This window comes from Orbicella franksi, chromosome 6, assembly GCF_964199315.1.
Source record: "Orbicella franksi chromosome 6, jaOrbFran1.1, whole genome shotgun sequence".
Taxonomy (NCBI): Eukaryota; Metazoa; Cnidaria; class Anthozoa; order Scleractinia; family Merulinidae; genus Orbicella; species Orbicella franksi.
In genome coordinates this window covers 5,033,695-5,094,642 of record NC_138150.1, presented here as the reverse complement: position 1 = coordinate 5,094,642, position 60,948 = coordinate 5,033,695, and the positions used below count along the sequence as shown (strand labels likewise).

Genomic DNA, 60,948 nt, shown 5'->3' with positions numbered 1-60,948 from the left:
TCACCACAAGGACCATAAGAATCATTCCTGAGGACTGGTACATTCTCATCGCTTTGCGGGTAGAGCTGTACGGATGTAAAGCAGGTAAGAATCTTGGTTACTTTCTTTAATTGGTAATATAGCCCACCTTTATTGTACAAACTCCTAAAAACAACACCCTATTAATAAGGTTGGCCAACTAGTTTTACCTTACGCTACCTTTCTGTGATACTCATCTCCTCTATATTTATAGCGGAACTCTTGATTTAAAAAAGTAATGGAAATACTGACAAATAGCACATCCCTTGTAATATATACCTGATGTCAGCAACTCCCTCCATTTTCGTGCACACAACTAGGTTAACACGCAAGGTTCTTTGAAGCTGTGTCATGTGGCATACTCCCTCCATCAAACCCCACCAGCCTGCTACCCTACCACAGTCCTATATCATTATAAAAAGATTGGTCTACGTGCACGTTTCCAATACAGTCATTCTTTATGATTGTAAGCACTACTGCGTGACATGGCAACAGCTAATTCTCTAAGTAGGGAGCGCCTGCTGGGATTGAACTGGATGGTTATTTTGATGAATACAACTACCAAGATTCCCTGCAGGCGAGTCTCATAGAGGGAATGGGCCATTCGTTGTAATAATTTTATGTTCTTTTTTTGTAGTTAACGGTGGTTATTCAGACTGGAAGCCGTACGGTGTGTGTTCAAAGACTTGTGGAGGTGGGGTGAAGACACGAAAACGAACGTGTACCAATCCACCACCGGCAAACGGAGGGAAAAATTGCAGTGGACTTGGACCCGACAGTACTACCAGCGAATGCAACGAGCAGAAGTGCCCAGGTAAGGATATGGAAAATATTGTCAGCTACATTTGGATCATCTTTTAAGCGACTTCAAATGCTGGCAACTCGAAATGCAAGCACACTAGAACATACAAATAAAAAGCCTTTCCAAGAGAATATTGTAAAGAGCTAGGCTAAAGGCTAGATTCCTGAGCTAAGCTTTGAAGTATACAAAGAAAGACTCCTCGTTCAGTGTGGCTGAGAGAGGATTGTTAGGAGCTACAGTGTTGGATAAGCGCTAGGCTAAAAAACATACAAAGAAGATCATTTAACCAGTATGGCTGGGAGAAGATTGTGAATAGCTAGGCTCAATGTAAGACTCGTGCGCTAATCTAAAAAAAAATTATAAAATCCGGGCCTCGGCCCAGTGTTCCAGGAAGAAGGGTTGTGAAGCATTCTTCCGTATAACGTGCTGGGATTATATTGCCACAAACAAAGGACATTTTAAAACTATCCAAATTTCATTTAAATTTTTCCAACATTTATTGAAACTACCTTTTTTATAAAAGCTATTTTAATTTTTTTTTCCAATAGCCTGCTTTTTTAGTCATTTTTTATTACTATTTTTTCTTTTACCAATTTTCATTGTAATCGGCGCCATGTGCAGTAAGAAAATTTGAAGCTTTGTAAATAAAATTATTTATTACAAGTACATAGAAAGGGATCGTTACAGATAAACATATTTTTGTTATTTATACTATTATCCATTTTCGTAGTGAACGGTGGTTATTCAGATTGGGGTCCGTACGGTAAGTGCTCAAAGACTTGTGGGGGTGGAGAACAGACGCGTAAAAGAACGTGTACCAATCCACCACCATCACATGATGGAGAAGACTGCAGTGCATTGGGACCAGACAGTTCTAGCAGGGAATGCAACAATCAGGAGTGTCCAGGTAAAATGGACAAATAGCAGCCGATAAGTTCCACAAGGTGACGATCACCGACCCCGTGTCACTTATCCCACGGAAAAAAAGGCACCAAAATTACACTGAAATTAGTACAGCTTTGAACTTTTTGAAGTTTACCGCTGACCAACTACAGGCTTTTCGATTGAATCGCGGCGTCAAACCAGTTTAACTTACTATGATCAGGGCCGGGTTACTCCGAACTGAGCTGGCTAAGGCTAACCCAGGGGTAAAAGTTAACCGAAGTATAAATTTTTCTTGCATAAAATGTTATTCACTACTTATGTTTTTTGTAATATGAGATTATTCAAACTCAGAAGACCAAACAATTTAAGCAAAAACCTCACCGCCAAGTTTAATAGAAAACACACAAATTAAAATTCTCGCTTATCCTGACTCGGTTAGTCAGGCTTTAAATAACCACGCCCGAGGACTCCGCTTTTAGGCTTGGCAAAATCTATACATTATTTACCGTTATTGACCCAGCTGTGATTAACTTCGTATCAAGTAACACAGCCGAAAAGTAAAATTCCACAACACACACTAAAGCTTCCATTAGTGAAAGAAACCTACCGTGCCATATAATGTTTTTCCAGATAACGGCGGGTACGCAAGCTATTGGTGAAATAATGAACAATTATTCTCTTGCAAATAACGAGCAAGTAATCCATTGAATTTATCATTCTGAGAGGTCCGATTCGGTTCTTATTATCTCGCTTCTATATAGTAAATGGTAATTACTCGGATTGGGGACCGTATGGCGAGTGTTCAAAACCTTGTGGAGGTGGGGTGAAGACGCGTAACAGGACATGTACCAATCCGCCCCCGGTAAACGGAGGAAAAGACTGCAGTGTCCTTGGACCTGACACTTATACCATGGAATGCAACATCCAGGAATGTCCAGGTATAATGGAAAATCAGTTGAGTCTGTTTTTACCTTTGTTCCAATTAATCCTAAACTACAAAATTGTCAATATATACAAAGGGATATTTACAGATCTCGGAGTAACAACTGCAAGAACCTCTTTTTTTGCACTGGTGTTACACTTGAACTGCACTGCTCTCAGGCTATCAAAATCAAGTGATTTTTCCATGTATATTATTACACACACTCTAGCATCCATTACTGAAAGACAACTACCTTGCCATATAATGTTTTTCTAGATAACGGTGGGTACGCAAGCTATTGGTTAAAAAGTCAGCAATTATCCAATTGGAAATAATTTGCAAGTAATCCATTGAGTTTATCGTTCTGAGAGGTCCGATTTGGTTCCTCTTATCTCGCTTCTATATAATAAGTGATAATTACTCGGATTGGGGACCGTACGGCGAATGTTTAAAATCTAGTGGGGGTGGGGTGAAGACGCGTAACAGGACATGTACCAATCCGCCCCCGGCAAACGGAGGAGAAGACTGCAGTGTCCTTAGACCTGACACTTATACCATGGAATGCAGCATCCAGGAATGTCCAGGTATAATGAAAAATCAGTTGAGTCTGTTTTTAACTTTGTTTTAATTAATCCTAAACTACAAATTTTCGATATATACTTAACAATTATACCATGAGCGCGCGTTGGATATGAGATGGTAAATAGCCAACGAGGCCCGTAGGGTCGAGTTGACCAGAACCAATCTCATATCCAACAAGCGCGAATGGAATAATTGTTTTATTAAATTCTCAACCTTCGGTTTTGCTAAATTTTATTTAACCTTAAGAAACGACCGGAAAGTGATGTGACTTCCGGGCGCCAAAACGACATGATCTCATGATCACATGATAAGTGCACCGCCGTGCGAACAGTTGAATGAAAAATCAAAAGCGAAGCAAATTACAGCTGAACTGAATCTACAGTAATCTAAACTTCACGGAATGTTTTGTACGGGTAAAAACCTTTCTGCAGTGCTCTCAAGTGTTTAGACTGCAAAACAGTCGTATTTTTTGCGAACGAAAGGTCTGGAGCGAGTGTAAAAACGGCGTGGGAAAATGGGGAGAGACGCTAAAAACGCCTCAAACGCCCTGCGGGCGTGTGAGGCTCGGGCGCTTCACACGCGAAGATCGCGCCTTCCGAAAACTTCCGAAAACGACTGTTTTGCAGTCTATCAAGTGTTCAAAGTTTTAATTGTGGACATTTACACTACAGTTGTAAAAATACTGGCAAAGCTTCTCTGATCGCCATGCCGTGAAACGGAGGTTGAACTGGTGGAAAATTATTTTCGACAAGAACTGCTTTCCCAGGCATTTGATGGGGAAATTCGTCTGGGATTGGTCTGCATTGCTGCTGGATTTCGTTTTCTTTCCCCTGCACTGAAGTGGCACTACCAGAAGGCGCATTTCCAATGAAATCACTGAGAACGACTGACAGCTGTTGTTGTTCCATCGAAGGCCGCTCGTTGTAGGACTGCCTGGTCAGACTTGTGTCCCGTTATGGACTTGCTGTGCCTCGTCTTGCAATTTTGGTCAGAGAGCACTGTGACAGATGTAGCTCTCAGGCAGTGGTTTGTGAGATGTGGCTCTATACCTGCTCGCTTTGACATCTCTTTCATCGTGTTGTCGAGTTCTCAGTGGCAAAATCAGTTATTAGTGTTCTACTACTATTGTTATAACATGAATGTAAGAAGCATCAGTAATGTATTAGTATCGTAGATTAAAAAGGGTAAATGTATTGTTTTGTAGAGTATATTATGCAAATTTTAGTATTGTAAGTAGCATGTGTAATTTCAACGTATTGTTAATTAGAGTAAATAGTGTTAGTAGTTGTATTACTGTTATAATAATAATAACAATAATAATAATAATTATAATAATAAAAGTATTGTTATAAAAAGAAAAAAAAATCATGTCGTCGAGCGGAGTTGTACCAAGAGGTGCGCTGCAAAAGCGGATTTTGCCGTCTGCGGGATTAAACTTCTTGCTTTGACCTGCTCTTCGTCTCTTAAACAGAGCATCTAACGTTGGATTGAGATGGCCCAAGTAGTTCTTGAGCGTTTTACTGGACATCTTTCAGATCCCGGGACGGAAAATATCTTCGCATCCGATTCATCCTCAGCATCTGCGAGGCTTCCCTGGTGATGTTTTGTAGCCGGCAAGGAACCAGGCTGACCTCTGTTCAGTTCGTAGCATTCAACCCCTTGAGGAGTTTTTCGTAGAGAAAGCATTGCGGGTGTCAACTGTCGCTGGTTTTCACGTCCTTGTCTTCCAAAAAAGAGGCCGAGGTAGAACCAAGCCGTCCTCTGTAACTGGGCAGGATTCAATCTCTCGGCTGGACCGAGTTCGTCGCCCCCAAATAGTTTCTTCACCTGCTCTTTCGAGATTGCTGTTTTGTGTACGACGCCAGCTATTTTTCTCGTTTTCCTTAGGTCTTTCACGAAAGCGTCTAAAACTTTATTTGCCTCAGTATAGGCGGGCTCAGAGATTATGGAAAACGGTTTTGTGGCGGCGAGCGAAGGAAACGATCAATGGCGGCTCTTATGGATTTCGTGGATGAAATCTTATAATGCGTGCCATCTTTCTTCCTCGCAGACTTGTAAAAACACTTCAAACAAACATTCAGCTCTTCTTTTGACATTTCTTGTATTGGTTTCGAAAATGTGGTGCCACCAGGACTAGCAAGCCGTTCTGTAACTTTAAGGTAAATATTGTTGATGTTACGTAACCTTCACGAATGCGGAAAATCTCGACGGTCATATTTGAAATTTTGCAACTTTTAAGGGAAACTTAACGGATACGTACCGTTATATAATCTCATCCCGAACTTTGCGGCTTTTTTTTGTTGTTTCTGGGACGGCCTTGTCGATAATTTCTTGTATTTCCTCCGTGGATAGCTCACCAAATCTGCCTTTTTCATCCATCGACGAAACTTGGCTTTCCGCGAAAAATTTTATGCTGAGTGACATTTGCCGCATTCATTTCCATATAAGGTCAAACGCGGGTATAATGGCTGGTAACCGAGATCTAGTGAAACATTCAAAAAGTTAGATTTGCATTATCCGAGGTTGAGAATTTAATAAAAAGGGATATTCATAGATCTCGGAGTAACAACTACAAAAACGCCTTTCTTGCAGTAAAAAATTCTTTCACCCGTCGTTTACTTATTTGATTCACTAGTCAAATAATTAACAGGCCTAACAGTTGCCAAATTGCAATTTCCTAGCGCCTTTCACGTCAGCTACTGATGGTACTCTCTATATGTAATAGATGGTTTTCACTGTCACGCAAGGAAAAAAATAAATCGAAAAGTTTTACTATTCAGTTGATAAAGTCAAGAAATTTTAATGTTGTAGGAGACAGGTAAAGAAGACACTTCTCCAAGATTTGGAGCTCTGTGCTCCACCAACATGGCGGCCGGAAAATAGTGCAAACATCTGGATCTTACTTTCGCTGTCTAGGCGACAGATTATCTGAATTAAACCAACAAACATTTACACAAGCTTTTTTCCTAACACTTTAACTCCTAAAAGGCTAAAAATTACTAGATAAGTGTATATTTTTTCACAAACGCGATCGGAACAGTATCTGGCGCAACGCCATAACTCAAAACTTCGAACGGCGCTGGTTTCCAAACCAAGCACGCTAATGAGCTGAAAAGTTGTAAACAGATATAAGTTTAGATCCCCTTACGCCTTATTAGGATAAAAATTTTCGTGGCTCTTTAGTTTTGGATTTTCGAATTTGATGACGCCACGTGGAAACGATCTATTCATAGATCATACGGCATCAACTTTATCTTTGAGGACGCTAGATCTTGCAAAGGGTATTGTCAATTATCATGCAGACTTTTTAAAATCTGCCAATTAAAACTGCATTGTTTGACGCAGTTTTTCGACCATTTCCTGAGCAGCAAGTGAATTTTGCTTGCCTTTTATAAATAGCATATCGGGTTTTGAAAGATTGTATTTTTAAATTCGAGAAAGAAACAATGAATTTGTCGAAGATCCCATCAAACTCGTTCCCCTTGACGTAATTGTACAGAAATACAAAACTGGCTTTTCGTCACTCATCTTTTATAGTTAACGGAGGTTACACTGATTGGAAACCGTATGGCGAGTGTTCCAAGACCTGTGGGGGTGGGGTGAAGACGCGAAAACGAACGTGTACCAATCCACCACCGGCAAACGGAGGAAAAGATTGCAGTGGACTGGGACCCGACAGCAGTACCAGTAGTTGCAACAATCAGGAGTGCCCAGGTAAGGATATGGACCATATTATCGCGTACATTTGGATCATCTTATCAGCGACTTCGAATTCTGGCGCCTCCGAAACTAACTAGACTAGGAAAGGCAAAGAAAAACCTTTCTCAGAGTGACTGGGAGAACATTGTGAAGAGCTAGGCTAAAAGCTAGACTCCAGAGCTAGGCTATAAAACATACACAGAAAGATCCTTCGCCCGGTGTGGCTGCGAGAGGATTGTGAGGAGCTACAGTGTAGACTAAGTTCTAGGCTAAAAAACATACAAAGGAAAATCATTTGATCAGTATGGTCGGGAGAGGATTGTGAAGAGCTAGGCTAAAAGTAAGACTCCTGCGCTGGGCTAAAAGATATACAAAATCCGAAACCTTTGGCTAGTGTTCTACGAAGAAGGGTTGTGAAGCTTTCCTCCGTATGAGTTAAGGTGATGGGATTCTATTGCCATAATCAAGACATTTTAAAATTACCTGAATTTCCTTCTCTTCTTCCAACAGACAGTGAACCTAATTTTTTTTGTAAAAGCTATTTTAATTTTCATCATTGAATATTTTTATCTATGACCTGCTTTTTTAGTCATTTTTTATTATTATTTTTTGTATCTTTTCCCTATTTTTATTATAATGGGCGCCATGGGCAGTTAGAAAATTTGGCGCTTTGTAAATAACATTATTATTATGGGAACTTAGAAAGGGACGCCTACAGGTAAACATATTTTTTGTTATCTATACTATTATCCATTCTCGTAGTGAACGGTGGTTATTCAGATTGGAGTCCGTACGGTGAGTGCTCAAAGACTTGTGGGGGTGGAGAACAGACGCGTAAAAGAACGTGTACCAATCCACCACCATCACATGATGGAGAAGACTGCAGTGCATTGGGACCAGACAGTTCTAGCAGGGAATGCAACAATCAGGAGTGTCCAGGTAAAGTGGACAAATAGCGATCGTTAAGTTCCATAAGGTGACGACCAGCGACCCCGTCTCACTCATCCCACGAAGAAAGTAAGGACCAAAATTCCACTGAAGTTAGCACATCTTTGGAGGTTTAAAGTTAACTGCTGACCAGCTACCGGCTTTTCGATTGGATCCCGGGATCAAACCAGTTTAACTTACTGCAATCAGGGCTGGGTGACTCGGGACTGATCCGGTTAAAGCTAACTTAGGAATAAAAGTTAACCGAAGTATAAATTATTCTTGTATAATCATGTTTTTCACTGCTTATGTTCTGTGTAGTTTGAGATTACTTAAACTCAGAGGGCCAAACAACTAAGCAGACCCCCCCCCCCCGCCGAGTTAAAGAGAAAACACACCAATCAAAATTGTCGCTTATCCTGGGTTAGCTTAATCAACCTGTATAAGAAAAAGGCCCAGGAGCTCAGCTTTTAGGCTTGGCTAAATCTATATACTATTTGCCGTTATTGACCCAGCTGTGATTAGCTTCCCATTGAGTAACACAGCCAAAGTGTGAAATTCCATAGCACACACTAAAGCATCCATTACTAAAACAAACCTGTAGCTACCGTGCAATAAAATGTTTTTCTAGATAACGGCGGGTACGCAAGCTATCGGTAAAAAGTGAAGAGTTTTAACAAATTGACGTCAGTTCTTATGCGTCTGTTCTCTCTTTGGTGATCTATTACGTCATAACATACTCAAAGTGGCTTTGGAACCACTTGCGCAGGCGAGTGGTTCCGCGGTAAACTTTGAGAATGTTACGACGAAATTTATCATTAATATGAGGACAGACGTGTAAAAAACTGACGTCAATTTGCTTTTTACAATAAAAAGACCCCAAAATGGTCAAACTGTTGGGAATAAATGCGGGGAAAAGACACCGTAAACTTGCCTTAAACAAAGATAAGTGAAGTTTATTGAAAATGACGCGAACATTGTCAATAGCTCTTCTCGCTTTTTATTGGCTACATGTACTTAAAAAAGTCCATAAAATCTCATTGGTTAAAAAGTTGACAATTTGAGACCTGAAAGTTAAACTTGAAAGCTTGCATAAATTAATTTTTTTTTCCGTCTGTACTCTTATTGATGATAAAAATAAGTCAATCAGCGCACGAAAAATTAGACAGCTATTGCGAAATATTTACTTCCAAATAATATGCAAGTAATCCATTGAATTCATCATTCTGAGAGGTCTACTTTGTTTCTTCTTATCTCGCTTATATAGTAAACGGTAATTACTCGAATTGGGGACCGTACGGCGAGTGTTCAAAATCCTGTGGAGGTGGGGTGAAGACGCGTAACAGGACATGTACCAATCCGCCCCCAGCAAACGGAGGAAAAGACTGCAGTGTCCTTGGACCTGACACTTATACCATGGAATGCAACATCCATGGATGTCCAGGTATAATTAGACTGAAGATACCATGAAACTCGTTCCACTTATCGTAATTGTAAAAAAATGCAAAGTTGGCTTTTCGTCACTCACCTTTTATAGTGAACGGAGGTTACACGGATTGGAAACCGTATGGCGACTGTTCCAAGACTTGTGGAGGTGGAGTGAAGACGCGAAAACGAACGTGTACCAATCCACCACCGGCAAACGGAGGAAAAAACTGCAGTAGACTGGGACCCGACAGCAGTACCAGCAAATGCAACAATCAGGAGTGCCCAGGTGAGGATATGGACAATATTATTGTACATTTGGTTCATCTTATCAGCGACTTCGAATTCTGGCACCTTCGAAAGTAACTAGACTAGCAAAGGCAAAGGAAAACCTTCCTTAGAGTAGCTGGGAGAATATTGTGAAGAGCTAGGCTAAAAGTAAGACTCCTTTGATTGGGTAATATATGTATACAAAAATATATATTCGAGGCCTTTACCTAGTGTTCCAGGAAAAACGGTTGCGAAGCATTCTTCCGTATGACTTAAGCTGTTGGGATTTTATTGCCATAATCAAAAGACATTTTAAAATTACCTGAATTGCTTTTACATTTTTCCAATAGACATTTCACCTATTTTGTTTGTAAAAGCTATTTTGATTTTTATCATTTAATTTTTTTTATAAATGCTTTTTTTGGTACTTTTCCCTATTTTTATTGTAATGGGCATCATGGGCAGTTAGAAAATTTGGCGCTTTGTAAATAAAATCATTACTATTATGGGAACATAGAACGGGATTGCAGCAGGTAAACATATTTTTGTTTATTTATACTGTTATCCATTTTCGTAGTGAACGGTGGTTATTCAGATTGGGGACCGTACGGTAAATGCTCAAAGACTTGTGGGGGTGGAGAACAGACGCGTAAAAGAACGTGTACCAATCCACCACCATCACATGATGGAGAAGACTGCAGTGGACTGGGACCAGACAGTTCTACCAGGGAATGCAGCAATCAGGAGTGTCCAGGTAAAATGGACAAATAGCAACCGATAAGTTCCAAAAGGCCTAGGTGACGACCAGCAACCTGGTTCACCCAACCCACGAAGAGAAAAGGGACCACAATTCCACGATTGAATTGCTGGCTCAATCTAGGTCCATTTAATGTAATCAGGGCCGGGTTGTTTGGAACTGAGCCGATTAACGCTAACCCAGGATTAAAAATTAATCGAGACTTAAATTTTTCTGCTATAAAAATGTTTTTCACTGCTTATGTTTTTTGTAGCTTAAGATTACTCAAACTGAGAAGGTCAAACAATATAAACAGAAAACCTCACGGCCTTGTTAAGGACAAAACACCCAAATAGATCAAAATTCTTGCTTATCCTCGGTTTTTTTAAAATTTTTTTAAAATTTTTTTTTTATTTTATTCTTCCAATTCCTAGCTAATACATAGATATGTAAATATAACGTAAAGAAAGTAAATAGTAACCGATAGTGCTTTGTAAGGAAGAAAAAAACGCAAAAAACAGAAATTACATCACTTAAATTGAATTACATCGTATATTGGAGAGGAGGAGAGGAGAGGGGCACATCTAGATAAACTAATTTTGTACCCCTTAAAGTTATGCATAACTTGAGATTATTAAGAAAAAGAAAAAGAAAAAGAAAAAGAAGAGGAAAAATGACAAAATAGCTTAGAAAGTTATAAAAAGATAATGTTTTCATTAGTATTGAGCAAGGTACCAGCGTGAAAGTGCTTTTCTAAACATTTTTTAGATGGTTTGTCTCTAATAGATTGCGGAATGTTATTCCAAAAGAAACTTCCAATAATGCTGGGGCAAAATCTCCTAAGATTAGTTCGAAATGAAGGTATTGCAACTTGGTTGGATGATGCACTACGGGTACTGTAATTATGTAGTTCAGATCCTAATGAAACAGGTAAATTAGGAAACTTATCATGGTGGAAATAATCATAAAAAAGCATACACGTGTTCAGTTTAACAATATCCTCGGTTAGCTTAATCAGGCCTCAAATAACCACGGCCAGGAACTCCGCATTTGGGCTTGGTTAAATCTATACAATGTATATTATTTGCCGTTATTGACCCAAATATGATTAGCTTCCCACCAGGTAACACAGCTAAAGTGTAAAATTCCATAACACACACCAAAGCATTTATTGCTGAAAGAAAGCTACCGTGCCATATAATGTTTTCCCAGATAACGGCGGATATCCAAGCTTTTGGTGAAACAATGAGCAATTATTCACTTTCAAATAATATGTAAGTAATCCATAGAATACATCGTTCTGAGAGGTCTGATTTGGGTCTTCTTATCTCGCTTCTATATAGTAAATGGTAATTACTCGGATTGGGGACCGTACGGCGAGTGTTCAAAATCTTGTGGAGGTGGGGTGAAGACGCGTAAGAGGACATGTACCAATCCGCCCCCGGCAAACGGAGGAGAAGACTGCGGTGTCCTTGGACCTGACACTTCTACCATGGAATGCAACATCCAAGGATGTCCAGGTATAATGAGACTGTTTTTAACTTTGTTACAATTAATCCTAAACTACAAATTGCAAATATGTATAAAGGGATATTCATAGATCTCGGAGTAACAACTGCAAAAACCTCTTTCTTGCAATAAAAAATTCCTTCACCCATCCTTTACTTATTTGATTCAGTAGTCAAATATCTGTCAAGGCCAAACAGTTGCTAAACTGCCAGTTTCTAGCGCCTTTGACGTCAGTTACTGATGGTGCTCTGTAATTCATAGATAACGTCCGGACTCAACTTTATCTTTGAGCACCCTAGACCTTGCAAGGGCATTTTCAATTACCGCGCAGGTATTTTACAACGTGTCTGATGATTAAGGACTGCATCGTGTGAAGCAGTTTCTGAGCCATTTCTTGAGCACCATAAGTAAATTTTTTGTGCCTTTTGAAAATAGTATTTCGAATTTTGAAGCGATGTATTTTTAAATCCGAGAGGCAAACAATGAAAGCCTCTGCCGTCTTCGGGACTATCAAGCGTGTCAGGAACTTAGTTTCCCGTGAGACTCTTACCACGATCTATAAAGCTCTCATCCAACCATACTCTCATCCAACCATACTGTATGGGGCAGCATAGGTGTGTGTCATTCTAAGAGACTCCAAAAACTACAAAATAAGGATGCGCGTTTAATTACTTTCCCTGACTTGAAGATAAGAACTTCCACTTTACTCGGTGACCTCAGGTGGGATTCTTTGGAGCCAAAGCGTGCTAAGCCACTAGCAATTATTTTGTTTAAGGCTCTCCAAAATCCTTCTCTGACTAGTTTAAATATCATTTTTAAGTCTACATCTTATATCCAGTGTTCACTCACATAATCTAAGAAATTCCAAAAACAACCTTTTCGTTCCTAGACCGAATACTTAAGCAGGCTTTTAAGCCTGCTTCAGAAATACAAAATTGGCTTTTCCTCACTCGCCTTTTGTAGTTAACGGAGGTTACTCCGATTGGAAACCATATGGCGACTGTTCCAAGACTTGTAGGGGCGGGGTGAAGATGCGAAAACGAACGTGTACCAATCCACCACCGGCAAACGGAGGAAAAGATTGCAGTGTACTGGGACTCGACAGTACTACCAGCGAATGCAACAATCAAGAGTGCCCAGTAAGAATATGCACAATATTATCGCCTACATTTGGATCATCTTCGAATTCTGGCACCTACGAAAGCAACTAGAGTAGAGCATACAAAGAATAGGCGCCTTTCCTAGAGGGGTTGCGAGAATTTTGCGAAGAGCTAAGCTGAAAGCTTGACTCCACAGCTAGGCTATAAAACATACAAAGAAAGATTCTTCACCAAGTGTTGCTCGGAGCGGATTGTGAGGAGCTACGTGTTGGCTAAGCGCTAGACTAATAAACCTAAGAGAAAGATCATTTGCCCAATATGGCTTGGAGAGGATTGTGAAGAGCTAGACTAAAAGTAAGACTCCCGCGCTAGGCTAAAAGATATACAAAATCGGAGCTCTTGCCCTGCGTTCTAGGAAGAAGGGTTGTGAAGCTCTCCACTGTACGAGTTAAGGTGTTGGGACACCACTGCCAAAGTCAACTGACATTTTACAATTACCTGAATTTCTTTCTTTCCAACAGACATTGAACCTGCCTTTTTCATAAAAGCTAATTGAGTTTTAATCATTTAATTTTTTACCAAGGGCTTGCTTTTTTAGTCATTGTTTATTACTATTTTCTGTATCTTTTCCAGACTTTTATTGTAATCGGCGCCATGGGCAGTTAGAAAATTTGGCCCTTTGTAAATAAAATTATTATCATGAGTACATAGAAAGAGATCTCTGCAGGTAAACATATATTTTTCACTTATGCTATTATTCATTTTCGTAGTGAACGGTGGTTATTCAGATTGGGGACCGTACGGTAAGTGCTCAAAGGCTTGTGGGGGTGGAGAACAGACGCGTAAAAGAACGTGTACCAATCCTCCACCATCACATGATGGAGAAGACTGCAGTGCGCTGGGACCAGACAGTTCTACCAGGGAATGCAACAATAAGGAGTGTCCAGGTAAAATGGAAAAATAGCGACCGTTGACTTTTATAAGGTGACGACCAGAGACCCCGTCTCACTCATCCCACGAAGAAAGCAAAGACCAAAATTCCACTGAAGGTAGCACATCGCTAAGCTAATGACACCCAAAAGCTTCAACCCTCTGAAAGAAGCGTTCGTAACCTACTTTGATTTAAAAAAAGTGATGGACTAACAATGGCACATACCTTGTAGGAAATACCTGATGTCAGCAATTCCTTCCATGTTCGTGTTCACAGCTCTGTTGACTTTTAACACACAAGTTTTTTTGAAGCTGTGTCATGTTGCATGCTCCCTTCCACAAGTTAAAACCCTCTGGAAGAAGCCATTGTTACTTACCCTGATTCAAAAAAAAGTGATGGAAAGACTAACAAAGAGCTCATACTTTGTAGAAACTACCTGATATCAGGAACTCCCTCCATTTTTGGGCTCACAACTCCATTGACATTTAAGACACAAAATTTTTGAAGCTGTGGCATGTTGCGTACTGACCACTGCCCCACCACATTATAAAAAGATTCCTTCACGTGCACGTTTGCTATACAGTCATTCTTCATGGTTTTAAACACTATTCCGTGATCATGCAAGGGCCAATTCCCTAAATGAGATGCGCCTGCAGTGATTCATTATCTTGGACTGGGTGGTTATTTTGATGAGTACATCTACCATGATTCCCTGCAGGCGAGTCTCATAGGGGGAATGGGCCATTCGTTGCAATTATTTTATGTTCTTTTTTATAGTAAACGGTGGTTATTCAGACTGGAAGCCGTACGGTGTGTGCTCAAAGACTTGTGGAGGTGGGGTGCAAACACGAAAGAGAACATGTACTAATCCACCGCCTTCCAATGGCGGAGAGGACTGTAGTGCATTGGGACCCGGCAGCACTACCAGGGAATGCAACAATCAGGAGTGCCAAAGTAAGAAAAACTTCTTTGGTTCACATTTTGCGATATTTGTCACGCGGGCATGTAGAAAGCTAGGCTGACCAAACTAGCTGGCCAATAGCGAGACGATTTAAAATCATTAACTCTTTCATTTCAGTGTCGTTTCTCAGTGAAAAAAAAAAAATTCTTAATTTTTATTTTTGCTCTGTAAATAAAATCATTATTATGAATACATAGCGAGAGATCTCTGCAGGCAAACATATTTTTGTTATTTATAGTATTATCCATTTCGTAGTAAATGGTGGTTATTCAGATTGGGGACCGTACGGTGAATGTTCCAAGACTTGTGGGGGTGGAGAACAGACGCGTAAAAGAACGTGTACCAATCCACCACCATCACATGATGGAGAAAACTGCAGTGGACTGGGACCCGACAGTTCTAGCAGGGAATGCAACAATCAGGAGTGTCCAGGTAAAATGGACAAATAGCGTCCGTTAAGTTCCATAAGGTGACGACCAGCGACCCCTTCTCACTTATCCCACGAAGAAAGTAAGGACTAAAATTCCACTGAAGTTAGCACATCGCGAAACTTTTGAGGCCCAATAGTTAAAACCCTCCGGAAGAAGCCATTGTTACTTACCTTGATTGACAAAAAAAGGAATGGAAAGACTGCAGGGATTCATTATCTTGGACTGGATGGTTATTTTGACGAATACAACTACCATGATTCCCTGCAGGCGAGTCTCATAGGGGGAATGGGCCATTATTGAAGTTATTTTATGTTCTTTTTTATAGTAAACGGTGGTTATTCAGACTGGAAGCCGTACGGTGAGTGCTCAAAGACTTGTGAGGGTGGGGTGCAAACGCGAGAGAGAACGTGTACCAATCCACCGGCTTCCAATGGCGGAGAGGACTGCAGTGGACCCGACAGCACTACCAGGGAATGCAATAATCAGGAGTGTCAAAGTGAGACAAAACTTCTTTGGTTTCACATTGTGTGATATGTTGTCAGGCGGGCATGGAGGCAGCTACGCTTGCCAAACTAGATAGCCAATAGCGAGACGATTTAAAATCATTATTCTTGTTTATTCTTGTTTATGAAAAAAATCCTTTTTCAGTAGCTGTTATTGCAATTATCAGACAAGCAAGAGGCCAATTTCGTTCGTCTCTAATCGCATTATTTTCACTTTTCCATTGCTGATCACTTGAAAGAAGAAAAAATATGTATATCTTATAATTACTTGTATTTATAATTTATCAAAGTTCTCAACAAAAATAAAAATTGTTGGAATATTTTTGTTTCTTTACTTTTTTTAATGCAGAAACTCGGAAGCTAGTGGGACGCTACCAAAACCGAGGACGAACTGTGGGTGACATCCTGTTCAAATTTAAACGATTTGGCAAGATGCGAAAGCTAAATCATAAGAATTGGAGACCTCTACGGCACAAGGGGAAAATGCAAGTGGAATAAGGAACCATTATATTCACCTCTCTCACCAGTTGAACATTTTCTACTTTTCAGTCTGTTCAATGCTTTTCCTGAAGACTGATGCAGACTATTAAAAACAAATAAAAACTCGATCTCCTCAAAAACTGATTTCAGTTCACTTATTTAAGGGAAGAAAGTCAATTTCCAAAATCTTCAATTGAAGTCTTATATGACAGTTTTGTTTTTAAGATATCCAGTATCTTAACAGCTCAAAATAAATATAACAAAGCTTTCAGCACGCACACATCCCAGTTAGACTGGGAAAAGATATATCTACTGCCCTTCAAAACAACATTGGATACTAAATTAAGAGAAATCCAATATGAAATATTAAGCACGATCTTGTACACACAAGATGCCGTTTAAGTTTTAAAAAAAAGATTCTCTGCGATTTTGTGAAAAGGAGTTGGAGACCATAGAGCATCTCTTAGTGTACCGAAAGTGTGTATGTTTTGGGATGATTTAAAGGTTGTTCTTAATTCTTTAAATATAACTGTTAGGTTTGATATCAAGGATGTCCTTTTTGGGATTTTAGATACCTAAAGGTTAATATAACAGTTCTAGTCAACAACATCCTTCTTGAAAGTAAATATTTTATTTAACGCTGTAATTAAATAAGGGCTCTTTATGTTTAAGACTGTTAGTCGACAAAATTAAGAAAAGAAAACGTTTCAAACCGAACGTTTTATCGCGAATAAAAACAACAAAATCCATTTCCACGACAAAAAATGGAAACCTTTACTACCTTTAAAACAACAGTAGCTCTTATCTGAAACCTCGTTTTTTTAAGATGCCCTTAAGTACTCTTTATTTTGTTTTAGTTGAATAAGGTATGTGATCCTTGTAGTGTAGTGCAGTGAAGTTTTCTTTGTAGTTTGTAATTAAGGTAATTGTTGTAAATTTTGTAATGTTTGTACGTATCGACCTGCATGTTCTTGTACTATCTCGTCGTCGGCATTGGCTTTTGTCCGAGCGTCAATTTCTTCTAACGATCTTCTCTTCTTTGATGGCCTCGGAAGTGGCTTAGCAGGCCAATCTTTGCATAAAATTTGCGAGGGCAGAGAGGGCACGGGAGGGTGGGCGGGGGCCAAGGGGCTGCGAGGCAGCGTTTTAGTTCTTCACGTTTCTCCACGGCTTTGCGTCTCCATTCCGCTTCAAACATGGCAGACTCGGTGGAAATAGATTTAAACAATTTTATTTCACCATTTTCTCCTTAGTTTTAGCTTTGATTTTGAAAATATATCGAACAGCGAAAACTGTCTTTGACCATATTTCAAAGCAACTCGAATTTCATCAAAAATTCTCCGCTACGTCGTCTCGTTGTTTGTAACTGTGGTTAAACACGGTCTTTTGTGTTTGACATGTTACATCTAATCAAAGTAGTGCTACTCTTGGGGTTTCTTCTACGTAGAGCATATGGAAAATTCCCGGACAAGGCGGACGTTATATCCTGTGCAGTCCTGTCCTTACTATCCTGATATTCCTAACACTGTTACTTTTTCATTTGAGTGTCCACAATTAGTTATTTAAGCTGAATACTCCTATACTTAGAAATAAAGTTCACTCATACATTCTCTCTAAGGTGACTAGGAACCTATTGGTTGCTACAGCAGCGTGTTCCCCTAGAGACGCTTTCGCTCTGCCGAGATTATTTGACGAAAAAGTTAGTGCTAAGGGCCCTAAGGCAATTTTCAACTACTGCAAAGGAAAAGCTGAAGAGCTTGGCTAGAAGAGTTTTTTGAGCAGACAAAGGGGTAGACATAAGGGTTGCTTGTCAGGAGATGACGCCAAGACTACTTATAACAAGCACGGGGAGTTCAAGCTGTGCGAGTTTAGTAACAGGACCGGCAATGGTTTGGGAAAGACCTTCAACGGAGATGTGTTTGTTTCCGAATTGGCCTGAGGTAAGCTGATAAAATTAGTAGCACACGTCTTCATTCATGTCAACCTTTTTCTCGTAAAAGTAGGTTCTTAAAGTTTAAATAATTCCATACGCACTATAAAAGGCCGGTTGATGATCCCGGTGAACGGAGTAGCGTAGCTTTATGTTGTGTACCTGTTACTGTCACGGTGACTCTGTGCTACTGGGATATATTCCCGTACCTGCTAATTGTCAGGGCAGCCGAAAAAATGCTGGGGATTAACTTGCCATGGACTAGGATCCGGTCCAAAAATACTTCTGCACTGATGGGCCAGGCCATCTCGTTACATAATTCCAAAGACTGTAGCTTACTCTCCTTTAACTTGACAGCCATAAGGTCTCCATTTTTGGCTACTCGTGCCTCGCCCTTGGACCATGAATGAAGAAAATCACTTGCTCCATACCTCACAGTAACTACTTTGGGTCGGGCAACAGCTCTCGTAAGGTCTCACATGAACGGCTCAATACCTTTTGAGAGAACATCTCTCTCCATTGTATGCCTTGCTCACAACTATATTAACTCATATATCATTTTTTGGAAGTCATGTTTTGTTTCACACCCCCCTCACTCAAAGCCCACAAGCCTCCCATCCTTCCACAGCCCCACCATCATCAAACAAAAATAAGAAACCTGCAATGCAAGCTATGTTGCAAGTGATTATCAGGCGACACAAAACTCTCCCTATTACCTCTTTACACAAGCCAGACGAGCTCAGCCCAGTAGTAATCCTAGGGTGGGAGCCTTTGGAGGAAATGTTAGAGTGGTCCTTGTCAGACCATTTCGGGGGTTGAGATCTAAAATTATCACGCTAGTGTTATCTGATTGCTATTTTGGGCGTATAAGCCAGAACAAACATTATATATGTGTTACCCGTCAAGAAAGAAGATACTCAACGCAATCTTCCAAAAGCATTTTAACAGAATGAGACAAATCGAGAAAAAAATCCATTGATGTTTTTGTTTATAGGTGACATCAAGAGTAATGAGAAAAGGCGTAAAAAAGCTAACGAAATTAATGAAGGTGTTGTTTTATTAAAATGTGCGTGCAAACAAGCTCTCAAGAATGCGGGGAACGATTTGAAATTTTTAAAAGCAACCGCATTACACCTTTGTTTTATTACTACACTCCCGTGCTGGTGGGGTAGGTAAGGGGTAGAGAGGAGGAGTTCTCCTGTAAAAAAGGTGGACAATATAGATAGAGGGAGCCGTCGAAAATTTTAAACAGGACCTCACTCACAGCACTAGCTGAATCTTGTTTGATTTAAAATCATTTATTAGAATGGTAATTATTTCTTTTGCAGAGTCTTTTTCTTGGGCTGGACTTGCAATAGTAATTCTCGCCTTAATCAGAGATCATCTTCGAGACAGATGACACCAGCGACGCAAGAAAAGGTAAAGTCTGCATACGAGACAAGTAGCCCATCAGACTGGAACTAATCCCGGCTTCGATAACATGAAGCGACTGGGAGTATTTCCACTCCCCCCTGGATGGTATGCTAGCCCATCGCAGGGTTACCCCGTAGCATTGAGTTCGCCGGTACCCATTACTATGCCTAGGTGGAGAGAAACACTGTGAGAGTAAAGTGTCTTGCCCAAGAACACAACGAAATGCCCCCGGATAGGGCTCGAACCTGGACCGCTCGACCAGAGACGAGCGTAGTAACCATGAGGCCACCGCGCTTCCCGCGAGGCAAGATAAGATGAAATTGCTGAAACACCGATCTGTTCACGCATTAAGGTAATTTCAAAATTCATATATAGCTAGCGCACCAGCCCTTGTCAAGCAACATACAAAAAAGCGTAAAGATGACTCTCACGAGAACATGAAATAGGTAAGACAAGAGAAAAACTGAAGTAGAATTTTCTTGAAGTGTGTGTAGGAACAAGGACTGAACATTAGAGAGGCCATGACAACCCCTCCAGACCTAGAAGAAGTTAGAACAAGTTCTAAATTCACTGGCAGTAAGGCTGTAGCCAGAAAATTGAGGAATGAATGAGGCAATGTTGTGACAAAAAAAAATTGACTGAGGCAGTGTCCATCGTTATATTCTTTTCCTAGCTATTTAAAGTATTTATGATGACTAGAAGCAAGAAAACAGAAAAAAACGAGATAGATCCATGGTACATGACTCTTTTGCTAGAACCTCTTGTTTGTCGAGATATTCGTATACTAGAAGAGTTATGACCCTATCAGATCAGTCGATATTTGGAATGCAAATTAAATCGTAACACTAGAGTTTATTTTTCAAACGGCCAAAAAGTAGACAAAACGTATGTACTTCTAACCTCGTTCCCAGGGTCTCTAACCTTCAGTCATATAATGAATAAGGTAACTCTATCCTGGCCGTTTTATAACTCTAACTGGGTCGTCAATTAACATAGGTGTTCCCTCCCCCCTCCGACCCCCTTTAGGAATTCTATTGGACCGGGATCTTCTGGTCCTTGACATGGGATGTACTACAAGGATGGACAAAAAGACTCAAATTGGTTTGGAACCAAAAAGTTTTATCTCCCTTTCAATAATATAATCAATGTACTAAGTTTACAGAAAAAAACCCACTTTTTTGCGTCAACGTCATTTTTTTTTTTTTCAGCAAGCTACATTTCGTTGTTAGAAACCCCCACTTCAATACCAATTATCTCAGCATCTATTGATTATGTTATGTTAAATTCCGGTTTGGTAATCTTCTGCAATTCCAAGGTCCTAAAAAAAGGAAATATATATAATTAAAAGTAGACCAATGCAACTGATTTATCGAATGGAAGGTAATGGCTGTGAGTTATCGATGGGGAACTGTGGGATCATGAGATTATGGGTAACAAGGTAAAACAACCCAGACCAGGGTTTAAACCCAGACCTTTCAACAATAATCTTCCTCGGACGCATTAAAAATTCAGTATAAGTTTAAACAAAGGAAATCATAATATTGACGATGTTTGGATATCGGATCATAATAGCCGGATTGATTTTTACGATTTTATTTCTCCGTTTTCTCGGTGGTGTTAGTGTCGGTTGAGAAGATATAGTAAACATTCAAGAACGTCTTTGACAACATTTTCAAACACCGCGAGGTTTGTAAAAAAAGCACGTCGCCACGCGTTGTGTCTTCACCTCTCTTCTGGGTGTTTGAAAATGTGGTCAAACACGGTTTTCCGTATTTGATATTTTACATCAAACAATAGGCGACCACGCAACCCACGCTACGTATTTTAAGAGGCTGTCTCTGTAAGAACCGACCACTGATTTTACTTCGAAAATTCGATTTTCTCATAAGCTGGGATTTCCAAGCCCTTACCTAGTCAATCACTAAAATGAGTTCTGTTTCATTAAAAATTCCAGTTGAAGTTTTCTAGGATGATTGATCAGAAGTTCGGTCCGCTCGACACAAGTTTCATGCACGCCGAAACTGGAAAAATAGCACATATTGCCGGCGCTCTAAAAAAAATTATATTCGCTCAAAAGTCCCAATTCTTTTTTTCAACTATAGATGTATCATAGCAGTTTGTTTAGCCATGTTGCAATTATAATTCAATGTTGTTCCTTCAATCTTTCCCGTGAGTATAATGGGAATATTGGGAACTAAATCACTTGTTGTAAACACAAAATGGCCGTGGCATTTATCAATCCTTCCTTGGCTTCCCGAATCACCGTTTACTGTTCATACATGTATCCGTGCCGAGAGGTGTCCAAAAGAGTGCTTCTATAAACCTTTCAAGAGGAGTCTACATGATTAAACCGGCTTCGAGGAAAACAATGGTCAGTAATACAAAGAACATCGAACTATGTGACGGTCACGCTCGACACAGATGAGGAACGCATAAATCTACTTTATATACAAACCTACAGTTGGAAGGAAAAGCTGGCAGTTTTAATGCTACCTAGGTTTCAAGGATCGCTACAAAGGACCAAAACTTTAATCTTGAAGCCAGGTAAGAGATTTACGGGAATTTATCGGAGCACTTTACGAAGGCGAGTGTGTTAGTTACTCACCGGAATATTTTCAAAATTTCCTGAACTTTAAGCGGTCGTTAGTTTTGAAAACCTAGTGGGCAGACAAATTTTATTATTGTTTTAAATTAAGGGACATTTATACTTTCTATTCATGTAGTTCAGCAGTTTCAAACAGGTGCCACATTAAAACGTGCCTTCAAAGTAGAGCTATTTTCGCGTTTGGTTCAAAACTCGATTTAACGGGTAGAAAATCTTTTTTTAACCGTTGAAGGAACAACATTGAATTAACTTCAATCGGAATTTTTAATGAAACAAAACTCATTTTAGTGATTGACTAGGTAAAGGCTTGGAAATCCCAGTTTATGAGAAAATCGATTTTGCGAAGTAAAATCAGTGGTCGGTTCTTGCAGAGACAGCCTCTTAAAGCTTTATTGCTTAAACAAATGCGGATGATTTCTAATTAAGAAATAGAAAACATGTACCGTGTTTCTATTGAGTTATAGAAACACGAGTAGAAGATTGGGAGAACAAGAAATGCTGTGCGAACACGGGCCGCAAGCGAGTGTTTCCACAGCTTTTTCGAGTTCTCCCAAACTTTCACGAGTGTTTCTATAACTCGATAGAAACACGCAGAACATGTTTTATATTTCTTTTAGGAAACACTGCGACCGAAAAAGGAAAACAACTTGTTAAATTTGATTATCAAAATGTAAATTCTCTTTGCTCGCGTAATCATCACGTCAACAGCTCGTGCTAGTTCTGTGTTTCCATCGATATCGAGTTATAGAAACACGATTTTTAACCAATCAGCGCGCGTATTTTCTTAGGGTTACTTTCTTAATGCAGATGGTTTTAACCTTATTCCGCTTACCTCACGCCAATTTGTAAACAAACACATCTCCGTTCTTGTCCAGTCCAGAACCATGCCCGGTCTTCCTGCTAAACTCGCATAGTTTGGACTCCCCGTACTTCTTTTAAGTGTTCTTGGCGTCATCTCCTGACCAGCAACTCTTATTGTCTGCTCCAAAAATCTTGAAGCCAAACACCTCAGCTTTCTCCTTGCAGTAGTCCAAAATTGCATCAGGACCCTTAGCACTCACTTTGTCGTCAAATAATTCCGGCAAAGCGAAAGTGTCGCTAGCGGACACGTTGTTGAAGTAGTCAAGTGGTTGCCAAACACCTTTAATATATAGAGTGGAAGAAATTAACTCTTTGGGGGCAGGACTCTCACTATCCGTATAGTTCCAGCTTTTTAGTATGTATGTAAATTGCATAACTTTTGTGTGCATTGGCATTGGTTTTGATCATAGTTAACAGACGGAAATGGTTAAGATACCTGCCGAAGTTATATGTTGTATGTTTTTGTTGGCTGCTTTGGGAGTTGACCCTGCACAAAACCTGGCAAAATACGAAAGGTGGTTACGTGTGCTCATCTAACCAATAAAAGCATTGCGATTATGTAATTCATGCATAGTCGATGAGCATAAAACAAAACGTGTGCAGGATCAAGAACCTTCCAACATAACTCTTAGCCTGTTTTTTGCTTCTTTGAAGTTTGCCGGGCTTCTTAACCATTTCCGGATCCCTCCATTAGCTATGTTTTGATATATCCGGGCATTTGAGTTAAACAGCCACGTGCAATATTTCAAACAACTAAGTACCTCGGCTGAATGTTACTTTGTGAAGTGCCTCCTGTGGCTGAAAAATAACAACCTGACCCTTCAGTTTTTGAAATTTCACGTTCTGTTTTAGTAGAGATACAGTAGATCAAAAGTAAGGCAAACACTGGGTGAAATTCCATCCAATACAAGGGACGGGATTGGGGGAATACTAGTCAGTGACGATAATAACTTCAGGTTACGTAGCATAAAGCTTCAAGGAGCATCACTATTCCGTTTGGATGGGATGCTAGGCCATTCTGGCCTATTATTTTGTCAGGGTACGTAGCCGGTACTCATAAAAACAGGTACCCATAAAAGTACTGGCCAGCCGCGGTACTCATAAAAGGGTAAAAAGATGGCATCGTGAGAAATAAGTAAGTAACCAAAAGGGCATGTAAACTAAATATTTACATTCTTTCTTTTAGTACACGAACATTGTTTCTGAGGCCATGAAGCCATAACGCAAGCCGTTTTGGTAAGCCTTGCCTTTGGTAAGCCCATACATATCATAAGACCCTGCTGCATTTTCTCCAGTCCAGCATTTAGTGTCCTCCAAACCGAACAGCATGGTCCCTTGGTCGGAAGCCGCGGTTACACATTGCTTATATTTCGTTGAAGTCTTGGCAAAACGTTTAAATTTGAACAGGATGTCGCGCAGGGTTCGTCCTCTGTTTTGGTGGCATTTAATTGGCTTCCACGTTTCTGTCAGTAACAAATATTTTCAGAACATTAAATGGAGACTAATGATATAACATGTATAAAACATATTCTTCGTTGCTTCAACTGTACAGCTTCCAATTATCAGCGCCACGCTAATGACGTATGACCGTAAACGAAACTAAACTGCTAGTAATTACAGTATGTTTATAAGACAATACGCCACTTTTGTTGTTAGGTGTCCATTTTGGCCTGCTCAACTGCTTCCATGCTCAACAGCGTTTTCAGTGAGATAAATGTAATTTGCCAATTATTTAGCTCTTATTAACCGAGCAGGAGGTCTGTCTGGGAGAATCGTGACCGAGGTCGGGGTACAGGACGAACTGATTTGTACTAGCTGACATTTTGCTTGCGAACGGTGACGAGCTGAACTCGAAGGTGCCTAAATTCGTTCGTCCTCTTTACTTTCTGGCACGCACTTCCATAAATAAATATTTTCAGAAGAAGATAGTCAATATATTTGTACTTTAGTTTGCCGCTTTTTTACCACAAAATGTAACCGTTCTAGATCTAGATCTAACTAAATCTAGACTGCGTTCAATATCGATTTCAGCCAATTAAATTCGTGAATTCAGTAGTTCCAAGTCCTTGTAGACAGCCATATAATAAAAAGAACTAAGAAGACCATATTTTTTCTTTTTAGGGGTTTTTTCAATTCTTTTCGATTTTTCGTACTTTTCCAGTCATCGTGTGGTCAATGTATTGAATCTACTTGCGACTGGACTTCCAACTTAGAGCTCAAATAAATAAATAAAGAAAGAAAGAAAGAAATAATTACACAAACAAGATATAAAGTAAATAAAATTAAATCATTATAATTAAGTAATTACACAATTCGCATAGCTCCAATTTTAGATCCTTTCTTCTTACATTTGGTGAAAAGTATTCCTATATGACTGGTATTAAAAGGTGATTTTGTTTTTGGATTGAATTGTTTACAGTCGAATAATTCGCAATTATGTGAACGTGCCCATACATTCTCTGTAATGACGTTCCTATACATGCTCTGTAATTTAACAAATAATTTTTTCTAGCTTGAGTATTAGAGCTCTAGATCTGAAATTTAGCAGGCATCATCTCTGTACCATTGACCTTAAAACTGTTTGTTTTGTTTTTGGATTCAATTATTTATACCTGAGCAATTATCAGTTTTGTAAAACGATTCTGTGTATAATTGTTCAAGTCCAAATAATTGCATCGTATTTCGCTGTTAGTAGGACGCAGGATTACAGTATTGGATTACCATACTAAGGCCACGTACTGGTACGAATCCGGCACAAAAGCCTTTTTTTCCTTTTATTTTTGCTGGGGATGAACAGTGATTGGCTATATAGAACTTTGTCGTAGTTTTCTTGCAATTCCCTCAGCGGGAGGGCGCCATGGTAAAAATAATCGCTTGGAAATTTATATCTCAGAAAAGTACATCCGAAAACTAAACTGGTTTCGTACTGATTACACCATCAAATGGTACATTATTAAACCAGTTATCCCATGCAAGAAAATCCCTCTGGCTTATAAGTTTGTGTTTGTCTAGCGCAGTATCCTAACTGCTGACAATTCTAATCTCCTTATCAGGAAATCAAAGTATAACCAGTTAGAAAATGTTCTGATAAGACACTTAATCTGAAAAGAAACTTATTCTATGCAGCCAGTTAGGAGGGGAATCGCTCCAACCGCCCAGTTATGAATTAGACAAACTGGCTGATGAGGGGAGAATGCATTCCAGAAGATTGGTATCGGTACACAGAATATGAAGAGCCTCAGAAGCCCATCCACATTGACCACTACTGGAGAAAGGTTGATGACCTGAAGGGTACCATGGGTGAAAGGAAATTTCCATCAATTATGAAAGTTGTGAAGACAGGCTCTCTTATTCTTGGACATGGTAATGCAGAGGTTGAGAGGGTTTGAGAAGCCTCAATCAATGGCATTCGTGCAACAACTGACGGGTTGAAGGCTTTTGAAGGTCCTGGTTCTGTGCCAATCACCAGACAACTCCTTCAGCTGGTTCGTTCTGCTCATGCCAATTATGTTATGCTTCTAGACAAAGAGCAGAAGGAGAAGAAAGAGGCCAAGAAGTACCTTACTCTACAGAAAGAACAAGCACTACAAATGGAAGCACAACAACGACAACTCACCAAAGGAAAGGAAGACTTGCTGAGTTAAGAGAAAGAAATAGAAAGACAAGCAACAGCCAAGCAAGATAGCAGGAGGTTGGAGATTCCGTCTTGAGATAGACAAATGCAAAATTGAAAACTGCTATGAAGAAGAAGGATTTTAAGGAAGTTTCTGTTGCTCAGGCCATGATTGAAGCAGCACAAAAGAAGATCAGCAAGGCTAACACAGTGATGCAGCAGACAAGGGAGAAGCAAAGATCTGTTTTAAAACGAAAGTTTTTGTCACAGCCCAGCAAGCCAAAATCTAAGAAGTCATGAATGCTTATGTTGAAGACTTGAAACTTTGATTTACAAATCTACTGGGCACTTTTGCACTTGTGTTGTTAATCGAACGTCACCAAAACAGTTGATAGAATGGGCTACTAACGGTACATGTGTATCCATGCAGTTTCAGTTATAAACTAAGGAAAAACTGTTGAAGTCATGTTGAAAATCGTTTTGTGCAGAAAAGTGATAAAAAAGTGGCTGCATCAAGCTACAGTTCATAGCTTTACTCAGTGTTTTGTTACTCATTCAAAATATGTTAGCTCCCTGAGCTTTATTTAGTACTGTTAACTTACCATAAGTGTTGAGTTTTTGGAGGTTGTAAGTGATCATGTGACTGTTGACAAACAATCGTTGTTGACATTTTGTAAATCATGTTACTGGCCGGTGAACACATAGTTTGCAAACGCGGGATACTACAACTGCAGTAACAAGTTCAGGGGCGGATCTAGGGGGAGAGAGCAGGAGTTGCGCACCCCCCTCCCCCAACCGCCTGAGATGAAGCCTTCTGCTTCGTATTCGCTTTTAAACTTTGTTAACCTCACCAGTCAGTTACGCAATTCCTTAGTTGTGCACCCCTCGTAAGAAAAATCCTGGATCCTCCCCTGAAGTTTTACATTTCTCGTTGTTTTAAATGACAATATCGGAGAGGAAAAAAAATTCATAGCATTCTTGAGAATGATATTTTGGTTGCTAAGACTTGTAAGTTGGCAATGTTTTTTCAACCACCTTATTGCATGAAATTGTCACGACACGTTAATTTCGCGATTTTGCGAAAATTTTGCATTTTGACTCACTTTAATTTCGCGTTTTTGAGTGAGACACACTATATTTCTTTGTCAATGTTATTTAAGATGTCCCTGAATTTCATCAAACAACTTAATCAACAACGTCCAAATAAACAGAAACGCAACTAATTATGTAAACAGTAACAAGAAAGATGTTCTCACAGTGTTTACAAGGCAATTGAAAGGTTTAAGCAACTAGTGGAACAGCACTACAACGAGCCAGTAAATGGACAGTTTGAGGATTGTACTAAAGAAGTGCTACCTGGAGTGGAGACGGAAAGCAGTACTGATGAAGAAGACCAGAACATTACCGCAGAATAGTTCAAAATGATTGTTATAAACGTGTGTAATGGTAATTAAGTCGCTTTTTTAATTATTGACGTAATGTGAGTCACTTAATTTTCGCATCATGCTAATTTCGCGACATTTAATTTTCGCGTCACTTAAATTTCGCGATTTTTTTTAAATCGCGAAATTCGCGAAATTAACACGTCGCGAAAATTTCATTTAATAAAACATAATTATAATTGACCGAGAGATTTTTAAACCTGTAAGACATCAGAAAAAACGATTTCAAAAAACCTGACTTGGTGAGGTAGATCCCTCTATTGCACTTTTCGGTTTCCATGCTTTCACTGATTTCATCTGCACTAGTAGTGGATTGTTTGAGAATTTACATTCATCCTAAAGCTAGCCCCGAGGATGTACGCATCACTTCCTTTGGGATCGAATCGAAAAGGACCAAAGAAGACAATTTTTTGGGGATAAGCCTAAATATAGGAAAAATACTTTCTAGAATTGCTTTATCTGACTAGGTCAATTGAAACTTGTAAAGACATATTGGTTGTGGTCACATCAAGGCTATTAACTAATGTGAGAACAGACATAACTTTATGAAGACATGATTGATTATCACAGTTATACACAACTTAAAAAGCAGTTGTGAAATTAAAGCCTGAAAACAATTCAGGCCTGAATCTTTCTTTTATTTTGTTTTTTTTTAGGCTTTAATTTCGCAACTCCTTAAGATGTGTATAACTGCGATGATCAATCATGTCTTCATATCTTTCTCCGCAGTTCAAATATATGATCTTTTATATATTCACTTGAGACATAGTGTGACAGTAGTGTGACGTTCTCTCTATCCACTATCGGCTATAGTTAAGAACTGATTCATGCTTCGATGATGCAAAACAAGACTAATCAACTATGTTACACTCAAGCAGTGTGCATGGATTAAGCCTTAAATTAGGAACAAGCACCAATCAGAATGAAGTCGAGCAATAACGATATCATGCACAATTATGAACGTCACTATGAACAACACAACCAAGCCTGAAAAAAGGCGCGGTGAGAAAAAGAGACAATAGAATGCAAAGAAACATTAACAAAATTCGACAACATCAGATGTATTCCTTGTAATATCCTAAAAACGTTTGACCATATATTTCTTAATTTTCGACGACGGAAATAAGAAACAAGAACGACAAACAGCCTTCCAACCTTCTCCGGTCAGCCATGTTAGCATTTCCCAGATCCCTAAATTTTAGGGCTGTCGCGAGCAACATCTACGGAACATTTAAACATGACGTCATGCAAAGGCTGTTGAGAACTAAAAACAATTGGGAAGGCATTGGTGTGATTTGAATTCGACTGGAAGCTCTTGCTACAGTTAGGCCTGACGCCATTAAACTAAAGACTAATAACCAGAGTTAATGCTTTGATGTGACCAAGGCACCAATGAGATCTTTTGACATAATGAAATTACCATTAGGTGTCAATTTCTTAAACTGAGAAAACGTCACAATCGTGAAACGCGTTAGTCTTCTCAAGCTCTCAGTGCCATGATGGACATTAAGCTACACATTATTTTGCTGCTTCAACTTTTACTACCAAGCGGTAAGTCAATGTTTTTTCTTTGCTTGAACAATTACAGCAATTACAATTAATCTTACACTACAGTTACAAAAACAGTCTACGGAGTACGTATCTACGTATCACAATTTACACATGACATATTACGAACTTACAGTATGCTACTAACAGAAAAAAGGAACTTTGATATTTTAGAGTTTTAATTATACAAGTTCTTTTTAACTTATTTTCTCCAAAAAAAATTTATTCGAATAAATAGCTTTAGTTTATGGTACCTATCGTGCCAACGTGTTCTACTGTTGTAGGGATTGTACGTTTGGTGAGACATGGGAGCTAAAACAGCCCTCAAATGCTTATCCGTGCGTTTTGCTTGGTTCTTGTTATCGATCTGTATTTAAGGCTAGGAACAAAATACTGCTAGAGTCAGAGGAAACGGATATTTCCTCATCAAAAAATGTAACGCGCGTACGATAAAAAGGTTGCAGGGTGACAAGAAATTGATTTTATTTAGGCAAAAAAGAAACAGTAGGTTGTGTTAAAACTTGACTGATTGCAGTTATTGCTTCCCCTTCCCATGAGACTAGTCAGGCTTATGAGGGTGATCCGGCTATGAATGTAACTTTTTGATTTGAAATTACGTTTTATTTTTTTCCTATTGTGTGCATTTTCATCATGCTGAAGATACGTTGCAAGGATCAGGAGCGCAGCAAACCACACGTGTAAACATAAGCTAATGATAAACGAACTTATTTCTTGATTAATGTCAACAAACTTAACGACCATTTTATTAAAAAGGCATCAAATCTGTCAAACCTACAGGAAGTTGGTTTTAAAAATGTAAACGGTTGTTGTAAAAGTTGCTTTAGCCAATCAACAAGAATGAATATGGTGGAAGTCTGTTGTTACTAACGAGAAGTTAAAGTAAAAATCGCTTTTTCCACTGAGCACCAATAACTTTCTGCTCTTCATATGCATAGTACTTGTAAATGACCTCCCCTCTTTCTAATTTTTTAGCTATTAACGGTTCGTAAGCGCAGAAAATATCAGCTTTCTTTGCATTCCTGCGAAGGTGGTTTGACTCCTAGGAGTAGCCTATTTTTCTTTAGGCAGTAAAATAATTAACCAAATAACGTTTTACTCCTCCAAAGAACCAAACAAATTGTGAAAATTCTAATCTCTCTCTTAAGAAGAACAAATGAATCAACTCCATTTATACTTTTCCCCATCCTCCCTTGACAGGTTCCTTTTGAATTAATTTGAGTACTTGCATGGTCTTTAAAAGCTATCCCAGGGAAAAATACATTAAGGGAGGTATTGATAAGTTGTTTATCTACATGTACAGCATCTGGCGATCAGTGACATACCAAAATAAACTTGTAAGAAGTACTCTAATAATGCAATAACATTTATTTCACATCGCCTCAAGGAAGGTTTTGTAAAGCTTTGGAATAAGGAATGACGTGAAGTACTTTTAATCTAATTGACAAAATAGGCGCATAGGAAAAGCAATAAACATAATGATCACTTTAACACAAACTGTTTTAAAAAGACAATAGGATGACCATGTATTTATATAATTTTTAAATTGAATTTTAAATAGTTCTATTTTAATTTTCTTGTTCTTCGACCATTTTGATTTCAGAAGCTGAAAAAGAAAACCAACAGCGGTTCCAATTACCAATAGACAACGCATGGTCTGAAAAAACTTGTAGTTATAACCGTCACTTCTGAAGATGTATGTTGTAACATACGAAATTAAACCTCAAGTTAATACATTAATTTTTTTAGACCATGCGTTGTCAATTGGAAATGTTTGTAACCGCTGTTGGTTTTCTTTTGCTTCTATTTTAATTAGATTTAGTTAGTTTATTAATATTATTATTCAAGGTGTGTTTTTTCGGTATGAAGGCCGTTTCTAAACTCGCGATGCAACAGGAACCTGAATGCCTCTGTGTTGTTTACATCAACAGTTCACTGATACACATACTTATAAAAGAACTATAGAAATATATCATACATTTTTAGGAGAGGGGAATACTATTGAATAAAAAGAGGTTAAAATCAGGCTAAGAGGCATCTCTTAATATAAGTTAGGAGCTCTGTTACTAATTTATTAGATCAGGAAAGTATTTCCCCGCCCCACTGCAGAACATAAGGGATTTCTTGTATTGATTTGTACTTGTCTAGTCTTATTGCTATAAAGGTGTAGGTCTCTTTCACATTCTACCACACGCTGTTCTTTTTTCCTTCTCCAGGGTATGCGGATGAAGGTATGCATGTACTGTGAAAAAAGGAAAGTGTCCATTTTTTCTCACCAATCTGCTTTCATAGTCCTTAACATTCCCCTCACAGCTAGCCTATATTTTGATCGTTATTTATACTAGAAATATTGAATGTACAAATAATTGGACTGCATACATCAAGAAGATGTAAAATAAAAAATAAGAGTTTTAATTAATTCTGCTATTTTAAGAATTACACTACCTTTTCGTGCGTGTACAGTATTAAAACTACAAAGCTTAGTCAATGTTAATTCAACCAATTTATTAGGTACCTCGTCAAAATGAGCAGTTAATGTGAAGAGCGATTGCTATTTTGGACTCTCCAACTGACCACTCGAAATGTCTAATGAACTGGGAAATGTTGAAAACTATACCAGTTTAACAGTCTGCCGTAAAGAGTGTTATAGTTGAGTTAAATTTAGTGACAACACAAATTCAAGGAAACTACGGCATCGATTAGTTGTCGTAGTTGAAAGCTCCCCCAAGCCACTGCATTTTTACCTAAAGGTCTGAGTAAAATTGGTTTTGTAGTCATATCATGATCAATATTCATACTACAGTGCTTTAAATACTCATGAATTTATGCCAAAAAGATTTCTTTTACATAAAAAAGGCGCTTTGCTTGGTAATGGGTTCTATTGCACTTCACGTTTGTTAACACTTTTAGGTTGCCATGAAGAAGCCCTGGGAATGGAAAATGGGAAAATCCCCGACTCTGCCATCAAAGCTAACTACGAGGTAGATGCAGTACATATTTATACTTGTATACTCTTTGACGATACATCAGGCGGGTTAGCTCTCGACACCGTTAGTTATTTTTATCGTACCCAAATTTGGCGCGATTGTGATTCTTCTCCGGTAATAGTGTCAGTAGTTTCTGATCACGTGTCGTAGTCTTGAAGTCTGGCATTTTGAGGTTTCAAGTTAACCTCCAGCTTAGTTGTGTCTAAATATTGGACAGGAGAGATGAAAGAAGAATCGACAGTTTACACTTTAAGACTTAAGAAAGAAAAACAGGGTTAGAAATGCTTAGAGGTACATTCCCCTGGTGCTCTTGAAAGTAAAAAGCTTGGCACAAGGTAGCTCAATTCCCTAAATAAGGGAACCCGGGCAATCAAATAATAAATTTATGAATCGACGCATTGTATACATTTGCAGTATAATGTAGCTCATGGAGCTACCAATGCTAGGCTAAATCACCGGGCAGGGAACGGCAAAACAGGCGCATGGTCAACTTTGTACCTGGAACAAGGACAGTGGATTCAGGTGGATCTTGGTGACATCACAAAGGTGACCAAGATCGGAACTCAGGGCCGAGAAGAACTGTATCAGTGGGTGACTGAATACAAGGTGTCTTATAGCTATGATGGCGGTTATTTTGAGTTTTACACGAACGGTCAATATGGCTCTGAAAAGGTGAGTTGAAACCAAAACATTTGGCTAAAGTCATGCAGTAATTCAATGTTTTGTTTGTTTGTTTGTTTTCGTGTTATCCTCTGGAGATTGAACTTCCATGTAACTATAGAAAAACAAAGTCTACGCTAGGCGAAGTTGTGCATAAAGGCCGGAGTTTATCCCGACTAACGACTAGGAGTATTTTTTCTCCACTAGTGGATGAGATGCCAGTCCTTCGAAGGGTTATCGCACTCCACCACCCCAGCATTAAATTTACCGGTACCCATTCATAGACCTCGGTGAAGAGAGAGATTGTCTAAGAACACAATCCAATTACCCCCGTTCAGGGCACGAACCCGGATCGCTCGATTCAAACTCCAGCGCCTTGCAATGAGGTTATCTCCACAAACGTTGTTATATCTGATAATTATTAGATATACACTCTCAATATCGCATTGTCCATGTCGATCTCCTTGAAATCGGTCACTGATCGTGCTCGTCCGCTTTTGCTAAACGCTTTGTTGATACTTGCCATTACGTACACGTGTCTGTTGTTATCACTTTAGGTCTTTCAAGGTAACAGTGACCGAGACAGCCTTCATATTAACACACTGGATCCACCAATCTATGCCCGCTACATCCGAGTTCAACCGGTATCGTATTATGGGTGGATGTCACTAAGAATGGAGTTGTATGGATGTCGTTCAGGTAAGAATACGTACAAATAAATGCATGTATGACATAATCAAAATATCTTTCCGGATACTAGGGAGCTAAAATAATGACCGCGGCGACGCTAAGACCGAGGCATATAGACATATATGACATATATGTCACATAGAAAGTCATATATTTAACATTTGAATTTCCTTATTATCTAGATCTTTTCAGTCGCCAATTGTTCTAAAAAAACCGCCCAAATTTAATATGTAACGCCAGTGATCATTTCCAAAAGAAAATGCAAAAAAATCGTCGTCGGGGCTCACGTTCACCAAAATTAGGAAAAGCTTTGACATTTCACGTCATATACATAAAGAGTTATACCGCACGTGAACCATTCAAGCAGTCGAAGGAAGAATCATTCCACCATAACAATTGTGCAGTAAGTTGGCACTAGATAGTCAGCAGTTTGTATAAAGGATATACTGCATAAATCACTTCTAAAATAAAACAAACTACAAATAAAAATCACTATTTCTCCTTCAGGCTTTCCCACCCCACAACCCCCTGCTTGCCAGGAAGGATTAGGTCTGGAAAATTATGCCATTCCGGACTCCTCAATAACTGCTTCAAGCTACGTAGCTCCGGGTACAACTTTATATATACCGGGCAATGGAAGACTTAATTTCAGGCTTAAAGCTGGACACTATGGGGCTTGGGCAGCTGGTAATTTACGAGACAACAGTTGGTTTCAGATGAATTTTGGGCGTTTCGTTAGAGTGACAATAGTGTCCACTCAAGGAAGAGACGATACTTACGAATGGGTGAAAAAGTATCGTCTGACGTACAGTTATGACGGAAATTTTTTCCGTGACTACCTGGAAGACGGTTCTGTCAAGGTAATTTTTCTTCAATCTAAAACCTAATTTTTTTTATTTGTGTTTTATTGTGTTTTTGAATAGTACCTAAGGTAGTCCCTCAAATTCGTTTTAGTTCACTCTTGGTCTTCAAAATCACAGGAAGGTCAAGAAATAGCCGATGATGTCACGAGTTATAGTCACGTAAAGAGCCCAAAGGGATCTGCACGCATTTTGATACTCTATTAAAGCATCCACGCAACACCAATGGCTCTAACCCCCAAAGAACTAAGTACGATGTCTAAAAACAGGTTGAGAATGATTACAGTGGGGATGAGACCCACGTAAGCTATCTTATCCTTCATCCACTACTAGTTTGAGTTTATTTCCAAGCGCTCTATTGTGTAGTCTTAATCAGTTATGCCGTGTTGGTAATCAAGAAAGCATATACTCTTTTGTTTTATTTAAGGAATTTGAAGGCAATAAGGATAGATTCTCAATTGTGAGTCACAAGCTAAAGAATCCTATTATTGCACGCTTCATCCGAATCAATCCATTGGAATACCACGTCTGGATTTCAATGAGGGCTGATTTCTATGGTTGTAAATCAGGTACGTAGCTGTCAACGTCGAATTAGTTGTAGAGTCAGCTGCAAGCGGCCGTATCAGTAGCAGTGTCAGCAATATTAGCGGTAGCGGCAGTGATCGTGGTAGTGGTAGTGCTCGTCGTACAGATCGTGGTAGCGGTAGCGGTAGTGGAAGTGGTGCTGGTAGTAGTAGCGGTAGTGGTAGTGGTAGTGGTAGTGGTAGTGGTAGCGGTAGTGGTTGTGACTGTGGTTGAGGCAGGGATTTTGATACAGTAATTCTAGTGGTAGTTGTAGTTGTTGTCGTTGCGGTTGTGTTAGTGGCAGTGGTAGTGCATTGGCAGTGCCAGTGGTAATGGTAGAGGTAGAGGCGGTGGTAATGGTAAAGGTAGTGGTAGTGGTAGTGGTAGTGGTAGTGGTAGTGGTAGTGGTAGTGGTAGTGGTAGTGGTAGTGGTAGTGGTAGTGGTAGAGGTAATAGTAGTGATAGTGGTAGTGGAAGTGGTAGTGGTAGTGGTAGAGGTAATAGTAGTGGTAGTGGTAGTGGTAGTTGTAGTGGCAGTCGTAGTACTCTTTTGTTACTTGCTTCCTCGTCCGTCAACACTCTAGATGCCTGTATTTTTTTGCGTCGACTTTCATTTTTGTTGTTAAAGGTATTTCTTTTCACATACAACAACAGCCTTGTTTCTCCCGTCTTGTTTTCTTAGGCTTCCAAATACCTCAAGAGGTCAGTTGCAAGGATCCACTAGGGATGCAAGATAAGTTAATTCCAGATTCCGCTATAACAGCCTCCACTACACTGGCCCCTGGGACTTTACTGTACGCTCCTGGTAATGCTAGGCTGCACTATAAGGGAGGAGTTGGACGTTATGGAGGCTGGATACCAGTAGTGAGTGATCATAGTCAGTGGCTTCAGATCAATTTTGGAAGAGACACACAAGTGACTGGCATTGCCACGCAGGGTTTTTACCATGCGGTTTACTATGTCAAGAGTTACACGCTTCAATACATTGATGACCGCGGTTTTCTTCAGCAATATCAGCCAGAAACACATACCAAGGTAAATATTTTGGTGAATATCTATACAATACAATTGAATGACTTTATTTCCAAGTTGTAACTACTAGCTGCCGACTGTCCCTGCAGGAGGACAACTGCAGTGTAATTTACAATCGAATAGATACGGTAGTTGAGCGTTGAGTGATATCCCAAAACATGGCTGCGGAGGAGACGAGAATTTACAGCATTAAAGCAGTAATTACCACATTAAAGTAGTGATTAGATTCAATTAATATCTGATCTAAGAGTGCTAAAGAGGCGTTGAAGGACTTCAACTTCTCAAAATAGAGACACGGCAAATAGTTGGTTTCCTTCAAAATGGTGTACAAAATTTACAAGAAATTGCACGAGCTACGATTGGTCATTTCATTCCTCAAGTTCGTGCAGAAATGATGGGATATTCGTTTAATAATACACGTAGTCTAGGCCTTTTAAAATTGTACAGTGACAAAAATTACGTTTCAGTAAACAATTATTCTTTTTAAGACTTTTAAAGCCAACAATGATAAAGACAGCGTTGTCAAATATGACCTGATTCCACCAATTACCACAAGGACCATAAGAATCATTCCTGAGGCCTGGTTCATTCTCATCGCTTTGCGTGTAGAGCTGTACGGATGTAAAGCAAGTAAGAATCTAATACTTTCCTTAATTAGTAATATGGCCCACCTTTATTGTACAGTCCTAAAAAAACTAACACATCCGAACTCACCCTATAAATAAGGTTGGCCAACTAGTTTGTTACCTCGCGCTACCTTTCTGGAATACTCATCTCCTCTACATTGATATTTGTCATTATTGACGCAGATGTGATTAGCTTCCCATCAAGTGACACAACCAAAGTGTAAAATTCCATAATCATTATACACTAAAGCATCCATTGCTGAAAGAAACCTACCGTGCCATATAATGTTTTTCCAGATAATGGCGGGTACTCTCAGTGGGGTGATTGGACTGAGTGTTCCGTAACTTGTGGTACTGGTCATCGCTATCGAAGGCGTTATTGCACAAATCCTCCTCCAAGCCCTGGTGGTAAGGATTGTTCTGGTCTGGGACCTGATACCCTCACAGAAGAATGCAACAGTGGAGGTTGTCCAGGTAAGGAAATGATCGCGAGACAAAGCATAACGTTCGGATGAGTTAGAGGTTTCCATTTCTCCAAAAATTATGATGATAATGATGATGATGATGATGATGAAGACGATGACGACGATGAAGATGATGATAATGATGATGATGATGATGATGATGAAGACGATGACGACGATGAAGATGATGATGATGATGGTGATGATGGTGATGATGATGATGATGATGGTGATGATAACTTTTACGTCTCAGTAGGCCTCGAGCATGACTTTTCTCTGACGGTTCAACAAGGGGAAGCAACGCTGTCTATCGCTGATAGCCAGTAAAGCGACGTGCAACGTCATCTGCGTTGCTCTACCGCGGTTATTGACTGTGACGATTGGGTCGAATTCGTAATCTTAATTCTACAGCTTCGCTGACAATGTCTACGACTACCTTAAACAGACGTTGCTTAATTTAGCACAAGCTGTTGGTGAAAAAATCGAGCAATTATTTACTTGCAAAAATATGCAACTAATCCATTGACTTTATCGTTTTGAGAGGTCCGATTCGGTTCTTCTTTTTTCACTTCTGTATAGTAAATGGTAATTACTCCGATTGGGGACCGTACGGCGAGTGTTCAAAAACGTGTGGAGGTGGGGTGAAGACACGTAAGAGGACATGTACCAATCCGCCCCCCGCAAGCGGAGGAGAAGACTGCAATGTCCTTGGACCTGACATTTCTACCACGGAATGCAATATCCAGGAATGTCCAGGTAAAATGGAAAATCAATAGGGTCTGATTTTAACTTTTTAACTTTTAATCCTAAACTACAAATCTCAAATAAATAAAAGGGATCTTCATAGTCCCCGGAGTAACATTTGCAAAAACTTCTTTCTTGCAGTACAAAATTCTTTCACCCATCTTTACTTATTTGATTCACAAGTGAAATATCTATCAGGACTAACAGTTGCTAAATTGCAAGTTCCTAGCGCCTTCGACGTAAGCTATTGATGATGCTCTGTAGTTCATAGATAGCGTCCGGCCTCAAATTTATCTTTGAGGACGCTAGATCTTGCAAAGGGTATTGATGATTAAAACTTCATCGTTTGACGCAGTTTCTGAGCCATTTCCTGAGAACCATAAATAAACTCAGATTTTGCTTGCCTTTTCTAATTAGAATGACTGTATTCGAGATGCAAACAATGAATTTGTCGAAAATCCCATCAAAATCGTTCCCCATAACGTAATTAGACAGAAATACAAGACTGGCTTTTCCTCCCTCGCCTTTTATAGTTAACGGTGGTTACTCGGATTGGAAACCGTATGGCGAGTGTTCGAAGACTTGTGGAGGTGGGGTAAAAACGCGAAAACGAACGTGTACCAATCCACCACCGGAAAACGGAGGAAAAGATTGCAGTGTACTGGGACCCGACAGTGCTACCAGCGAATGCAACAATCAGGAGTGCCCAGGTGAGGATATGGACAATATCATCGCCTACATTTGGTTCATCTTATCAGCGACTTCGAATTCTCGCACCTCTGAAAGCAGCTGGACTAAAACATCATGATAAAGAAAAACCTTTTTCACAGTAGCTGGGAGAATATTGTTGAAAGCTAGGCTAGAGGCTAGACACCTGAGCTAGGCTATAAAACGTGCAAAGAAAGATCCTTCCCACAGTGAGGCGGGGAGGGGATTGTGAGGAACTACAGTGTAGGTAAAGCGTTAGGCTAAAAAACATACATAGAAAGATTATTTGCCCAGTATGGATAGGAGAGGATTGTGAAGACCTATTGGAGGCTAAATGTAAGACTCCTGCGCTAGGCTAAAAAATATACAAAACACGAGCCTTTGGCCAGTGTTCCAGGGAAAAGGGTTTCGAAGCATCCTTTCGTATTACTTAAGGTGTTGGGAGTCCATTGTCATAAGCAAAAGACATTTTAAAAATACCTGAATTTCTTTCACATTTTTCCAATAGACATTGAAGCCACCTTTTTTATAAAAGCTATTTTGACTTTTATCATTTAATTTATTTTCATCAAAGGTCTGCCTTTTAGTCATTTTTTATTCTTATTTTGTTTTCTTTTCACAATTTTTATTGTAATCGGCGCAATGGGCAGATAGAAAATTTGGCGCTTCGTAAGTAAAATAAATATTATGAGTACATAGAAAGAGATCTTCGCAGGTAATTATATTTTTTTTATTTACACTATGAAACATTTTCGTAGTGAATGGTGGTTATTCAGATTGGGGACCGTACGGTGAGTGCTCAAAGACCTGTGGGGGTGGGGAACAGACGCGTAAAAGAACGTGTACTAATCCACCACCATCACATGATGGAGAAGACTGCAGTGGACTTGGACCCGACAGTTCTAGCAGGGAATGCAACAATCAAGAGTGTCCAGGTAAAATGGACAGATAGCGACCGTTAAGTTCCATAGGGTGACTACCAGCGACCCCGTGTCACTCATCCCACGAAGAAAGCAAGGACCAAAATTCCACTGAAGTTAGCACATCGCGAAACTAAGGACGCGCAAAAGTTACAACCCTCTGTAAGAAGCGACAACTTATCTGGACGTATCGTTAAAAAAAGTAATGGAAATACTAACAAATAGCACATATCTTGTAGGAAATACCTGATGTAAGCAACCCCCTCCATTTTTGTGTTCACAACTCCATTAACATTTTTAAAACACACAATATTTTTTGAAGCTGTGTCATGTCGCATACTCCCTCCTTTAAACTCCAACAGCCTCCTACCCTGCCACAGCCCCACCTCATTATAAAAAGATCGGTCCACGAGCACGTTTCGCATACAATCATTCTTTATGATTGTAAACACTTTTCCGGGATCATGCAACGGCCAATTCTCTCTTTGGGATCAGGGATTCATCATCTTGGACTGGATGTTTTTTTTTTTTATGAATACAACTACCCCGATTCCCTGCAGGCGAGTCTCATAGAGGGAATGGGTCATTCGTTGTAATTATTATTATTATTATTATTATTATTATTATTATTATTATTTTTTATATATATAGTAAACGGTGGTTATTCAGACTGGAAGCCGTACGGTGTGTGTTCGAAGACTTGTGGAGGTGGGTTGCAAACACGAAAGAGAACATGTACCAATCCACCGCCTTCTAATGGCGGAAAGGACTGTAGTGGACTGGGACCCGACAGCACTACCAGGGAATGCAACAATCAGGAGTGTCAAAGTAAGATGAAACTTCTTTGGTTTGACATTATGTGATATTTGTCAGGCGGGCATGGGGGCAGCTAGGCTTGCCAAAATAGACAGCAAATAGCGAGAAGATATAAAATCATTAACTCTTTCATTTTAGTCTCGTTTCTGAAAAGATTCTTTTTTTCAGTAGCTGTTATTGTAATTATCAGACAAACAAACGAGGCAAATTTCTTTCCTTTCCAATCGCATTATTATCACTTTGCCTTTGCCGATGACTTCAAACAAGAATAAATGTCTATATCTGATAATGATTTGTACTAGTAGTTTATCAAAGTATTTTAACAAAAATAAAATTTGTCAGAATATTTTTATTTATGTATTTTTTTTTTTAATGACAGAAACTTGGAAGCCAGTGGGATGCTACCAAAACAGAGGACGAGCTCTGGGTGAAATCCTGTTCAAATTTAAACGATTTGGCAATATGCAAAAGAAATATGGGCAATGCGTGACCACGGCTACCCAAAAAGGAATCACGCTGTTCGGTTTAGATGATACCAGATGCTGGACTGGCCAGAATGCTGCAAGTTCATATGGTATTTATGGAACTGCTGTAGGGAGGTGCGGCTCCACCAAAGGCGGTTTGCGATATGGCTTCTTGGCATCAGAAATAGTGTTTGTTTACCAAAAGAAAGGAGGTAAAATAATGGGGCTAGATGCCTGTTTTTTTGTTTTGTTTTGTTTTTTTGCAAACGTAATTTTCAAAGTATTGTCTAAATATGAGTAACCGAGTTTGAATGTCTGGTATTAATTAGCATAGATTTTTACAATTTTTTTCTCCGTTTTCTCCTTAGCGTTAGCTTTGATTTTGAAGATTTATGTAACAGTGAAGACTGTCGTTGACCACATTTCCAAGCACTTCGAATTTCATCAAAAATTCTCCGCTACGTGGTATATTTTCTACTCTCATCTCGTTGTTTGTAAATGTGGTCAAACACTGTCTTTTGTGTTTGAAATGTTACACCCAATCAAAGGAGAACTACTCCTAGGGTTTCGTAAAGCAAATCGCAAATTCCCAAACAAGGCGGACTACATGTCCTGTACAGTCCTTTCCTTACTGTCCTGATATTCCTAACACTGTAACTGAACCATATTTTCTTTTTTTTTATTTGAGTGTTCACAATTGGTTATTTTTAAAAGCTAAATACTCCGGCGCTTAATAAAAGTTCAGTCATTCATTCTTTTAAAGGTGACTGGGAACCTACTGGTTGCTACAACAACGTGTCCCCTAGAGAAGCTTTCGCTTTGCCTGAATTATTTGACGACAAAGTGAGCGCTAAGGGTCCTGATGCAATTTTCAACTACTGCAAGGGGAAAGCTGAAGCGCTTGGCTACAAGATTTTTGGAGCAGACAATGAGAGTTGCTGGTCAGGGGATGACGCCAAGAATACTTATAAGAAGTACGGGGAGTCCAAACTATGCGAGTTTAGTAAGAGGACCGGCAATGGTTCGGGAAAGACGGTCAACGGAGATGTGTTTGTTTACGAATTGGCCTGAGGTTAGCTGATAACATTAGTAGCAGATGTCTTCATTCATGCCAAGCTTTTAACTTTCCAGCAGGTTGTAGTGGGGGAGCGATTTCACTCCATCACTCCTTCACTCCTTCACTCCATCACTCCATCACTCCATCACTCCATCACTCCTTCACTCTTTCACTGCTTCACTGCTTCACTGCTTCACAGACTGCTTCACTGCTTCACTGCTTCACTGCTTCACAGACTGCTTCACTGCTTCACTGCTTCACTGCTTCACTGCTTCACTGCTTCACTGCTTCACTGCTTCACTGCTTCACTGCTTCACTGCTTCACTGCTTCACTGCTTCACTGCTTCACTGCTTCACTGCTTCACTGCTTCACTGCTTCACTGCTTCACTGCTTCACTGCTTCACTGCTTCACTGCTTCACTGCTTCACTGCTTCACTGCTTCACTGCTTCACTGCTTCACTGCTTCACTGCTTCACTGCTTCACTGCTTCACTGCTTCACTGCTTCACTGCTTCACTGCTTCACTGCTTCACTGCTTCACTGCTTCACTGCTTCACTGCTTCACTGCTTCACTGCTTCACTGCTTCACTGCTTCACTGCTTCACTGCTTCACTGCTTCACTGCTTCACTGCTTCACTGCTTCACTGCTTCACTGCTTCACTGCTTCACTGCTTCACTCCTTCACTCCTTCACTCCTTCACTCCTTCGCTCCTTCACTCCTTCACTCCTTCAATCTTATGTGGCCACCCAGTCAAGTAGGAATCCTGCCGAACAGGGCTTTACTTTGTTCAGCGGACTAGAAGCAGTGCTGTCCTTGTGGCATAGTGTACGCCACTCTACGTTGGACTTTTAAAATAATTTTTAAGATATCTCAATAGGTAACAAAGAAAAAAAATTACTGATACTGGCTGGGAAAATAAAGAACGAAAATAAATAGGAACGAAAATGAGAGTTATTACTTGCTTTGGTAATCGGACATGAAGTGGTACTTTCTTTATAATTGTCTTGGTCTCTCGGACGAGGATCACCGATAACTTCATGAATGTTTTCAACGGTGCCACATCTCCTCGTGTATTCTCTTGCCGTTGCGTTTTGAAATTTTAACAATGCCAGTGGGCTTTAACTTTAACTTAACCTACGGATTAAAACGCTTAATACCGAGAATCCATTTTCGAAGTTGAGTGGCTCATAGCCACTTTGATTTGTGTAAAATTAGGTTCTTAAAGCTTTAATAAAAGTCATACGCACTCTATGAGTGAGCCCAGTAGTTGGTCTACTGGGCATCGAAACATCTGCAAAGTGCGGTTGACCTGAATCCTGGTCGACGCAGTGGCTTAGTAATATTGTGTAGTTGTTACTCTCACGGTGCCTCTCTGTTACTGGGATATATTCCCGTGCCTGCAAATTGTCAGGGCAAGCAAAAAATACTGGGAATTAGCTTTCCAACTGCACCGATGGGCCATGCAATCACGTTCTTCGAATTCCAAGAACTAGAGCGAACCGTTAACTCCACGTGCTATAATTGCGGTCAACTCTACTGAATTTAATAACCTGCAGTTGCTCTCACTAGCTAGTTTGACAGCTATTACAATAACTGATAAACTGCAAAACCCCTCATTTATGGCTCCTAATAGACCACGAATAGAAGGAGATTTAATTGGGAGGACCTTGTTCCATACCTCATAGTAACTACTTTGTGTCAGGTGGCAGCTCTCGTGAGGTCTCACATGAATAGCTGGATACACCTTCAGATAACGATAGAACAAATAACAGAAACAATGACCCCGGCCCCAAACCAATAACAGACGATGCATCACGAAGACAAAAATAATAACAAGCTTACGAGAACTGCTACACTCGCGATTACTTTCCGCTCGACTAATTATATATTTTGGGTTATTTATTCTTTTCACAGGACTTGGTGCTGAGTGGATTGCCAAACTGGAAATAAGGCAGACGTAGACAAAGGGGTGCTGGTTTTATTCATAGTGTAATCGAGGTTTTGGTTCTCTGAAAGGCACCTTATTACATGAAATTTTCGCGACACGTTAATTTCGTGATTTAAAAAAAAAAATTCGAAAAATTAAAGTGACGCGAACATAACATGACGCGAAAATTAAGTGACTCACATTATGTTACTGTTGGCATATAGTTCCGCCGTCGCGTTTTGTTAATTTTGACTTATTTTTACCTTTGAATGAGTCGGTTTACTAAATCCCTGATTAAGTTCAAGGAAATAAATTTTGCGTTACTCAAAAACTCGAAGTTAAAGTGATTCAAGAGAGGGAATATTCGCAAAATCACAGAATTTAAGTGTCGCGAAATATGGGCACCTCAAAATCGCGAAATAAAGTGTCGCGAAAATTTCATGTAATAAGGTAGCTTGAATTACTGGTGTTTGGAATGGTGACGCAAGAAAGTAAATTGTTTCTCGCTAATATGCATGTGTGGAATATTGTATCTGCACGTAACTTAAAACGGCATTGTCTTGATCTAAGGGTAATGAAAGGTGTTTGAATAAACCTGCTGTGGTCTCGAATCAATTTTTGTCTTTGTTGCCAGCCCTCTTTCACCCCCAGCCCTCCCTCCGTTTTCACGCCTTCTGGAATCCAAGATGGTGGCTATTCACATAAATCTGTAGGAGATACCTGATGTAAGCATCCCCCTCCATTGTGTGCCGTGTTCACAACTACATTAACTCATATAATAATAAATTATCATTTTATTTGAAGCTATGTTTTGGTGCATACCCCGCTTCCTCAAAGCCCACCAGCCTCCCATCTTGTAACAGCCCCACCATCATCAAACAAAAGTAAGAAATCTGCAATGACGGATATGTGCGAGTGTTTATCAGGCAACACAAAACTCTCTCAATTACCTCTTTTCACAAGCCAGACGAACTCGGTCAAGTAGTATTCCTAGGGTGGAAGCCTTTGGAGCCTGAAAAGTTAGAGCCGGGTCGTTGTCACACTATCTCGGGAGTTGAGACCTAAAATGGTCACTTTAGTACTGGGTATAAGCTAGAACAAACACTGGATGTGTTACCCGTCAAGAAAGAAGGTGCTCGAATCAATCCTTAAGAAGTATTTCAACAGAATGAGGGAATACAAGTGAATCTATGAAGGATGATATATTTGAACTGCCGAGAAAGATATGAAGACATGATTGATCAACGCAGTTATACACACAACGTAAGCAGTTACGTTGTGAAATTAAAGCCTAAAAAAGAAAAATTCAGGCCAGAACGGGGTTTGAACCCCTGACCTCTCCGGTATCGCAGAGGTCATGGCCCGGGTCTGAATCCCGTTCAGGCCTGATTTTTTTTTTTTTTTTTTTTTTTTTCAGGCTTTAATTTCACAACTGCTTAAGTTGTGTGTATAACTATCATGATCAATCATGTCCAAAATGAGTGAAATCGAGATGAAAGCAATGTTTTTGTTTTTGGTTTTTAGTTGGCATCAAAAGTAAAGAGAAAAGGCATAAAAAAGCTAACGAAATTAGTGAAGGTGTTGTTTTGTCTAAATGTGTGCGCAAACATTCTCTCAAGAATGGGTGAACATAATAGCACAGAAGGTGGAACTTTGTGAAATGAGGAAATAAATTTACTTGCAATTTCCAACTTTTCGTGTAATTTCTCATAATAAAAACCCCTCGCTTGATGACCTCACCCCTTTCCATTTGATTGCCAATACGCCTAAAAACTACCAGTTTCTTTTCAAGGACGGTGCCACCTAAATACAAAGGCAGTTTTCCCAATTTAGGAACATATGGAAAAAGGAGATCTTAGCAAAGGCTATTGGAATCTAGAAAGAAAAGTGGGAATAGCCACGCATTTTTCCGAGATAATTTGCCTTGAATATCGAATAAAATGCTGATGTCAACATTTTTCTAAAAAAAAAAAAAGGAAAATACTTTTTCTAAGATTTCCCTAGAATTCCCCATTACATACAGAAAAGCAAATGCATTTATGAAGATTTTTTAGCTAAATGGTAAAATAATAATAATAGTAATAATAATAATAATAATAATAATAATAATAATACACTTTTGGTATGTTTTTAATAACAAAATCGTCTCAACATTGCTTTTATCGTCCCTGACAGCTCTCCTCTGGTTTAGCCAAAATAGTCTAAATAGCTTTTCCTCATAGCCAGAAACTAATCATATGTTGAATTATCTTGCCACTTGCATTTCATAACATAAAATGTAGTTATAACCACGCGTTTTTAAAAGTTACACGAGTTGTTTTAATCTTTTTTGAAAATTTTTTCGGTACCCGTTACATTTTTTTGTCACTTCCCCGGAAAGTCGAGCATTTGCGTCTCGCACTTGTTTTTGCGAGTGCACTAACCCATCTGCAGGTACAAGTTTACAGTTGGATTTCAATACGATTTTCTACGGGTAACAGCTTAGGTTTTCAGCTTGAAGCCGTTTGTAGTAAGCAATATGTTTATTTTCTTGCGTTCCTTGGTTTAGTTCAGGTTCATTAAACTTGATTTGGTCACGGTAGGAAAATTTTGCTCTCATTTTATTATCGTACTTGGTAGCGTAGCTGGTTACGTCAATGTCAAACCTAGCGCGCGCATGGCGTGTAAACCATGTATTGCGCGATGCGCATGATGTGTGCCAGGAGCCATAATCGGGGACGGAGACCGTAAGTCTCGGGATTCGCGCGCACCTATGATATGGGACAATTTTTCTATTTTTAGAACAAATTGCGCCATCCTGACGTCATATATCCGCGCGGATTCACGCACATGTCAGGGGCTCTCGCGTGGATGTTGTCACGTTGCGTGATCAAATGGTGAGAGTTGAGAGATTCTCTTGCGTCTTTTTCACTGCGATGGCAGGGAATAAGGGAATACGAACCAGGGCGCTTATATGTAGTTTTATGCTCTGAGCTAACGGAAAAGGTGGGTTTTTCAGGGTCGAAAACAAGACTTCAATCTCGCGCTGGGAATGAATAATAAGATCTGCTCACGCTAGTTGTAAGCTTACGCGTATGCTTAAGAATATAGCACGAAAACTCTCTACTCTGGTATCGAGTTAATTTGTGAGTTTCTCAGACAATGTTTAATCATAACCAAAACCTGTTTTGATGGTTTCTTATTGCTTCTGCTTGTTTGGTGAGTCTGCAAAAGTTTTTGAAAGGAAAGTCTGACGTGTACAACTAGCTCATTTGCATAGTGCATGCAGTTCGTGCACTTTCAAGTCCGAGTCGGTGTTTTCAATTGTCAACAAATCTTGACAAAGATTTCTTTCGTTATCTTTTGTGCTGAGATGCTGCAACAAATTTCACGAATGCAAAAAAGGCTACTAACATCATGTGTGTTTCTTCAACATAAGCATAGTGAAGTTTTACACAGCGAAAATGAAAATAGACAAGGAGTTTTGATAACTCGATCATCAAAATCGAAATCGTTATTCCAAGTTGATTAAAGAAAGCGTCATCGTAACTTTGCTGATTGTTTCTGCTTTATTCACATATTTTCAGCTTAGCTTTTAATATGTTCTCAAACATTTACCAATATTAAACATATTTAAAAACTATAGAGCTATTGTTTGAGTTCGATGTACACTTTCACACGAAAGTGCGGCGGAAGTACAATTTGTCATGTTTACTGACTGTACAAAACACGCATCGACGGGCGCTCTCATTCATGGACAACAGAGAATTTACTGGATTTCTACACGAATAAAACTGAGCAGTATCTACGGACGTAAAGTTATTAAGCTTTGATGAAACATCAAGCGTTGCTTACAATTCAAGCGAAACTCAAACTAGCAATTATTTTGTTTTACTTTTCGGTCGCGATAGACTGACAAATTCCTCGCAAGCGTGTGGCAAGAGGAGCTACGAAACTATGAAGTCCTGAAGCTCTGCTATATCTTAATATATCCAGCTAGTTTTTTGCTGTGTAATGGAAAAGCTTTCAATCTTCAACATGTGTGAAATTTAAAGTGGAGTAATGTACAGCTCATGTAAAAGAAGTATCAGTCGTAACACAACTTGGTCAGCGATATATATAAGCTTACAGCGGAACATACCTAAATTCGACACTGTCGTACTTCACTCAAACTGGAGCAGCTTACGACGAAAATACTTAAGCAAAATTCCAACAGACGTAAACGCGTTGAGTTGTGGGGCAAAAACCTGAAACATTTCGGGAATTTCGGACGCCATTTCCCCCGCGCGACATCCGCAAAAATCCTCGCAGCATGTACGCGCGTGTGCCGCAGATGATGGCGCAATTTGTTCTAAAAATAGAATTATTGTCCCATATCATGGGGACAACCCCAATACTTGAAATGGCGCGCGCTTACGGTCTCCGTCCCCGATTATGGCTCCTGGTGTGCGCATTAACAATAGCAGGCACCGTCCTTAAGGTAATTCTCCTGAAATAAAACTGGACATAGATTTTGTTCAAACTTTGTCCAATGAATATTTATTATATGAGAACTTTAATTATAAAATAAAAAAGGGGGTTGTCCATGTTTGTTAAGGAGCAGTGAGGCATTGAAAATATCCCATTTTAGCTTTATTTAATACTTATTACAAGAACGCATTCCAAGTTATTGTAAACTCTTTGTGAGCCCAGACTCAAGAAAACACGCCTCAAACTACAGTCAATATTTGTGTCGGACACAAATAAACTTTTTAAGCTTGATTTTGACAGACAGCTGAATCCTTGTTAAAATATTGGAGCCAAATTGCTTGCCACTCCTATCAAACTGCAAAATAGAAAAGACTACAGTGCAGCTGCTCTTTTCCCTATTCGTTCAACTTTCACCAATAGAAATCAGATCAGTCTTTTCTCACGCAAAGCTTATGATTAGTTGATTAAAATGACTGGAAAAAAATTTGAGGTGCCCGAGCTTGTTAGTGAGCTATAGCCATTTTTAACTGGCAGAATTCAGTATCAAGGCAAATCCGCCATGTTTTCAATGTGCGCATGCACGAACGCGCGCTAATGACGCCATAAATTATGCTCGGTAAGGATGCGCAATGCAATACTGCGGAATGACCTTAAAAACAACTGAATGACACCTGTGTTTTATTACTTCACTCCCGTGCTGGTGGGGTAGGTAAGGAGTGGAGAAGAGGAACTCTCCTATAGAAAAGTGCACAATATAAATAGAGAAAACCGTCGACAATTTTAAACAGGACCTGGCATCAGGCACCAGCTAAATTTTGTTTTTTAAGTGTAATTTGAAATCGTTGATCAGGATGGCAATTATTTCTTTTGCTGAGTCTTTTCCTTGGGCTGGGCTTTTTATTGCTTTTTACTCAGGCATTGATCAGAGAGCAGACCAATTTCGCACTGCATTTGATTCAATAGCTGAACAATTGCAAAAACCTAAGCGAATCACTTAGTTTTGCACCAAAAAAATTAACGGTTGTATTAATCTATCAATCGATTTCATTCTGTTGTAGTTTCGCGGCTTGATAAAATATAGATTTATGAAAAAAAAAAAAAATTAGTGACAATTGCCATCTGAATTACACCAGAGGGAGCAATGGAAAACATTAAGGTATGACAATAGTAATTCTCGCCTTAATCAGAGCTCATTTTCGAGCTCGAGACAGGTAACACTAGCAAGGCAAGAAAAGGTAAAGTCTGCATACGAGCCAAGTGGCTCATCAGGCCGGAGCTTATCCCGGTTTCTGTAGCATGAAGCGACTAGCAAAATTTCTACTCTCCCCTTGATGGGACGCTAGTCTATCGCAAATGTTTGACTTACCGGGGAGGTGACAGAAAAAAAAAATGGGCACCGTAATAGTTTTCAAAAAAGATTGAAAGAACTCGTGAAACTTTAAAAAACGCGTGGTTACAACTACATTTTTTATGAAATGGAAGTGGCAAGCCTATTCAACACGTGATTAGTCTCCAGTTGTAAGGAAAAGCTATTTAGACTGTATTTTGGCTAAACCAGTGGAGAGCTGTCAGGGACGACAAAAGTACTTCTGCGACGATTTGGTCATTAAAAACATACCAAAAGTTTTTTTTTTTTTTTTTTTTTTTTTTTTTTTTTTAATGTTACCATCACCATTTAGCTTAAAGACCTTTATAAATGCGTTTGGTTTTTTGTATCCAATGGGGAGTTCTAGGAAAAACTGTGAAGAAACATTTTTTCTTGTTTTTAGAAAAATGTCGACATGAGCATTTTATTCGATATTCTAAGCTAATTATGTCGGGAAAATGCGTGGCTGTCCAACTTTTTCTTTCTGGATTCCAATAGCCCTTGCTAAATTCTACTTTTCCATGTGGTGCAAATTTGGGGAAAAGACGTTTGTATTGAGCAGGAACCCTCCTTAAGAAGAAACTCAGGTTTTTTAGGCGTATTGGTAATCAAATGGATAGGAGTGAAGTAAGCAAGCGAGTCTTTTCTTTATGAGAAGTTATACGAAAATTTGCAGATTGTAAGTGAACTTATTTATTTATTTATTTATTTATTTGACATAGTTCCATCTTTCGCGCTGTTATGTTTCTGCCCTTCTTGAGACACATTTAAATAAAACAACACCTTCATTCATTCCGTTCGCTTTTTTATGCTTTTTCTAAAATTACTCTTCATGTCAAGTATAAAGCAAACAATTAACGGAGTTTTTCTCGATTTCTCTCCTTCTGTTGACATACCTCTAGAGGATTGCGTCGAGTAACACATACAATGTTTGTTTTTTCTTTTACCCAAAAAATAGCATTCCGATAACACTAGCGTGAGAGGTTTAAATCTTAACCCCCGAAATAGTGTTACAACGACCACACTAACTTTTCCTCTAAAGGCTTCCACCCTAGGAAAACTACTGGGCCGAGCTTGTCTAGCTTGTGTAAAGGGTAATTGGCATGGAAGAGTTTTGTGTTTACTGATAATCGCTTGCAGCATAGCCTGCATTGCAGGTTTCTTTTTTTGTTGATGATGGTGGAGCTGTGGTAGGATGGGAGGCTGGTGGGCTCTGAGGGAGGGGGATGTGTAACAAAAAATAACTTCAAAAAATGATATAGGACTATGAGTTAACGTAGTTGTGAACACGGCACACAATGGAGGGGGTTTCTTGCATCAGGTGTTTCTTACACATTATGTGAATTGCAACCATCTTGGATTCCAGAGGGTCTGAAAGCCGAGGGAGGGGCACGGGGGATGGGGAAGGGAGTGAAAGAGGGTTTGCAACAAAAATTGATGCGAGACCGCAGCAGGTTTATTCGAACACCTTTCATTACCCTTAAACTAGGACTGTGCCGTTTTAAGTTACGTGCAGATACAGTATTCCACACATGCATATTAGCGAGAATTTACTTTCTTGCGTCGCCATTCCAAACACCAGCAATTCAAGCTACATTTCACAAATCAAAGACCTCGATTACACTATGAATAAAACCAGCACTCTTTTGTGTACATCTGCCTTATTTCCAGTTTGGCGATCCACTCAGCACCTAGTCCTGTAAAAAGAATATAAAAACCCAATATATGGAATTAGTCGAGCGGAAAGTACTCGGTAGTGTAGCAGTTCTCGTGAGCTCGTTTTTCTTCTTGTCGTCAAAGTGCAGCATCTGTTATTTTGGGGGGGCTAGGGTCATTGTTTCTGTAATTTGTTCTATTGTTCTCTCAAAGGATATCGAGCCATTCATATGATACCTTACGAGAGCTAATGTCTGACCCAAAGTAGTTAGTGTGAGGTATGGACCAAGTTCATCCCAAATTTCCTTCTATTCGTGGTATATGATTAGCCATAAATGGAGGGGTTTACAGTTTATCAGTAAATGGGGTTATAGGGAAAGTTCGCTCTAGTCATTGGAATTAGAGGAACGTAATAGCATGGCCAATAGGTGCAGGTGCATTGTGACCTCCATCAGGATCCTACTTGTAGTCCATGGCAGGCTTATTCCTAGTATTTTTTGCTTGCCCTGACAATTCGCAGGCACGGGAATATATCCCCGTAGCAGAGAGGCACCGTGAGAGGAACAAATACACAACATAACTAAGCTACTAAGTTGACCAGGATTGTCAACCGGACTTTTCAGATGTTCTGGTGCTAACTTGACCAACTACTTGGCCTCTCGTATGTAGTGGGTATGACTAATTAAAGCTTTAAGAACCTACTTTTACAAGAAAAAGGGTGACATTAATGAAGCTGTCTGCTAGTAATTTTATCAGCTTACTTCAAGCCAATTCGTAGACAAACACATCTCCGTTGACCTTGTTTCCCGAACCATTACCGGTCCCCTTACTAAACTCGCAGAGTTTGGACTCCCCGTACTTCTTATAAGTATTCTTGGCCTCATCTCCTGACCAGCAACTCTTATTGTCTGCTCCAAAAATCTTGTAGCCAAGCGCTTCAGCTTTCCCCTTGCAGTAGTTGAAAATTGCATCAGGGCCCTTAGCACTCACTTTGTCGTCAAATAATTCCGGCAAAGCGAAAGCGTCTCTGGGAGACACGTTGCTGTAGCAATCAATAGGTTCCCAATCACCTTTATAAGAGAATGGTAGATGAATGGTTCAGTAAATGCTAGTAATATCAGAATAGTCAGGACAGGACTGTACAGGATAGTCCGCCTCGTCTGGGCATTTTCGATATGCTTTACGAAGAAGAAACTCCAGGACTAGTAGTACTTTAACTGAATGGAATATATCAAACACAAACAGACCGTGCTTGACCACATTTACAGATAACGAAGAGAGAGTTGAGATTATGACGCGTACCGGGTATTTGTGATAAAATTTAAGGTACTCGGAGATGTGGTCAAACATTGTCTCCACTGTTGGATATATCTTCTCAATCGAAGCTAAAACTCAAAAAAACGAAAAAGTATCATCGTACAAATCTATGTAATTAAGACAAGGTATTCAAATACCCCCACGGTCACCATTTCCTTTTTAAACGGATTATTGGTGAGTTTGAAAATAGAACCTCTTGCATTGAAGGGTTCTTAACCCTCCCTTCATTTTCTCAAGTCTGGCTCACCAACACTCAGAGTTAGACCGAGGATGCTGTGAAAATCAAGTTTTCAAAACAAAGGGTATGAAGCCGCATTAATTTACCTCCTTTCTTTTGGTAAACAAACACTATTTCTGATGCCAAGAAGCCATAATGCAAACCGCCTTTGGTGGAGCCGCACCTCCCTACAGCAGTGCCATAAATATCATAAGAACTTGCTGCATTCTGGCCAGTCCAGCATCTGGTGTCATCTAAACCGAACACTGTAACTCCTCTTTTGTTGGCCGCGGTCACGCATTGCCCATATTTCCTTGAGATCTTGCCACGTCTAGATTTGAACAAGATGTCGCCCAGAGCTCGTCCTCTGTTTTGGTAGCATCCCACTGGCTTCCACGTTTCTGTCATCGAAGAAAAAATAGCCAAATATTCTAACAAGGCCTTCACTTAAGATAAATTACATGGTAAGGACTCATTTGTTCTTACCTTCTTTTCTTGTAATGCAGGTTCAAATAATCACGAGAAATACATATAAGTTCTTGTCTAAAGTGATCGCCAAAGTGATAATGCGATTTGAATAAAAGTTGTTTTTTTCCACAAAGTGGAACGAACGAAATTCGCTTCTTTTGTTTGTCTGATAATTGCAATGACAGTTACTGAAGAAAGTAATTTGATCAGACACAAGACTAAAATAAAAGACAACGATTTTGCATCGTCTTGCTGCTGGACGCCTAGTTTGGCATGCCTAGCTCTTTCCATGCAAAACAACTTCGCCCGCACTACAAAAGATCAAAAATGTGATTTAAAGACGGTTTATCTTACTTTGGCATTCCTGATTGTTGCATTCCCTGGTGGTGCTATCGGGTCCTAGTCTACTGCAGTCCTTTCCACCATTAGAAGGCGGTGGATTGGTACATGTCCTCTTTCGTGTTTGCACCCCACTTCCACAAGTCTTGGAACATACACCGTACGGCCTCCAGTCTGAATAACCACCGTTTACTACAAAAAATAGAACATAAGATAATTAAAACGAATGGTCCATTCCCTCCATGAGACTCGCCCGCTGGGAATCATGGAAGTTGTATTCATCAAAATAACCATTCAGTCCAAGATGATGGATACCTGCAGGCGCATCTCATAGAGGTAATTTCTTATTCAAGAGAATATGATCATGATCTCTTATCTCTTAGCCTTTGCATTATCACGGAATACTGTTTACAATCATAGATTGACTATAAACCAAACGTGCGGTGGGCCAATCTAGATCTGTTTTTAATGTGGTGGGGCTGTGATAGGGTAGGAGGCTGGTGGGGTTTGAGGGAGGGAGTATGCAGCATGCACAGCTTCGATCGCTTCTTTCAGAGGGTTGTAACTTTTGGGCGCCATTGGTTTCTAATTTTTTCTAACTTCAGTGGAATTTTGCCCCTTGAATTCATAGTGGGATGGGTGACTGGGGTCACTGGTCTTCACCTTATGGAACTTAACGGTCGCTATTTCTCCGTTTTACCTGGACACTCCTGATTGTTACATTCCCTGGTAGAGCTGTCAGGTCCCAGTCCACTGCAGTCCTCTCCATCGTGTGATGGTGGTGGATTGGTGCACGTTCTTTTACGCGTCTGTTCCCCACCCCCACAAGTCTTTGAACACTCGCCGTACGGTCCCCAATCTGAGTAACCACCGTTCACTACAAAAATGGATAATAGTATAAATAACAAAAATATGTTTACCTGCGGAGATCTCTTTCTACGTACTCATAGTAAAAATTATATTTACAACGCGCCAAAATCGCGCGTAAAAATCGAGAAAAGAAAAAATAGTAATTAAAATGACTTAAAAAGCAAGCCATGGATAAAAAAGTAAATGATCAAAATTAAAATAGCTCTTATGAAAAAGGTAGGTCAAATGTCTTTTGGAAAAATGTGAAAGAAATTCAGGTAATTTTAAAATGTCTTTTGATTATTTGGCAATGGAATCCCAACACCTTAAGTCATACGGAAAGTCCTTCGAATTCATAATCCATCTTCCTGGGCAAAGGCTCGGAGTCTTACTTTTTAGCCTAGCTCTTCACAATCCTCTTCCAGCCATACCTAGTCTGCGTAGCTGGTAGGACCGTATAGAGGATTATCCGCGAAAACGAGCGGCGACTAAACCCCCAGCTATGCAGGCTAAGCCACACTGCGCAAATGATCTTTGTTTGTATGTGTTTTAGCCCAGCGCTTAGCCCTTCACTGTAGCTCCTCACAATCCTCTCCCAGTCACACTGAGCGAAGGATCTTTCTTTGTTTGTTTAATAGCCTAGCTCTTAACAGTATTCTCCCAGCCACTCTGGGAAAGGCTTCTCTTTGTCATGATGTTTTAGTCCAGCTGCTTTAGGAAGTACCAGAATTTGAAGTCACTGATAACATGATCCAAATGTAGGCGCTAATGTTGTCCATATCCTTACCTGGGCACTCCTGATTGTTGCATTCGCTGGTAGTACTGTCGGGTCCCAGTCCACTGCAATCTTTTCCTCCGTTGGCCGGTGGTGGATTGGTACACGTTCGTTTTCGCGTCTTGACCCCACCCCCACAAGTCTTGGAACACTCGCCATACGGTTTCCAATCCGTGTAACCACCGTTAACTATGAAAGGCGAGGAAGGAAAAGCCAGTTTTGTATTTCTGTGTAATTACGTCAAGGGGACCGAGTCTGTTGGGATCTTCTACCAATTTATTTTTTGCATCTTGAATTTAAAAATGAATTCCCCCAAAAGCTGACATGCCATTTACAGAAGACGAGCAAAATTTAATAATGGTCACAGGACATGGCTCAGAAACTACTTCAAACGATGCATGTAAAACCTGCATGATAGTTGACAATACTGTTTACGAGAGTTAGCTTCCTCAAAGCACAAAGCGGAGGCCGGACGCTCTTTATGAATTTACGGTGTATCATCGGTAGCGACGTCAAAGGCACTAGGATACTGCGGTTTAGCAACTGTTAGTCCTGTTAGTAAACACACAGACATACATACTTTATTGCAACTCCCTACAAGGATTTTTCAGTTACAAGACTACAAGTAAGTAAACGATGGGTGAAAGAATTTTTGTACTGCGGGAAAGAGAGTTTTGCAATTGTTACTCCGAGATCCGTGAATATGCCTTTGTATCTATCTGCAATTTGTAGTTTAGGACTAACTATAACAAGTTTAAAAACGGACTCAAGTGAATTTCCATTATACCTGGACATTCCTGGATGTTGCATTCCATGGTAGAAGTGTCAGGTCCAAGGACACTGCAGTCTTCTCCTCCGCTTGCCGGGGGCGGATTGGTACATGTCCTCTTACGCGTCTTCACCCCACCTCCACAAGATTTTGAACACTCGCCGTACGGTCCCCAAACCGAGTAATTACCGTTTACTATGTAGAAGCGAGATAAGAAGAACCAAATCGGACCACTCAGAACGATAAAGTCAATGGATTACTTGGATATTACTTGCACGTAAATAATTGTTTATTTTTTCACCAAGAGCTTGTAAGCTAAGAAGGCAACGTCTGTTAAGGTAGTCGTAGACATTGTCAGCGAAGTTATAAAACTAAGATGTCGAATTATACAAAATCGTCACAATCAATAACCTTGATAGAACAAAGAAAATGTCATTACCAGTCGTTTTACTGGCTACCAGCGATAGACAGCGTGGCTACGCCTTGTTGAAAAATCTGTCGGGGAAAAGTCTGGCACGAGGCCTACTGAGACTTGGAAATCATCTCAGTTCTCTTCATGACCATTTCCTTACCTGGACAACCTCCACTGTTGCATTCTTCTGTGAGGGTATCAGGTCCCAGACCAGAACAATCCTTACCACCAGGGCTTGGAGGAGGATTTGTGCAATAACGCCTTCGATAGCGATGACCAATATCACAAGTTACCGAACACTCAGTCCAATCACCCCACTGAGAGTACCCGCCATTATCTGGAAAAACATTATATGGCACGGTAGGTTTTTTTCAGCAATGGATGCTTTAGTGTGTAATGATTATGGAATTTTACACTTTGGTTGTGTCACTTGATGGGAAGCTAATCACATCTGGGTCAATAATGACGATATAAATGAAGAGGAGATGAGTATTCCGGAAAGGTAGAGCAAGGTAACAAACTAGTTGGCTAACCTTATTCATAGGGTGAGTTCGGGTGTTTTAGTTTTTTTCAGGACTTTGTACAATAAAGGTGGGCCATATTACTACTTAAGGAAAGTATTGAATATTCTTACTTGCTTTACATCCGTACAGCTCTACACGCAAAGCGATGAGAATGTACCAGTCCTCGGGAATGATTCTTATGGTCCTTGTGGTAATTGGTGGAATCAGGTCATATTTGACAACGCTGTCTTTATCGTTGTTGGCTTTAAAAGTCTTAAAAAGAATAACTGTTTAGTGAAACGTAATTTTTGTCACTGTACAATTTTAAAAGACCTAGACTACGAGTATTATTAAACGAATATCTCATCATTTCTGCACGAACTTGAGGAATGAAATGACCAATCGTAGCTCGTGCAATTTCTTGCAAATTTTGTACACCATTTTGAAGGAAAACAATTATTTACCGTGCCTGTATTTTGAGAAGTTGAAGTCCTTCAACGCCTTTTTAGCACTCCTAGATCAGATATTAATTGACTCTAATCACTACTTTAATGCTGTAATTACGGCTTTAATGCTGTAAATTCTTGTCTCCTCCGCAGCAACTTTTTTGGGATATCACTCAACGCTCGACTACTGTATCTATTCGATTGTAAATTACACTGCAGGTGTCCTCCTGCAGAACAGTCGGCAGCTAGTAGTTACAACTCGGAAATAAAGTCATTCAGTTGCATTGTATAGTCATTCCCCAAAATATTTACCTTGGTATGTGTTTCTGGCTGGTATTGCTGAAGAAAACCGCGGTCATCAATGTATTGAAGCGTGTAACTCTCGACATAGTAAGGCCCATGGTAAAAACCCTGTGTGGCAATGCCAGTCACTTGTGTGTCTCTTCCAAAATTGATCTGAAGCCACTGACTATGATCACTCACTGCTGGTATCCAGCCTCCATAACGTCCATTTCCTCCCTGATAGTGCAGCCTAGCATTACCAGGAACGTACAGTAAAGTCCCAGGGACCAGTGTAGTGGAGGCTGTTATAGCGGAATCTGGAATTAACTTATCTTGCATCCCTAGTGGATCCTTACAACTGACCTCTTGAGGTATTTGGAAGCCTGAGAAAACAGGACGGAAGAAACAAGGCTGTTGTTGTATGTGAAAAGAAATACCTTTAACAACAAAAATGGAAGTCGACACAAAAGACAAGGCATGTAGAGCGTTAACGGAGAAGTAAACAAGTAACAAAAGAGTACTACGACTGCCACTACAACTACAACTACCACTACCACTACTATTACCACTACCACTACCAGTACCAGTACCAGTACCACTACCAGTACCACTACCAGTACCACTACCACTACCACTACCACTACCACTACCACTACCACTACCACTACCACTACCACTACCACTACCACTACCACTACCACTACCACTACCACTACCACTACCACTACCACTACCACTACCACTACCACCACCACCACCACCACCACCACCACCACCACCACTATCACAACCACTACCACTACCACTACCACTACCACTATTACGACCACTACCACGACCACTACCACCACCACGAGCACAAGCACGAGCACGAGCACGAGCACGAGCACGAGCACGAGCACGAGCACGAGCACGAGCACGATCCCGACCACGAGCACGAGCACGATCCCGACCACTACCAAGACCACTACCACTACCACTACCACTACCACTACCACTACCACTACTACTACCACTACCATCACCACTGCTACTACCTTTACCACTACCACCGCCACTACCTCTACCACAGTGAGTACCACTACCACTGCCACTGCCACTAACACAACCGCAACCACAACAAATACAACTACAACTACAATTAGTGTATCAAAATCCCTACTACAACCACAGTCACGACCACTACTGCTACCACTACCATCACCACTTCCACTACCTCTACCGCTACCACGACGTGTACGACGAGCACTACCACTACCACGATCACTGCCGCTACCGCTAATGTTGCTGACACTGCTAATGATACGGCCGCTGCAGCTGCCTCTACTACTACTTCGACGTTCACAGCTCCGTACCTGATTTACAACCATAGAAATCAGCCCTCATTGAAATCCAGACGTGATATTCCAAGGGATTGATTCGGATGAAGCGTGCAATAATAGGATTCTTTAGCTTGTGACTCACAATTGAGAATCGATCCTCATTCCCTTCAAATTCCTTAAATAGAACAAAAGAGTACATGCTTTCTTGATTACAAATATGGTGTAATTGATTAACACGACACAATAGAACGCTTGGAAACAAACTCAACCTAATAGTGGATGAAGGATAAGATAGGTTACGTGGGTCTAATCCCCACTGTAATCATTCTCAAGCTGTTTTTAGACATCGTACTTAGTTCTTTGGGGGTTAGACACCATTGGTGTTGCGTGGATGCTTTAATGGAGTACAAAAATGCGTGCAGATCCGTTTGGGCTCTTTACGTGACTATAATTCGGGACATCATTGGCTATTTCTTGACCTTCCTTTGATTTTGAAGACCAAGAGGGAACTAAAAAGAATTTGAGAGATTATCTTAGGTACTCCTCAAAAACAACAATAACACACAAATTAAAAACAATTAGGTTTTACATCGAAGAAAAATTACCTTGACAGACCCGTCTTCCAGGTAGTCACGGAAAAAGTTTCCGTCATAACTGTACGTCAGACGATACTTTTTCACCCATTCATAAGTATCGTCTCTTCCTTGAGTGGAAACTATCGTCACTTTAACGAAACGCACAAAATTCACCTGAAACCAACTGTTGTCTCGTAGATTACCAGCTGCCCAAGCTCTATAGTGTCCAGCTTTAAGCCTGAAATTAAGTCTTCCATTGCCCGGCATATATAAAGCTGTACCCGGAGCTACATAGCTTGAAGCAGTTATTGAGGAGTCCGCAATGGCATAATTTTCCAGACCTAATCCTTCCTGGCAAGCAGGGGGTTGCGGGGTGGGAAAACCTGAAGGAGAAATCGTGACTTTTGTTTGTAGTTTGTTTTATTTCAGATGTGACTTACGTAGTATATCAGTTAAACAAACTGCTGAGTATCTATTGCTAGCTCACTGCACATTTATTACGGTAGAATGATTCTTCCTTCGACTGCTTAGATGGCAAATTTGGTTTGGAGTTTAAACAAACCACGACCGTAACGGTAATCAGAACGTCACCAAACAAAAGGTTTGATGAGGAAAACAAAGGCTGTGCACTGCGGTATAAAGCCTTCTATATTTCACGTGAGATGACAAAGTGTTGCTTATATTGCTGAACGTGAGCCCCCGACGGCGAATTTTTCGCATTTTCTTTTTGAAATGACCTCTGGCGTTACATATTAAGTTTGGACAGATTTTAAGACCAAACGGCGACTGAACAGATCTAGATAATAAAGAAATTTAAAGGTTTAATAATACACATGAAAAAATTACTCGATTGTGATTGGTTAAGAGCAGTGCAGTTCAAGTGTAACACCAGTGCAAAAAGTGTAACACCAGTGCAAATTACACATCGAAATTCTGGATTATGATTGACTGAAAGAAAATAGGACATTTTCTAAGAAAATGATATCACGTAAAATGAGGACGAAGATTTTGTGCTGAAACTTCGAAAAAAGTTTTCTCAAATGAGAAAAAATGGCTTCGAGAAAGATCTTCC

General features: G+C 39.9%; 5 protein-coding genes and 1 pseudogene across 5 annotated transcripts in view; 4 read left to right on the top strand and 2 right to left on the bottom strand.

Moving 5' to 3' along the window:
• The first annotated feature begins 503 nt into the window (after positions 1-503).
• On the top strand, positions 504-8,204 carry LOC145489546 (mucin-like protein; annotated as a pseudogene).
• A 1,047-nt stretch (positions 8,205-9,251) lies between these two features.
• On the top strand, positions 9,252-12,986 carry LOC145489545 (coadhesin-like). The gene is made up of 5 exons (XM_081468526.1): positions 9,252-9,279; positions 9,373-9,549; positions 10,087-10,284; positions 11,610-11,786; positions 12,739-12,986. The coding sequence occupies exons 1-5, from the start codon at positions 9,252-9,254 to the stop codon at positions 12,984-12,986; spliced, it is 828 nt and encodes a 275-aa protein (XP_081324652.1).
• A 543-nt stretch (positions 12,987-13,529) lies between these two features.
• Positions 13,530-16,199, top strand: LOC145489540 (coadhesin-like). The gene is made up of 6 exons (XM_081468523.1): positions 13,530-13,536; positions 13,646-13,822; positions 14,584-14,760; positions 15,023-15,199; positions 15,524-15,694; positions 16,051-16,199. Exons 1-6 carry the CDS (start codon positions 13,530-13,532, stop codon positions 16,197-16,199), a joined length of 858 nt encoding a protein of 285 aa, XP_081324649.1.
• Positions 16,200-29,522: 13,323 nt separating this feature from the next.
• On the top strand, positions 29,523-42,368 carry LOC145491294 (uncharacterized). The gene is made up of 16 exons (XM_081470461.1): positions 29,523-29,596; positions 31,828-31,842; positions 32,522-32,592; positions 33,013-33,270; positions 33,816-33,957; positions 34,456-34,808; positions 35,236-35,377; positions 36,055-36,407; positions 36,893-37,034; positions 37,328-37,504; positions 38,074-38,250; positions 38,772-38,948; positions 39,705-39,881; positions 40,518-40,694; positions 41,062-41,358; positions 41,910-42,368. Exons 1-16 carry the CDS (start codon positions 29,542-29,544, stop codon positions 42,215-42,217), a joined length of 3,021 nt encoding a protein of 1,006 aa, XP_081326587.1. The 5' UTR covers positions 29,523-29,541; the 3' UTR covers positions 42,218-42,368.
• Positions 42,369-52,364: 9,996 nt separating this feature from the next.
• LOC145491299 (mucin-like protein) lies at positions 52,365-57,013 on the bottom strand. The gene is made up of 7 exons (XM_081470467.1): positions 56,909-57,013; positions 56,355-56,531; positions 55,580-55,756; positions 54,644-54,820; positions 53,959-54,135; positions 53,244-53,537; positions 52,365-52,672 (listed from the first exon to the last, which is right to left on the bottom strand). Exons 2-7 carry the CDS (start codon positions 56,380-56,382, stop codon positions 52,365-52,367), a joined length of 1,161 nt encoding a protein of 386 aa, XP_081326593.1. The 5' UTR covers positions 56,383-56,531; positions 56,909-57,013.
• The window catches only part of LOC145489539 (lactadherin-like), a 5,933-nt gene continuing 1,724 nt past the window's right edge, over positions 56,740-60,948 (bottom strand). The window contains exons 4-9 of the mRNA XM_081468522.1: positions 59,907-60,259; positions 58,981-59,334; positions 58,010-58,390; positions 57,383-57,524; positions 56,909-57,085; positions 56,740-56,747 (exon numbers count right to left, since the gene is read on the bottom strand). Coding sequence (XP_081324648.1) covers positions 56,740-56,747; positions 56,909-57,085; positions 57,383-57,524; positions 58,010-58,390; positions 58,981-59,334; positions 59,907-60,259 — 1,415 coding nt within the window. The remainder of the gene's footprint in view (positions 56,748-56,908; positions 57,086-57,382; positions 57,525-58,009; positions 58,391-58,980; positions 59,335-59,906; positions 60,260-60,948) is intronic.

Excerpts from the sequence above, each read along its gene's own strand:
- LOC145491294 (XM_081470461.1), top strand. The coding sequence starts at position 29,542 with ATGATGGACATTAAGCTACACATTATTTTGCTGCTTCAACTTTTACTA. Across the intron at positions 32,593-33,012 it reads CCATCAAAGCTAACTACGAG|TATAATGTAGCTCATGGAGC; the intron begins GTAGATGCAGTA and ends ATACATTTGCAG. Across the intron at positions 37,035-37,327 it reads GCTGTACGGATGTAAAGCAA|ATAATGGCGGGTACTCTCAG; the intron begins GTAAGAATCTAA and ends ATGTTTTTCCAG.
- LOC145491299 (XM_081470467.1), bottom strand. The coding sequence starts at position 56,382 with ATGGAATGCAACATCCAGGAATGTCCAG. Across the intron at positions 55,757-56,354 it reads CAACATCCAGGAATGTCCAG|TTAACGGTGGTTACACGGAT; the intron begins GTATAATGGAAA and ends CGCCTTTCATAG. Across the intron at positions 54,821-55,579 it reads CAACAATCAGGAGTGCCCAG|TGAACGGTGGTTACTCAGAT; the intron begins GTAAGGATATGG and ends CCATTTTTGTAG.
- LOC145489540 (XM_081468523.1), top strand. Across the intron at positions 14,761-15,022 it reads CAACAATCAGGAGTGCCAAA|TAAATGGTGGTTATTCAGAT; the intron begins GTAAGAAAAACT and ends TCCATTTCGTAG. Across the intron at positions 15,200-15,523 it reads CAACAATCAGGAGTGTCCAG|TAAACGGTGGTTATTCAGAC; the intron begins GTAAAATGGACA and ends TCTTTTTTATAG.
- LOC145489545 (XM_081468526.1), top strand. The coding sequence starts at position 9,252 with ATGGAATGCAACATCCATGGATGTCCAG. Across the intron at positions 10,285-11,609 it reads CAGCAATCAGGAGTGTCCAG|TAAATGGTAATTACTCGGAT; the intron begins GTAAAATGGACA and ends GCTTCTATATAG. Across the intron at positions 11,787-12,738 it reads CAACATCCAAGGATGTCCAG|TTAACGGAGGTTACTCCGAT; the intron begins GTATAATGAGAC and ends CGCCTTTTGTAG.